The sequence below is a fragment of the Lemur catta genome, chromosome 19 (genome assembly GCF_020740605.2).
Source record: "Lemur catta isolate mLemCat1 chromosome 19, mLemCat1.pri, whole genome shotgun sequence".
Classification (NCBI taxonomy): domain Eukaryota; kingdom Metazoa; phylum Chordata; class Mammalia; order Primates; family Lemuridae; genus Lemur; species Lemur catta.
This window is the reverse complement of record NC_059146.1, coordinates 10,368,428-10,440,516: the sequence shown is the minus strand read 5'-3', so window position 1 is coordinate 10,440,516 and position 72,089 is coordinate 10,368,428.

The window sequence follows — 72,089 nt, the reverse complement described above, 5'->3', positions numbered from 1 at the left end:
ACACTTGTGTTGAGATAACATTTGTAAATCATCATAGGCCAAGAACTCTTACATCTGGGCATCAGTCAGCCACACAGTCTTCGGGGTTCTAGTCAACTTATTTTCTGTAGATACAGATACCTTTCATTAGCCAGGTCAAGGCCAGCAACCCCTAGATGCAAAACTCTTCTGGGAAGAATGAATTATTTATAGCATTTCAGAAAGGCATTATAATTTAGAGTTTCAGTTCAATATTGCTTTCTATACCTCCAACTCACTAAGAGTTACTAAAATGTTCTCATTCAAATATCCACAGCAGCTCTTAACAGACCCTAGTCAACTAGCAAGGACAGTATGTAGATGGAGATTTCAATTGCTCAAACTTAATGTTATGTTGTACCACAGAAGTGGAGCAGGTTTGTACATGCATATGGCCTGTATGTATACACAGAGACATGTTTGTATGCACATATGTTAAACAGTAACCAGGCCCTTGACAAAACTCAACATTATTTTTGCAATGTTTCATACTTTTCTTCACCATTATACTAGGAAAGTTTTAAAAAGTAGAAACCACATATTCTCCCTTTTATATCCACTCCACCTAATAGTGACAGGAATAACACTTTGGTGAAGGAAAGAATATTTTTAAGCATCAATAACCATCCTAGTTACTTGAGAATAAAAAAGAAGAGTGGTGTTTCTACAGATAGATGACTTAACTAATATTGTGATATATTTTATTAAAGAGATCCACATCTGAATATGTTAATTATTTCCCCTAAGCCCTCCTCTAAGATTTGGCAATCTAATAAATATTTATTGCTAATGAGACACTAGAGATCAATTACTTTAAAACCAATACATTAATTTTTCAAGTGAAGATACTAAGACTCAGAATATTTTAAAAGGTGCCTAAAGATACATGGATAAAAAATTACCAAATCAGATTTGTCACATAAGTGTTATTTCTCTGCAAACCCTAAAGTTCAAGAAAGAGCATATTCAGGCCACAGCTGGTTAAAGTGAATGCATTAGAAAATAGCTGCTCAAAGTAGATGCATTATTGATAGTTATACAAGTTAATTGTTAAGGCCAAAAAGTTAGCAATATCAATTTTTACAGAATTAAAAGCCAAATTTATATAGCAGGGACAAAGCCTTAATACCATAATATTATTGAAAGACTACATTAAAATAAGACATGATTGATTTATTAAGTGTACTCTTTAAGAAGAAAGTAAGTTATATACTGAGTGTGTGTGTGTGTTGGTGGTGGTTTTGGATGAATATACTTAATTTGAATATCTCATTTTGTATTAGACATAGAGAGCATGACTAGTTAATTTAACTTCCAAAATGGCACTTTTATGAAAATGAAAGAAGACTCTATTAATAATTATGCAGGGACAACAGGCATAAGTCAATCCTATTCCAGGCCAACCAGGACATATGTTTACTTTAATAGATAAATAATTTTTATATATGTCAGAGAGGCATAATTTTTATGCATAAAAATCTCTATATTTCAGAGAAATCACGGACAGACAGATTTTTTTTTTCCTAATTAGAAGTTTGCTTTTAAGGTTTTAGTTTTAGTTTTTGTTGAAACAGAAATTAGCAACAGCCTTGGTATAATCAATTATTTTGCTTGGAAAACCACATGTCAGTAAAACATTTGGTTATACACACACACACACACACACACACACACACACAAGCCAAAATTCTACCCCTCAATGTGAAATCTGAGATACTGAAAAACTCCTCTTTATGCTAGGGTGCAAGATTTTGCACATGGCAAATTTGTAAAGTTTTGTTTTGTACATTGAAATTTGTAAACAAAACTTATTTTGCAGAGATTATTAGGTTGATTTATTGCTTGATTACCAATCCTTAGACTTCTTGATGGACAATAGTTACTCATGTATTTTAGGTATTATTCACCGATTACAAGAGATAAATGTATTGAGAATTCAGTAAAGATGACTATATGCACACATGTTATCTCTGTACTACATTTCCTGTCTACACCAAATGCTTTCTTTGTTTAAAGAAAAGGCCTTTTCTACAAGAACCTGTGCACGTTAGCGTGAATAAACCCACTTACTACCAAAAAAAGGAGACCTGAATTGTTCTGTTTGTTCTCTAAATGAGCTGCTGATTGTATAGACAGACCACAATATTCAGACTTCAAAAGCATTTTATTTTTCTTCTAAGTAACCAGATACATGACTCTTAAGCCTAGAGATGTTAAGAATACCAAGGGATAATGAGGGCTGAAGAGTTTGAGAAAGAAAATTTGGACCTGCCACTGAAGTCAAAATATCCTGTGAGAATTGCCCATTGGGTGTGTTTTGGGGCTGCCTCTGTTTATGGGTCAAGATGTTGCACAGCTCTCTGTCAGATTCAGCCTGTGTGACCAAAACCTGTCCAAGGAAATAGTACACTCATAACTTCTGGACCCTAGAAAAAATGGTGAAACACTGGTAGTTTTGCTTTATCTTATTAAGGAACACTTGAACAACTTATAAGGAGATTCTGTGTAGGGAAATTTTTACTCCTTAACCAAGGTACAACTATACGGTATCCGATAGAAATTACAAACTCACTAAGCCAACTAAGTGTTGTGGTACTTCACAGAATGGCAGAGGAACCAGACATGTTTGTGTTAGTGCTTTTTTTTCTATAAACATATATAAACACATAGAAATTCACATACTATTTCAAGGTAAAAGAGAATAGGTATCATGAAAGAAATGTAAAGAAATTTCTGTGAGACTTGAGGACATGAAGTGATGACTATAAATTGTAAAATCAGGGTTGGGTTCACTTTAGAGACAGAACTTAATTTGAACCTAAATGATGAATAAGAAATGAAAGTATGGTTGTGGGTGAGAGTGGGGATATTGCAGTTAACATTGTCCACTGAATATACTTCCTCTATTCCTTTCTTATCAAGATAGTCTAACTTTTCCTTTGAGAATGGCAGTTGGCAGCAATGGACATTTGAAATATTTAGCACCCCAAATGTCTTTACACAAAGAGTGCATATATAGGAGGTAGCTCAGGATGGACTTCTACGAGTTCTGTTGAATAGGATTTCTGGAAAATCCCTTATGTTTTTGATAAAAGAGACAAACTCAACTAGCTTGTCCATTTTGCCTATTTTTCTCTTCCTTCCAAGAGTGAGATACGATTCACGGTGGTACCACTTTCCAAACTGGAGAATAATAATCATCAATTAATAATGAGGGGTAAGTGGCAGGAGGAATTTAAAAGCAGGATCTTTGTTGACTTTCTCAAGCAGTAGCACAAGCCCAATACTATTACGTAACCTCAGGAAATGTTGTTAACTGGGTAAAATAAAGCGTATTTTGCTAAGATCAAGTATCTGTTACAAGCTGTTTGAACCCACTCTTAACAAACCCAGGAAACCAATGAGGATACTCCAAAAAACAAAATAGCATGAAAAATCTATCATGGGAATTAAAGTTACATGACATATCTGTAAACAGGGAAATCTTTGAGTAAATGCTACATGGACAGAGAGTATGTAAAATGACATTGTAAAAGATTTTGAGATTGCAACTAAATCCTGAAATTTCATAGGTTTGCAGTTTATTCTATAGGCCACTGGAGCCCTGGGATGGCATGATCAAAGCTGTGTTACAGGAAGATTACTTCTGTAGATTTTTCAAGGAGAGTTTTTTGTTGGGAAGGACTGTTGAAGTGAGATTAGACTGAGATACTGAGAGCTGTCACTTGGGTATTGGCCATGTGGGCATGATGAATGGAACAGATAGGCCTCAGCAACAGGTTGGAAAGTGAGACGTGTGGGCTGGGGAGAAAGAAAAACTGAAGCATCAAAAACAACACTGCAAGTACCATTTTGTTATTAACAAAAAGAGGAATCACAAGGTAAAACAAATTTGGAAATTAAGATTAGTTGTTTTTGGAATATTTACATTAATGGGACACAAACTATGTTTTGTAACATAACATAATAAGGAATAACAATCTATTTGATTAATAAAAACAAATTATAGCCAAGGCAAAAGTGGCAAAGAAAGGACATGGATGTGGTCATGGGTAAGTTTGTTCATCATAGATAGATATTTACTACAATATTTCAGAGGAGGAGATGCAGCAGTAGATGAAGTAATTGAAATGCAGAATCAGATTTTAATAAGGATAAAATAAGGCAAATCCATTAGTAAGATACTAGTATTTTTATCATAAACTTGAAACCCATTGTTTTAAGTTGTTCATTCTTTCAAGTGCAGCTTTCTTCTAATAATTACTTCCAATGTAAAAAAGTTTAAATAATTGTTTAATAAAACAATTAATTCTGTCAAGATTGCATAGCATATGTACTTATATTGGTCCAACTCTAGTTGTCAAGAGAATGCTGAGACCCAAACAGACTGAATTCAAGGAAAGAAGTATCAGTCCTTAATCTCTGAATCTACTTAGAAATGAAAACATTTTATTTCATGCTTTTACAACTTTCTAGAAAAGAGTTTTAATAAGGTCTTTGATGGTTAATGTGGAAACAATATTAGTGATTAATAATATTTGTCACCCAATAATGTGGATGACAATATTTTGTTTACTGTATGTTTTCCTATACTTTCTCTTCTATATGCACATATAGAAGTGTGAATATATTATAAAAAGTTCAACTTTTAGTTATAGATATTAATTTTTATTGAAATAAATTATACTTTCTGAAAGATGACAGGCAAAACATAATCATTATACATTTTATTTGTAAACTTTTGCTTTGTGGTGTGCTTAAAGTTTATATGTATCTGCATCTACTATCTGTATACGTAACTTTATAATTCTTTTAACAACAGTTCATTTACACTTTGAAAAAAAATTTTTTTATTTACTCATTGTCCCAAGAGGCATCATTTATACTTTAACGTTCTGAGTAGGATTTATGTTTCCTTACCCTTAGTAACACACATTTAATTGAGTTTGTAAATTTTGGGATTCTTGCCAATGCTGAGAACAATTAGGTTACTTAAACTAAGTGATAGTTTTCTAATTAATTCAATTAAATACTCATTTAAGTGCATTTGGCTTGGAGCAGGATAATGCTAAAAATCTATAGCTGGACTTGTAATCTGGCTGTATGCCCAGAAACACTGAATTGTGATATTAAGTAGTCACATGAGTAACTGGGAACAAACACTAAGAAAAATTAAGCCATTTTGTCTAAAAGCAAAAAGCTTACACACTGGGTGGAAGAGTGTTATAAATTTCTTTTTAATTTGCAGTCATTTAAAAGTGTAATAGATCTGTGAATACTAAGACATGAGAATCAACATTTGGAACTTTTCTTGTAGAACAGAATTTATTGTAGAACAGGTTCCCCGGGAGTCAAACTTGGAGTCAGAGATTTGCACACAGGGGTTTATGAAGGATAGTGTTGAGGATGACACCCATGAAGAAACTATGGCAGCATGATTGGACAGAGGGAGCTCTGGACCTGACAAGACCCTCCATAGCTGCCCTGTACTGAAGCTGTGAGTCTAGACATTTATATCTCCACACTGACCAGTCATTGGTACAGACTATTTTGGCCCAGAGTTATTTCCTGAAGATTGACTCAGCTGGGCACTAGCAGCAGCCAAGATTTCCAGAAGCTGGGGGAATGATTGCTTCAGTTTTGAAAAGGATGCATAGGTGGGAATCTAGGATGTATGCAGCCTCTGAATATTCATTTTTAAAAGCCTATGGAAGATGCTAAGCATACTGATACTATTAACAGTTACTTATATTTTAAACTAAAAATCACTTTATCAAAGTTTCAAATTTAAAAGATAGTTTTTCTGATGCCAAAAAGTTTAACCCACATTTTTTTATTTTTCATGACTCTAGTAAAATAAAAATAATCATATTAAAATCTTTATAAATAATAATTTTTATTTTTCATTTTATCTAACAAAGTTGTTAATATCATTCATTAATTCTAAGAATTTGTTTATATCTTTTTTATTTTCTATGTACACCATCTATTATTTGAAAATAATTATATGTTTGCTTTATTACAATGCTCATAATTGATAAAATTGTCTTTCTGCACTGACACTAATGTCAATAATGTAATGATGGGAATATTACCCTTACAATGTAAGGGGAAGATTTTCAGTGTTTAACTGTTAAATATGATAGTTGCTTTAATTATTTATACATTTCTTTGCAGGTTAAAGAGTTCCTTCCATTCCTAGTTGTAAGAGTTTTCATTTTTGTCATAAATGTATATTTATTGTAAATGATTTATATACTTTTACTGAGGTATTCAGATGAATTTTCTCATTTCTTCTATGAATGGTTAATTTACATTGATTTTTCAAATGACAGCCTAATTTAACATAATTTGTAATCATTTAAACTATGTCACGATGTAGTATATTTTTTATACAATGGATATTTCATTTTGATATTTTCTTTAATGATTTAATATATATTTATGAGTGGAATTGGCCTGTAATTTTCTTTTTCATGCTTTTTAAAATTTTTTTTAAGTGTGAAAGTTACCTGAAGTAACTTTTATATAGTGAATCAAAAGAACAAAGCACTTAGTAGAATGGGTTCCAGCTCTATCCAGGAAAATACAAGAGGTGCTATATCACCATTGTTTCTTATAGCTGAGTAGTACTCCATAGTATACATATATCACATTTTATTAATCCACTCATGTATTGATGGGCACTTGGGTTGTTTCCACATCTTTGCAATTGCGAATTGTGTTGTTATAAACATTCGAGCGCAGATGTCTTTTTTACAGAATGTCTATCCCAAGAATGGAAAAATAAGCACCACATGTACTCACCATCAAATTGGTTTCACTGATCAACACCTAAATGCACATACAGTAATAACATTAATCCGGTGTCGGGCAGATGGGAGGTGAGCGAGGGGCTGGGTGCATACATACATAATGAGTGCGATGCGCACTGTCTGGGGGATGGACACGCTTGAAGCTCTGACTGGGGGGGAGGGGAAGGCATAACCTAAACTTTTGTACCCCCATAATATGCTGAAATAAAAAAAATTAAAAATAAAATTTAAAAAAAGAACAAAGCAGTCTTTTGAAATAGAAACACTGAAACAAATGAACTTAACTCTCTCTCTCTATACACACACACACACACACACACACACACACATACACATACACACACATATAATTAATGGAATAGCCACACAAATAAAGTACTTTTCAGAAGGATTTAAATATATATCAAAATATACGTCAAATATATACATCAAATGGTTTTGAAAAAAAGACTTGGGATATATGCAAAACACCTATAAATACATCCTCACTGCATTCAGAGGCCTTATTTTTAATAATCATATTGTTATGGATACTTTGAAACTATAACAGTTGAGAAAATAGAGTATAATCAGAGAATTTACATGAAAACTTTGAATCTTAAATTAAAATTCAAATATTAGGATAAATTTCTGTATGCTTGTGTTTTTTCTAAAGCATACATTGTTTCTCAGTCTTTCCAGTTTCCTAGAAAAATTACTACGCAGAACTTCTAGCTCCTAGACTACAACCTCTAAATCTCATTGCAAAACAAAACCAAAAACAGATCTCCTAAGGAATGGTTTAATCCAGATATGGAGGAGAAATGTTCCCAATGGGCATTTTCTTGAGCTAGAAAGCAAAAATAAACTAATAAATTTACAAAATTCCATGTCCAAAGATCATGGAAGAAACCACTCAAAGGCTCTGGTCCCGGCCCAAGTTGAGACTATCAGAACATCAGAAAGACTAAAATTAATTTTATGAAATTCACGAGTTCATAATGATAGAAGTTGTTAAGGCAGCAATGCATTACTCTTAAAATTGGTAACATAAGAATAGAAACAAGCATCTATTTATCCTATATACCTTTACTGATTTTATTTCAGTATACCCGGATTGTTAAGGAGGGAATTATTTTTAGACAGGAATTTTATCTAATAAATTCAGAAGGAAAATGGAATTGGATTATCATTTTGCAACCTATAATGAGATAATGAATCTAAATCATGATCAAAATCATACTAAATAATTAGGTGAAACTTTGGTGAGGAATTTTATGATGATATGATCAAACTGACATCACTCTACCCAGTGCTTACTGTTTACATTAATAAAAGTGGAATAACCAGATATTCCGTGCTTCATAATTATTAATACCGCAATAAGAATTACAAAGAATCATTATTATTCTTGCCTCCTAAAAGTTGAATATAAACACTAACCAAACTTTTAGTTCTAATTACTGTTTTTCAGAAAATATGGTAAATAGAAAAACAAAGTCACCACAAGAGGCAATTTTCCACATACCAAATGTCTGTAAATCTGTAAGACAAACAACTTGATCTTTTCATTTAGTTAATGCCAAAAAATAAAAGCATCTCTAACAGAGTTTTTTTTTTTTTTTCCTGTAGCTTTTTGTAATATGTTTAAGTAGTCCCTGTGGAAGTCTTCACTGCTTCAATCACCTTATCTAACAAATTCATGCATTATCAAAAATGATCAGATGTTTACATGCTAAACCCACATATATTTTTAGTAACCATAGTAATAAATAAAAACAGGTGGAGAAGTCACTTACTCTAACATCAGACAAAAAGATAAAACCATATAGCTTATTTTTATAGAGGCAATTTCTAAACTTTCATAAAATATTCTTGTTTATGGATCAACTACTGCAACCTTATGTTCATAAATCTTCAAGGCAGAACTGATATATAATTTGTTGGATTCCCAACTTTAAAATCATCAGAAAAATAAGAAAAGATGCTGTTTACTGGGGATAAATAAAGAAAAACAGAAAAAAGAAATTGTTCTTTATTTGCTGATCTGTCTTTAAATGGGTATCAGTAGGCAAAAATCAAATTCTACTTCTTAATCTAACTTTAGTATACATAGACTTACAACATTTTGCAAAAGAAAATTTTTTAGAGGCATTTATAGTCTAATCAGCATATATATAATTAGTAGTATTATCATTATATACATAAATAAAATGAGTGAGAGGAAATAGTGACAGTGAAGATCATAAATGTATTCTTATACTTTTTAGTATATTTATGATATAAAATATGTTTAATTGTTTAATATTTTGGAAAGTATTCTATATTAATTCACAAGAAGAATAATCTTTCCATGTGATTGTCTATGGTAAAAGGAGAGTAGGGGTTGACCTCTCTGAATTGAGCTACAAATGTATGAATACTACTGAAAAGTCAGAAATTGAACTTATGTAGTGGAGTTGCTGAGTCACTGCTAAAGTGATATATGAAACTATTAATGGACCTCAGCAAGACTATCTCTTTTTCCTGGTGCCAATAACCCATAAGAAGAAATGTAACTCACTGTGAAGGACAAAAATAAATGTGTCAGACATGATATGTTAGTCCTGAAAATGAGGAGAAAGTGCACTTTTTTGAATATCATATTAATAAAAATGATTAATTCCTCTCTTCCCTTCCCTACCATATCTAGAACAGCAATTTCAATGCATACAAATTCAGAGGTTTTGCCTAGTGTCCATCATTTTTCTTCACATAATACATTCATTGTAACTGAGTTATTCAGTTTTGGAGACACTAATGATTCACTAAATTGTATTTTGTTTATAAAATGGTATTTACATCACTGAAAAGAATGATAACAAGCTAAATTTTGGTTCATCATAGGTACTACATGCAACAAAATGACAACTAACACCTCATTTTGTAACCTTGGATAAAGCATTATCCCTTTTATAAAATAGATGTAATTTTCATAGTTTTTAAATTTAAAAGAAATGTGTAAAGACGTATAGAATTGATCAGAAGTCATAGTGTTTCATAAATGCATACATGTAATTTATGAATAGCAGTATAATAATGGATTATATTATATAAGACTGTTACTTAATCATGGGAAACCACAGGGCATTTACTCCATTAATTATACCAAAAAAAGTAGCTTTAAACACAAATCGAAGAAGGCATTCTGGGAGGAATATGACCTGAAATTATTTTCTTTTCTTTATACCAAAAACAGTATACAATCTTCCTCTTCTAAGTTAAGTGACAATTCGAGCTCACTGTCAAATTAAGTCTTGTGTTGTGGGGAAGAAAGAGCTGGTATTGTGTTTTCTCCCCCAATTTTTTTGGAAGATGCTTCAAAAACAGATTAGAGAGTTTCACCTCCTGTCTACTCCCAGTTGAAATACTTCGCAATAATATTAAGCAGTTTGACTGACCCCCAAAATGAGCTGACCTGGTGAACTGAATCCTGTCTCTGCAATTCTTGGAGAATATATGGAAGACAGAGGGGGGAGGATTCCTTTAAGTACATTAGTAGGGGGAGACAGTCTACCTACTTCTGATGGTTCATGAAGGGAGGGCTTGGATTCCTACCTAAGACTATCACAACTGTAACTAGAATTAAACTCCAAAAGATAGTCAAAAAACAATAACAATAATAGTAAAAAGAGACCAACAGCCAAAATGAGAGATAGCGACACTTGCCTATATAAAAATTAGTAACAAATGTGTAGCAATGGAAAATATATTTGTAAAGTAAACAATAAGCTAAGTGTCCTTATACATTGAAAACAAAAAGACACAATTATCAAAAAACAATGGTGCATTGATATGAACAGGGAATTCATCAAAAAAGAAATCCAAACTGTTAAGCTTACTAACATTTGGATAAATGAAAATAATAATGAGTTCATATTTTATATGTATCAGACTGTTAAAAATTTTAAAAGACACAGAAGTGCTATTGCTATTGGAAATTACTAGAAAATGACACTCATATTGCTTGTAAAAATTTGAAGTAATTTTAAGACAGGCAATTGAGCAGCACAAAATAAAATGTATTAAAATAAACTTTCAATTTCATAATCTAATGCTGGGATATGTATTCTGTAGAAATGAAATATCATTCTATAATGATATATGTATCAAAAATTTTATTACAATCAATGTTTTTAGTAGACAAAAAATGGAAATAGCATAAATAGCTATCATTTGAAGGATAACTGAATAAATTGTTGTATATCTCTACTATGAAATATCATGCAGCCATTAAAAATCATGCAGTTTACATGGAAGAATTTCCATAAAGTATTGTTAATATAAAATAGCAGAGGTGATTTCACTTTAAAACATTATATGACAGAAAAGAACCTATGTATTGCTTTATGTAATTAAAATAGTTCAAATAAACTTGTAGAAGTGTCATACTAGATTGTTTATATGGGATTTGGTGGTATACTGGTTGGATGAATGGATAAAAGTTATCAAAGTCAAAAGAAAAAAGAAAAACAAGACTACAAAAAATCAGCACATTTTGTATTTGCATTTATGTAAAATATGCATATTTACAAAGTAGTTTATATAGCAGATGGCTTTGAGATAATTCATTTTAAACATTTGCTGATACTCTTTTGAATAAGAGAATGTAAAACATTTACCCCTTCAAATTCCCAGTACATTTGAAGAATAAGCCAAAATATTATTTTTGGTAACCAAAGGGACAGTGAATATGGAAGATGAAATCCAAACTTGACTGTATGGCTAGAATTTACCATGGTGGAATATATTCCCATAGTATCTACAAATATACCCACAATTTTGTAAGGAATCTTTGGGCACCATTTATGTGAGCCCTAGGCTCATTACAAAGCTATAAACTATTGACAGCCAAGTTATCATGAGGCCAGGATCCCAATCTGAGGCAGAATAAAAATAAAGAGTAAAACACAAGAGCGGCAGGAGAAGAAAGAAAAGGAGGGACATGGAAATATATCTTTAGGTCACCTGCGTCCTATCTATTTTTATAAATATGGCCTTTCTATCATTGTTTCTGCTTTTCTTTGTGCTCAGGTGTCCTTTATTTAAATTTTAAGTGACAAATAACAATTGAATATATTTGTGGGATATAATGTTTTGATGTATGCATACATTGTGGAATGATTAAATCAATCTAATTAACATATCCATCGCTTCACCTCCTTATAATTTAAGAACATTTAAAATCTACTCTTCTAGCAATTTTGAAATATATATTTAATAATATATTGTTATTAACTATGGCCAGCATGCTTTGCAATAGATCACTAAAAGTTATTCCTCTTAACTGAAAGTTTGAACCCTTTACAAACATCTCTCTCCCCTTTCCCCTTGCACTCCCACCCACCTGCCTGGCCTCTGGGAACTTGCCTTTTAAAGGACTGAACCATTTTTCAGACAAGGAAGCCCAACTGAAATCAAATCTGAGTTGCACCTACAATGTTTTGGTTGGACTGGGATATGATATAATGACTTTATTTTAGAGAATGACCTTGTATTTTATATATAATCAGAAAGGAGTGGGGGAGATGAAAGAGAAGGAAGGGGAGGGAGGAGAAAGAAAATTAAAAGGAAGAAAGAAATTCATTTATTGTGGTATCTAAGACCAGAGTTCTGGAAAATTAGAAAGTGAAACCATGCTGTTATCTCCAGAGAATAGACACACTTGGCACCAGTTTCTTTGCTAAATAACTGAGACCACAGACTGGATTATAATGGTTTTTTTTTTTAGTAAAAAAAAAGACGTGGAGTAAGATTAAGATTAGGAATTAACCCACTCTTCCTGCCAAATTTAAACAAATGCAGCTAAACAATATATATATAATGTTTTCTACTATATTTGAGGAGGTTTTAATAATATATGGGGATGAGTTTGAGGTAGCTAAATATTGGAATTCTAGTTAGACCGGAAAGCATAAGAGGAAGCCAAGCACACTAAGGAGTCCTTCAAAGATGATGCAAAGATTTAAATGCTCTTTCAAAATCATTTTATATAAGACTTACACTAATAATAAATGCTAAAATATATTGAGTTTTTATGTTCAAGGCATCATTCTTCTTTTTTTTTTTTTTTTTTTTTTTTTTGAGACAGAGTCTCACTCTGTTGCCCGAGCTAGAGTGCGTGCCGTGGCGTCAGCCTAGCTCACAGCAACCTCAAACTCCTGGGCTTAAGCGATCCTACTGCCTCAGCCTCCCGAGTAGCTGGGACTACAGGCATGCGCCACCATGCCCGGCTAATTTTTTTTTCTATATATATTTTTAGTTGGCCAGATAATTTTTATTTCTATTTTTAGTAGAGACGGAGTCTTGCTTAGGCTGGTCTCGAACTCCTGACCTCGAGCGATCCACCCACCTCGGCCTCCCAGAGGGTTAGGATTACAGGCGTGAGCCACTGCACCCAGCCTTCAAGGCATTATTCTAAGACATATGTTTACATGAAGTCATTTCATCTTCAATATTTGTATGAAGTAGTTACTATAAAAATCCATATTTTATAAAAAAGAAAATCAAGGCACAATTGGGTGACTTGATCAAGGTCATATATCTAATAACTGAAGGAGCTGGAATTCAAACCTAGGCAAACTGTCTCAAAAGTCTGTGTGCTTCATTACTTTATTGAATTCTATGTGCCATTATGGCACAAAATTGGACAGAAAGATCAATTATACAGACAGAAGGAGGATAATACAATGCTGGATAAGGACAGGGAAACACCTGTTCCTTCTGACTTGCATGGTTTATGGGAAGAAAAGACACAGAGTTGTGGGAAGAGATCTGATCAGCCTGTTCTATCATCCTCACTTGGGATTCCAAAAAGCTACACAGGAATCCCAACAGCACTAGGATAGGTAAGGTGGAGCTGTATGTGCATAGCTCTTTACACAAATCTTGTGGCCATACCAAGCTGTCTGGACACTTTTTCAAAGGGAACAACTGGCTTGAGGTAGTGATAACTGTGCCAGAATGGTGAGAGGAGATCGATGGATAAATGAGACTGAGCTAGTAATTCTGGTTTGCCAAAAAACTCTGTGAACTAAAAATAGGACTTAGAATTCTCCAAAGCCCTGGTGATAGTATAATGAGGTGCTATCAGACTAAATATCCAGTAAGAGCCTTCAGTCATAATGCACAATGAATATGTTACTTGCAAAGAATGCAAGATAAAGACAATGGTCAAGGCCAGGGATTCTAGTGGTGGGGATTAACACAAAACTCCAAAAGACAAGGAGAGAGGAGTCACAATTTAGAAACCACCACACCAAAAGGTAGATCATATATATGTCTAACCAAAGACCTGAATAGTTTAGAAGATACTGTAAATATTTATGGTCTTTGTCTCTCTACAGTGCCAGATGTCATATAAACCTGGATCTCTCCATTAAGAAAATGTCATTATGAAGAGGAACAAGGACTTAGTTTAAGTGACAGAGCTTTTACATAAAAGAGAAGAATCCATCAAAAATAAACTATTTAAACTGCGAGGCTCTAAAATCCTGTATATTGCAAAGTTCGAAAGATTGTATTCATTTCTTCTTTCTAAACACCAGGTGTTGACTTATGAGGCTATCAACATAGTTACGGGAATACAGATGCAATGTTTACTTTGTACACCTGAGTGTAGTGTGAATAACAGTTGTAGTGTTGCTGCACATATATCTTAGCAAGTTTAAATTTTAAACCAAACATTTAACTAAATAAACAATTTTGGGCAAGTATGCTTATTAAGTTAAAACCTTTTGCTTCCTCAGAACTCCAAAAGTTGATCCCATGTGAAATAATGATTTGACATCATGATCAGACACAGTCTGAAAAGTGCTAATCCTAATTCTATGCACACTTAGGAGAAAAGTATGTTCCTTATATTTGGCTAAAGCAGGTATAAAGCACTTCTGGTACTTTACATTTAAATGTTCATTCATTTCACCACATAGCAAGCACAAAAGCCTTATTAAACAAGGCATAACATCACGATAAACTTGAATATATTGTTAATATGTCTACATCTCTGTATATATTAGATGATGCATCTATAAAGAGGAAAGGCAAACACCACCTCAACCTTTAGTGTAGGAACAAAGCAGGCTTTTTATAAAAGCAGTGCTTAGTTATGCTGAGGCATGCTGTCAGGTGAGGTTTCACCATCCCGGAAAGAGGCATTCAGGAGCTAGGAGACATCTATACTTATCACAGATTATATTCCAAAAGAGAAACTTCATGTCTCATAATTCCACCTCTTTAAAGAACAAACATAAGAGCAACAAATCAGGAAGGATTTACATATTTGCATGGGCTGCCTGGAGACCTTGTAGGAATTTGAGGGTGTTTGTAGTCCCTCCCCACTAGGGAAATGGGAGTCAACTGTCACCCCAAAGTGGGGAGAGTAACTAGTGTCATTCAGCGGAATTTATTCTTTCTACAAGTATCAAAGTCTTCTTTTTCCCCATTCCAAACACTGTGATAATCCTGTATTTCTTACCCTCCACATAAACAGTAAAAAATCTATTGCAACAATGATTAGAAATGGAAATAGTGAATTTCATTCAGATAATGTAAAAGGTTGCCCTATCAGCTTTCCTAATTAAAAGAAAATTAAACAAAAAATTATCTGAAATTGCATTGCAGTTAAGTATTAATAATCCATGCTCCCTGAAACTTCTCTTGAGGAACGAACTTGTTTTCTATATTACAATCATGAGCTTTAAATTCAGACAGACCCAAGAACAAAACTCTTCACTTATTAGTTATTAGTTATGTTTGCTTAGGCATCATTTTGACCATCTAAAAAATTGAGGACAATCGTGCATTTACAGTATTGAGCTGTGAAATACAGGACACAAAGTACAGGAAGTATTTAACAGTTGAGAACATTACTGATACATTCAACATATGTTGCTTTTATATTTAAATACTTATCTTTATCTCTCTATATATCTTTGAAATGTTTCTTTCCTGTGGCTTTGAGAAATCATGAATTCAAAATCTTTCATTGTCTAAGATTTGAGGAGAAATTTACTTTGAGGTCAACCATATCTGCATACCATTTCATTCACAATGTTACTGAAAGCAATTTAAAAAGTACTCATTTTATCCTATGATTCATTCTTTGATAACTGCACAGTCCTGCCTTCCGACTCACCTAAATGGGGGGGGGGAATAACTGATTTTCACAATATAAAAAATAATTTCAGGGTGTTTTACTTATTAATACATTTATATATTCATTCAACCATTAACTACTTAATAACAACTCTTTGCCAAGAGTAGTGTTAGGTTAAATGTTCATAGCTGAGAGCAAGGTAGAATGATTCCTTCTTCAACGTAGTGCAAATCTGAGGGGCAAAAAAATACATTAAAATAAATAATCATAATAATGAATATTATAGGATGCTATGAGACTATTACAGAGTGAATTTGAATCTCCCTGAAAAAAGAAAAAATGAAGACTTTAAATGTTTGTTTTGAAATTTAAGTAAAAGTTGGCTACATAAACAGAGAATGGGTTGAAAAGATCATCCCTCATGTAGGGAAGGACTGAGAGGCTAGGAAGAATACTGATAATTACCAGTATTTCTGAGATCTAAAAGCATCCAAACATTGCCAAAATAGAAATGAAGAGGTGCTGGTGTTGCTAAAGACGAAGGTGGAGAAGTAAGGAGGGTTTTTGTTTTTTTTTAATTGAGAACTTTCAAAAATTTGAATTTATAATAAAGACAATATGAAAGTTTTGGAGGGTTATAACATGGAGATAGTTGCATTCTAGAAATTCACTCTCTCAACGTGGAGCAAAAGTTAAAAAGAATCACAGTGGGATATGGAAATATATTGTCATAGACCGGTGAGACATACTCATGCATTGAGCCAGAGTGGAAGCTATGGCAGTACGGAGAGTTGGAAGTCTTTAGGAGATATATAAAAGGTATTATTTGCAGGATCAGTTGTATGTGGTGTTTACAAACTTATTAATTTAATAATTTTGCCAAGTCTAGTTGATTTTAGACCCTAGCTCTCTAAATCATTGCCACAAGATAATGTTACAAAAAACCACATATTTAAACATGTGAAAGTAGAGGATATTTACCATAGAGACATTGTGGAATGGGTGAAGAAGAGAATCTAGATTATAATTCTAAGAAACATGGAAAAGTGGAAAAAGAGAAACAGAATATGTGGTCTGAGATGTGATGGAAGTAACCAGGAGTGAGTGACACTCAAGAGAATGGGAACAAAGATTTTTGAGAAGAGTTACCAGCTATGTCAAAGAACAAAAAGTCAAACAAGGTCAAAATTTTAAATGTTCAGTAGTTTTAGAGCACCAGAGTTCTAGTTGTTAATGTTTGGTTTGGTTATTTTATTTTTGTCAACAAAAAAATATGGAATAAACATTTGATTACACAGTAAGTGTTGCTTATACAAAACCCAAAGTTTTATGTTACAATCCCCCCATGTTTCAGAATCCATGTTAATAGTATTGTCCAAAACAATGCCGGTATCTGATGTTACCAGAGTTATTAGAGTCATTTAGTGTATTCAGATTTGTATTCTTGTCAGTATTTTAAGGTATTTTATACAAAAATTTGAGACTGTCTTAGGATACAATTTTAACTACCAACTACTTTTGCACCCTATTTTACAAAAACCTGCTTTATTGTTTAGCTCTCTTTGAAATTCCAGCACAGAACTATTTGTTGCTCACTGCATTGCAATCTTAACTATGACAGCATAGCATTATCATCTCCCCCAGTGATTCTCTCTTATTTTTCTGGCTAAAATTATCACCCTATTATTATAGAGCTTATCTTAACCTTTTAATACACTTTGGTTCTTTTAATATTCCTCACAGTGTAGGCACTTCCCCAATATGTTCGTTTGTCAAAATCTATTCTTTGTACAGAAAAAGAACCAACAGAAACAAATACACAAGATTTATTTACTGCTAAAAATAAGAAAAAAAAAATTGTCCCAAAATAGATGTCAGGAGATGGTACAAAACTGCAGTGATCATCAATTATGGTGGGCATCATTATAGAAATTCCTATGGGAGCTGTAGGTTGAGTTGTATTACCTTCTAACTATGATATCCTATAAATTTCTACTTATGTCATCTGTAGTAAAAATTTTTCTTTCAAAATTTGTTTATTAAAAAAGAACAAAGAATATCTTAAAGTCCTATGATTCCCTGTGTCTTACTGCTAGTGCTAAATCCATAATTTTAATAGTCTAAATATTTAAAATTCAAAGACACTCCTACCCCTGTCAGTTAGAGAACCAAACAATACCACTATTAGGCATCTACCCAAAGGAACAAAATCATTCTATAATAAAGGCATCTGCACTCGAATGTTTATGGCAGCACAACTCACTACAGCAAGCATGTGGAAACAACCCAAGTGCCTGTCAATCCATGAGTTGATTAATAAAATATGGTATATGTATACAATCGAATACTACTGAATTGTAAGAAATGATGGTGATCTATCACCTCTTATTTTTTCCTGGATAGAGCTTGAGCTTATCCACCAAAGTGAGGTATCACAAGAATGGAAGAATAGACACCACATGTACTCGCCATCAAACTGAAATTGACTGATCAACACAAAGGTGCTCACACAGTAGTAATATTCTTTGGGGGTAGGTGGGTTGGGGGTGGGTAAACTCGCAACTAATAGACGCAGTGAGCATTGCAGTGGGGGAAAAGGCACATCTCAAATCATGGTTGGGATGTGGCAAAGTCATAACATGTAACCAAAATGTTTGTACCCTCATAATTTCCTCAAATAAAAAAATAAGAAACTGAAGAAATAAACAATTTTTAATCAAAGTTCAACACACAAATAAGTCATTATTTATAATCATACATATGCCCAGAATAACTGTCATATATATATATATATGTGTATAGACATACATATGCCCCCACACAAACTGAGCTTAGAAGACCTCATTGAAAAGGATGGACATGGCTTGTTTTATTCTCTTCTCTTTGTACTTTCTCTCCAACTCCATCTACTTAGCTGACTCAGATTACTTAGAGACTATACGGCAAGCAGTAGAAACAAAGTAGTTAAAAACTCTTATTTGAAGTTTAAAGTTATAGTCCGGATGTTAAGGATTTGGAAAACTCCAAAATTTCTCACTCCATCTGCCTTAGTCCATTTTGTGCTGCTACAACAGAACACCTGAAATCAATTAATTTATAAAGAATAGAAATTTATTGGCTCCTGGTTCTGAAGTCTGGGAAGTTCAAGATCAAGGGACCACATCTTGTGGGGACCTTGTTGCTGCATCCTAACATGGCAGAGGGCATGACATCGTGAGACAGAGCAAAAAAGGGCCAGACTCGCTTTTATAACAAGCCCACTACCTTGCTAATGAGCCCACTTCCAAGATAATGACATTAATTCAGCAAAGACCTCATGACCTAGTCACCTTTCAAAGGTCCCACCTCTTAATACTATTGCATCGGGAATTAAGTTTCTAACACATGAACTTTGAGGGACACGTTTAAACCACAGCATCATCCAAAACACACACATACACACAACATACACACAAAAAAACACGCGCGTGCACACACACACACCCCAGGCTCCTGCTTATTTTGAAAATGAGAAACATAAAAGCTTACCATCTCATTCTGCTCCATCTGGCATGCAATCCTTGGTTATGTGCTTGATTTAATGTCTTAGCCAAGACCTCACTTCACATGTTTCTTATATGTTCCTGAGCTTTGAGGTTTACAGGAGGAAAAATGCCTTTTATAAACTACTTTCATCCTTAGTCTTTGTATCCTGCTTTTGCTTATAATTAAATCCAACACTTATAAACTCCCAAATAAAAAAGATCAGTCTTGGCAGGTCATTTTCAATTTAAAAGACTCAGCAAGCCTGAACCTTGATTATTCACCAGCTTTAATTGTTTTGACTCAGGCATGACATTAATCCTTTCATCCCTAAAGCATTCTGAAATTATCAGTGAGTGGATACAAAATTTTATCTTCATCAATCTTTGATTCTTTTGCTGACACATTCTAAAAGGTGCTAGATTTTCTGTTTCTTCTATAAACATTCTATATACAATGTGAACCCAAAAGATATAAAGTCATTTGTTTAGTTGCTTTGTTTTGGCATAAGTTTTTTTCCTTCCAGTGGGATTTAATTGGAAATTAATCTTGGAAAAGAAGAGCTGGAAAACAGAAGAAACACTTTGCAAACTTTCAAATTTTACCTTGAAAGCTCATAAATGATTTTCTAACATCATTATATTTGGGAAAATTGGAACTATTTTACATTGGAACAAGCTTTTAGATTATTCAGGGATTGTAGATTAATAACACATGGTTTGGTGGAAAGACCACAGGTTTGGAATTGGACAAAGTTTCTAATTCTGGCCCAACAGTTTTCTAGCTTTGTCATCTGGGGAAAATCATACCTCTCGAGGTCTCAAGTTCTAACTGGTAAACAACCTACATTTTAGAGTTATTAGGAAGTTGGATGAAGTAATTTATGGTACTGTAAATTACTGCAACACACATCTGTAACAGTACCTCCTTCACTTATGCACTCTTCCTCATTTCATAGAAGCCTGATAGTATAGATATACACACTCCTCCAGAAAGCAGTATGACTTGGGGGAGTGTCTACATATTCCAAGCTTTAGGATTAGTTTCTAATTAGTCTAATTTAACCATTACACTCAGACATAGTTTGCCAGTGACTGATCTAAGTCTAGACATACAATCTTATACTGGGCAGTGAATATGAGAAGCAATCTACAGAAGAGTTATGGGAAGAGTTTCTTTCCTCCTAAGTGTGATACTCTATAAACAACATTTTATTTCCAGGTATGTTTTAATATCTGGATGTAATGCCTGGAGGTACTGCAGCCATCTTCCAATGAGCCTACAGAAAATACCAAACTGAAAATAGCAGAAAGATGCTAGAATTCTTCCTGTCATCATTGATCATTGGATTAATCATTGTTGGAACCACAGCATCTCTATACTTTTTGTTACGGGGATAATAAATTTTCCTTGAGTTTAAATTGAATAAAAATTTACTGTTACTTAAGGACAAAACCATCCTCATCAATACAGTGACTATCACAGTGTTTGATAGATGTTATTGTCCTTATTCTATGCCATTTACCCCTTGAAGTGTTGCACAAATTATATCTGAAGTTATTCTGCTTGATTCTAACTACGTGCTATATAGAATAACAACTGGTTTGATCAACTGCTTAACCTGTTGAATCTGTAGGAGAAACTGACAGCCAGTGCTCATTATGTGCCAATTTCACCCTCATGTAAAAAATAAAATTATCATAATTTGGCTAAAAACCTCGAGTATAGAAGTGAAATGAGAAATCACTTTATCTTGCCCTTTAAAACATAACTCTTTTATGCTTTTCTGTGTAGGTATTTTTTAAAAATATTTTTAAAAGTTGATATTGGTTAGTTCAAACTGAAAAAAAATTATTTCATTACTCTATTAAAATCAATAGGCTAGGCGTGGTGGCTCACGCCTGTAATCCTAGCCCTCTGGGAAGCCGAGGTGGGTGGATGGCTCGAGGTCAGGAGTTCGAGACCAGCCTGAGCAAGAGTGAGACCTCCTCTCTACTAAAAATAGAAAGAAATTATCTGGCCAACTAAAAATATATATAGAAAAAATTAGCCGGGCATGGTGGCACATGCCTGTAGTCCCAGCTACTCGGGAGGCTGAGGCAGTAGGATCAGCTTAAGCCCAGGAGTTTGAGGTTGCTGTGAGCTAGGCTGACGCCACGGCACTCACTGTAGCCCAGGCAACAGAGACTCTGTCTCAAAAAAAAAAAAAAAAAAAAATCAATAGAATGAGTGAAGTAAAATCTAGCATACTTAAGGATCAAAAAATGCATAGTTCATTCTTACTGAAAAAAAAAATTAAAGGAAATACTTAAGAGCCAATGAGGGGAAGAATGCATTGATTATCTTCCTATCTCATTTAGAAAATACATTCAAAGAGTTAATTCAGTTTGGACATAATGAACTGTGTAATTAAAATCTGAGTTGTTTACATGTAAAGGAAAAAAGCAAGAGGAGAAACTTAACTATAAGACAATTCAAAAGTTTTTCTTTGAATAAACTGGGAACATTTAGAAGAAGAACAAGAAGAAGAAGAATAAGAAAAAACTCTTTCCAAAGAAAGAAAGCCCTTGACAGATGAGAAAATTTATTTCCATGGATTTTTAACATCAGGCTGCCCTGAATAAGTCCTGAGGAGTTATTTTTTACTTTGTTAAGAAAAATAGGGTAAATAACAAAAGAGTATTCTAATTAAGGACTGGGAATTTTAAAAATGATCTGGATAAGTTGATGACAGTGAAGAACCTTATCCTCATTTGAATTCTTTTAACAATTACTGTCTGAACCATATTTATGGCATTTATTTTTAACTGCTCTGTTGCATTTTTTTTGTCTACCTCTTTTATCAATTCTAGTGCGTTATAATTTTAAATAGCTGAGATACAGCCTCCATCCTTGCCTTTCCTGTTTTTTCTTGACAAAGAATGTTCATAAATGGTAGGCTTTGATAAATTTCTTAGATGAGTGAAGGATAAAATAGAACTATAATTTACAATTTTGGTTACTGTAAATACCAGTCTTTATAACCTCTTTCTCTTCTGCTAATGCTGACATGTTTTGTAGGAAAAAAATTCATAATTGGAAAATCATCCTAATAGCTTATAAATATCATGTTATACTACATGTATATACTTAAAAGCACAAGGTCAGTAAAAAGTCAACATCTGGTAGTACTGTACCCTATTTTCTGGTAAATTTTTGAGTATAAATAACTTTTAATGTTCTGAATTAGAACTCTAAAGCAGTGGAAAAATTATTTCCACTTTCACAACTGCCCCAAATCCAATGAGAGAAACCTTTATTTTAATCCAAAATTGTGATTTTATCCATTCCTATGGAGAAAATATGAAAACAAACAGTTGTTAAATAAACAGCACACACACACACACAAACACTGCACTGATAGTCACATCTCTCAGTTGACATCAAGTCTCCAGGGATAATAGAACAATTAGAAAGAAACTTGAAGGATCATGATAAGGGCAAGAACTAAGCATTACTCATTTCTGTTTCTTCCAAAATGTATTCTGCTCATGGTATTTCTTTCTTTATTCTTTTAATGAATGAATGATTAACTGCCAGAGTACTTTTTAAGCAATATTTCTTGAATAAAAGTAAAAGGAAGAAATAGTGCCAACATATAGATATAATTCTGAAATCAAAGATTCTTTTCCAATCATTGTCACTAAGACAAGAAGACAATCAAACCCTGCCCATTCAATATAGCCTTCCAATGTTTATGTAATAGGATGCAAAGGCCATCAGGAGCCGCTGAGATAAACTAGGAAAGAGACTTTAGGTAAGTTGAAAGGTTTTGGTAAACATCACAGTTGAAACAAGAAGGAGACAAATTCTGAAGAAGTCAACTACCAAGAAAAACAGGGAAGAAGGGATTTTAAAACTGGTGAAAGAAAAGGTAAATTAGGCAACTTCTGGCCTCTAAGCAATATAGTAAAATCTGTTAGGTCAAAGAATCTTCAGCAGTAACTCTAGCAATCAAGTTCAACTTTAATTCAAATAAGAAAGTAGTGGTTCCCCTCATATGTTCTAAATTCTCTTAGGGTGGACAGTACTAAGATTGTAAATGTAGACTTCTGGGAAAATCCTTATGTTGATTTAAGAAGGGTAGACTTTAACATCATACCCCCCAAAATGCAATGCTAATCTGCTGACATTTCATGACAAAGAATTTTCAGAATCTATTATGAGTCAGGAATTAATGTCAGAATGGAATCACTGGTGTTAGTGTCACAGTGACCTCTCTGATTGCCTCAAAATAAGAGCAGATGGAGTTTCTTGGCCATGAGACTCTTGTCTTATAGACAGTGGGATGCAGATCCTCTAAGAAGACTGATCTGCTCAGATTACTATAGAGCCAGAAGTTTGCATCCTTGGAAAAGAATGAGGCAGAGAAACAATCAATCAACCAATGAACCAATAAGAAAATAAAAACACTTAAGACTCACAATTATAGGGAAACTTTTCTGTGAAAGATTCTCTATTCATACCATCTGGACCATCTGGGCCTCGATCAGAAGGATGCCATTTCTGTCTTGTAGTGGATTGCTTCTCGACCCACTCAACCTCATGTTTTGTTAAGGATGGGAAGCTCCAGTCACATCAACATTTGTTGTTGCATGACCAGATGCTCAATGTTGCTGAGGTTTCAATATTGTATCAGGAGTGATCTTTTTTTTTAACAGTTTGATCAAAAGAACATAACCTTGCTTTTTAAAGCTAAGTATTTGTTCAGAAACCTTTCCTGCTCAGGGCACCATTTCCATCTGGCAGTTTCTGAGTTACTCAATAAATGAGTCTAAGAATTGCACTTGATTGAGTAAATGTTGCTTCCAAAATCCAAAAAAGCACAATAATCACTGTGAATCTTTCCTACTGGTACTGAGTGCTAGATATATTAATTTGCTTTTATTTCATAAGGGATACCCTGGTACTCCCCAGATTATTAGACTCCTAAATCTTTAACAATGTGGCAAGAGTCTGTTGGAACACATGACACAAGTGTCAGAGCAGTTTATATCCAAGCTTGCATATTTTTGGAGCCATCTCTTTCTCTGAGCTCTGAGCTCAGTGGCAGCCCTGAGTTACCCACTGAGGTAGGCTGAATAATGGCTCCCTGAAGATGTCTGTGTCTTACTCCGTTGGACCTGTGAGTATGTCACATTACAAGCCAAAGGACCTTTACACATCCTTCATGAGGAGGATTATCCTGGATTATCTAGGTAGACCAATGTAATCACAAGTGTTCTTGTAAGAAGGAGGCAGCAAAATACAAGTCAGTAGTAGAAGCTGTAATGATGAAGTCAAGAGAAGCCAGGAATGGGAGGAGCTAAGGAATGCAAGTTGACTTAAAAGTTTGAAAAAGTGAAGAAAAGAGCTTCTCCCTTTACAAGCTCCAGAAAGAACCAATCCTACTGACACCTTGACTTTAACCCAGTGAAAATTATTTTGGGCCACTGTCTGTCAGATAATAAACATGTGTTTTAAACTACTAGATTTGTGGTAATTTGTTACAGCAGCAATAAGAAAGTAATACACCTATGAAACTAGTTGGAGGTATACTTCTTAACAAAGTTGAAACTGACCTCCAAAACCCTAAGAGGACTACTGAAGTCATGTTTCTTTTCTGATGTTACCTTGGAGGGGATATCTTAGAATGCTCAGATCTTTGGGCACCTAAAATTTTATGTAAAGTGAAATGCTCTAAATTCCCTGGCATGTACTCAAGAATATCCGGAGTACTTGCCATTTTGTGCTATCAATATACTAGACCAGTGTAACAGTCTTGGTAAATGTCAAGACAATTATGATTCCTTTGAACTATATAGTGACAAAAAGCGAAAGATATAGTTTACCCTTTGGCAAGATGTACATATATACATGTATATCACTCTACATCCCAGATGAATGTAAGCAGCTTTTGATATCTTTTCCAATAGAAATTAAAAAGAAAAACACATTTACCAGTGAAATAGCCACATATTACACATAAAGGACAAGGACATGTAATATTTTAAAATAAAGTTACACCTCCTCCACAACAGCTGTGGTTGGAACTACCTCTTAGTTATTCACATTAGATATTCATTTGTTTGCCAATATCCACCATGATTCAACTCTTCTTTTTTTATATTATTTTATTTCAAAGTATTATAGGGATATGAAAATTTTGGTTACATAAATTGCTTTTGTACGGTTTTGAGGCAAAGTTATAAGTGTGCCCATCACCCAGATAGAGTACATTGTACCCTTTAGGTGTGAATTTAGTCATCCCATCCTCCCCCTCCATCTGCTTGATTTCCGATGAGTTTTATTTCCATAATGTGCACGTAAGTGTTGTTCAATTAGTTCCAATTTAATGGTGAGTACATGTGGTATTTGTTTTTCCATTCTTGTGATATTTAACTTAGAAGAATGGTCTGCAGGTCCATCCAGTTAATACAAGAGGATGTGGAGAGATAGGAACATTTATACACTGTTGGTGGGACTGCAAACTAGTACAACTCCTATGGAAAGCAGTACAGAGATACCTCAAAGAACTAAAAGTAGACTTATCACTCAACCTAGCAATCTCACTACTGGGTGTTTATCCAAAGGAAAAAAAGCCATTTTATTAAAAAAGAGACACCTGCACCTGAATGTTTACAGCAGCACAATTCACAATTGCAAAGATGTAGAAACAACCCAAGTGTTTATCAATACATAAGTTTTTTTTTTTTGTTTTTTTTTTTGAGACAGAGTCTCCCTGTGTTGCCCTGGCTAGAGTGAGTGCCGTGGCATCAGCCTAGGTCACAGCAACCTCAAACTCCTGGACTTAAGCTGATCCTACTGCCTCAGCCTCCCGAGTAGCTGGGACTACAGGCATGCGCCACCATGCCCGGCTAATTTTTTCTAACTATATTTTTAGTTGGCCAGATAATTTCTTTCTATTTTTAGTAGAGACGGGGTCTCATTCTTGCTCAGGCTGGTCTCGAACTCCTGACCTCGAGTGATCCACCCGCCTCAGCCTCCCAGAGTGCTAGGATTACAGGCGTGAGCCACCGCACCTGGCCGATTCATAAGTTGATTAATAAAATGTAGTATATGTATGCCATGGAGTACTACTCAAATGTTCTTTGCAGGTATAAGAACAGTGAATTAAAAAAGGAATCTGGGGTCCAATACCCTTGTATCTGTTAGGTGCCTGAGTTTGTTACCAATCTCTGACATGCCATTTGGGACATATTATTCATTCTCGGACACACCATTTGGGACACATTATTCGTTCTGACGTACCATGTTGACTGTGTGGAGAGTACAGATTTAGCACTTCCACTTAACCTCTTCTACCCTGAAGACTCTTTACTCTAAGGTCAAGGTCTCATAGGAAGATGTTGCCAGCTATGAAGAATATACAGGCCCAGTTATGCACCCCTAAGCAGGGGAAATAACCCCTATCAGATAAAATTGGTTCAATATTCAATTTATCATTTGGTCTCTAATCACCTCTGTATTCCCAAGGAACTATGTATTTTTTTCCTTGCTATCAGTATCAATTAAAATTTGTTATTTAACTTCTGTATCTAAGCTGATTATTCCACTTTTCACAGTGTATAGTAATGGAAAGATCAGGATGGATGTATTGCATATATTAATACTTGCAGTGCTATTTCAGAGTTCCCCCTCCTTGGAAACTTGACCTCTCCGTTAAATTATGGCTTCTAAAGTGAGAATTGACTCAGGCCTAAAAACTTTGAGGTAACATGATTTTTCGCTATGGTATCCAACAACAATCTTCTGCTTGTGACAAATAAGTAATTTGTCCAAATTTACTCAACTATTAATAAAGGACAAGGTTTGCACTCTAGCAGTCTAGATTTAGAGCTTCAGATCCAAATTACTATACTATACTGCTTTTCTAAAAAGAGAAACAACAAATAGGCAAAAACAGAAAACATTTAATGTATTCACTGAGGTATTACAAAATTATAATACCACAAATATGGTACCATAACTATGTAACAATTAAAAATAATAATATAGCTCTAAATTTGCTGATTAGTAAAGATGTTCAAGCAGATATTTCAGTGATGAGAGTTGGGGCAAAAAGGTAAAGGATATGATAAGCCCATATTCATAAATATGCATAATCATATATATATGTGAAAATATATGGAATCTACTATAATTGATGATAATTATACCTTATTTTATTGAAAATTTGTACAGGAAAAAAGAGTGAGACATATTGTAGGTCATTCGTCAACAGAATATGTTTTTAAGATAGGGGAAAGTAACAGATTTAAAGGAGAAGAGAAAGAATGAGTCAATATAAAGGAAGCTTTCAAACATGCAATAATCACAATAAAATAATGAAGAGTCATTACATGTGAAGTATGTTTTCTCAGTATTGTGCATATAATAACTTAATTCTTCTTCATAATAACCCCATTAAAGAAGATCTTATCTTCATTTACTAGTTAGGAAACTAAGGATCAAAAAGAATGAGTAACATACTCAAGCACTGTATTTCATGAGCCCAAGTTTTGGTCTATTCTACTCTATTAGAATATACTGTTTCCTCTACCTATAAGGAAAAGAAATAGAAAAAAAAAAAAGCATTTATGTTTGCATGATTCAGCAATGCCAACTCTTCACCCTCAAAATCCAAATACATCATTCATATGTGCAACTTAATACATCATTGACAAAATTATTATAGACTTTTTACAGTACTTTATTGAAAGGTTATCAGTGAAATTATTTTAAATATTCACTTACTTGGACCATCAGACATCACACCAAATGCTATTAATAATTAAGGCTATCTTTACAGTGATATTAATTACAAACTGATATTTAGACATGCCTTAAAAAACAGTTTTAAATAAAATGCTTTAGGTGGGTGACTTAAATGTGAACCATCACTGCAAAGATCAAACACGTAGTATCACAGAAAGGAGCTCTAAAATTACACACTTTGGAAATCAATGCTGGATTTCACTTTGCTTCCTAGACTTAAGAACAGCAGTTTCTGTCTTTAGATTGCTGTAATTAGCACTAGCCTCAGATGCTCATTTACACCTTTGGCAGTCAAAGATGGGAAATTTGACTTTCACTGATGGTGTGTTATAATCGCACCAGCTTGGAGCTTTTTCTTCCCTCTGATTTTTGTTGATAACATTCACAGCAACCTTTCTAAAAAGTCAAAGTACATTTCTCTTGAGTTAAATGCTTGAACTCACAGAACCTTAGGAGTGCGTGGAAAATTCATAATAACATTTTAATTGTTTGCCTTCTGTTTCTTTATTTTTTGTTGGTCTCACATAGACAAATACTAAGAACAAAAACCAAACAAAAAAACCAAAATAATGCATGGCTGGAGAAGTTTCCTTATTTATATATAACCTAAGAATTTCCCACAAATGCAGAATATTATAAAATAACAAAGTATTAAGACCTGCAGCAAAATTTAAAGAAACCTCACTACAGTATGATAAACGTAAAATTTAGAATTAATTTATAGCATGGGAGAGTGAGAATAATTAGATGTGTGAATACCAGACCTTAAAAGCAGTCTTAATATTACAAAGATGTTAGGGACAAGTTATAGCAGGGGACTGGAGCCCATAAAGAGAAACAAGAAGCTATGAGAATTCTGACTGTATTTATGAATTATCTACAGGAGAAAGAAGAGAAGATAAAAACATGGTGCTCCAAAAAGGGGGCTTTCCATCAATAAAATATATGAAAATTATATTAAAGTATGGAGGGCACATAAGCACCATGAAACAGTGACATCAGTCTTTGAGAAAAATATAAAGAAAATAATGCACCACAAGATAATCTCTTGTTTTTTGTTGTATTCTTATTCTTAGCATTTATAATTGCTTTGTTTGCTTGTTGTTTAGCTGTTTTCAGAGTAAGAAACTTACAGCATAAAAAGGTCTACTGCTCTAAACTGATTATTCAATCCTGAATGAATATAAAATGAAAAGGAAATCCATTATTTATATTTAACTTCTTTCTTCTCTATCAAGTGAATAGCAATTCATACTTAAATGATTATTGGAGAAAACAAAAAAACTCTACTTAAGTGAACCCCCATCCCTAATACTCAGCAAGTGGATGAAGACAAAAATATGTTGCCACTGTATTTGTAAATTCCTTTGACTAGGTCTTTGATGGCAAAAAAAGTAGCTACCAGTACATACGGCTATATAAATGTAATTGATAATCAATTAAAGTAAATAAGATTAAAAATTAAATCCCTCAATTATACTACCTATTATTGTATGATCCAGAATTTTTCCCCTTTTTATATTTAGTAAAGAATCAAAATTAATGTTTTACTAATTTATTTTATAAATCAGGTCAGTAATGCCAGGCAAGTTTCTGAAGTGTTATCACAGGGTCACCATTTACATACCTGAAGAAGACTCAGTTTTCTTTTTTCCTTTTCCTTTTTTTATTTGTTTTTTAAAGAGGGTCTCTCTCTCTGTCACCCAGGCTGGAGTACAGTAGCCCAATCATAGCTCACAGCAGCCTCCAACTCCTAAGCTCAAGTGATCCTCCTGCCTCAGCCTCCTCAGTAGCTGGGACTACAGACACATGCCACCATACCTGGTTAATTTTTTTCTTTTTTTGTATTTTTTGTAGAGAAAGGATCTTGCTATGTTGCCCAGACTGGTCTCAAACTCCTGGGATCAAGCAACGTTTCTGCCACAGCCTCCCAAAGTGCTGGGATTATAGGCTGGCACCACCCAACCTAGAATCATTTTTCTTAACTTACGTTGTTTTAGGTTTACAGAATAATAGATGAGGAAATGTATTTTTGTTGTCAGAAGAAAAAAACAGAATGCATTGAGACTCCAATAAAACATAAATTACACTTACTGACAAGACTTAGAAACATAGGCTAGATGATAGAACAATTAATGAATTAGTTTCTGGCTTAACAACTCTGTTCAAAATAATGTTTACTGAACTCCCACCAGTTCCAGGATTTGTCCTGAATGTGGACCAGTATTATCCCAATTTGAGATGAGGAAACTTGTACACAGGATGTCAAAATAATGTTCCCAAGGTCATACAGCCGGCAAGTTATGGAAATGGTATTCCAATTCATATGATAGGACACCATGACTTATGTTTTTGTGGATAAATTATGAGAATCTGTTATTATCCCAACTTGTCAGTATTTCTGTTAACTACTTAAAAAATAAGGAATCTTATTATCCTTTTCATGACATGAAGCTGACAACAGAATTAAGAGTCTTAAAGATCTGGACAGAAGAGAGCAAAGTCTTAAATATAACAAAAATTTGAAAAGGGAAAATTTAATATGTTGGTATCGAGTTTTAGGCACAGTACATCTTTTTAAAACCGAAGTAAAATTGTAATATTCCAGTGCATATTAAACTAAAACTTACCAAAAATATGAATTTAGCACTTTATCCACAATTGTATATTTAACATTACTCTTCAGATTAAGAACTCACATAGATTTTATTAATCTTCAAACCAATTTCATTAATGTAAGAAGAAATGTTGCCACAGTGTGGTAAAATTAATTTTACTGAGACTCATTTTCTAGAGTGTGGACCCTTAAAATCTGGAGTGTAACTAAGCTCATATTGATGTAAAGTTGAAATGTAGATAGGTTTGAAAACCAGAAGTTTTAAAAATAGAGATATTAGAGGAACAGATACGACATCCTTGTTGAAAGTTGGAAAGATTACATGTAAAGGAGTTTATTAAATATGGACACAAGGTATAAAAACAATACTACGATGTGAACATTTTCATAAAACAGAATTTATCTCAATATAAGCACACATTTTAGCATGTGTTATAATTATTAAATAGGTAAATTTGGAAGGTAGTAACTGTTTTATTACTGAATATGTTAAAAAGTATAAACTGTATGTATTTTCAGAATTAATTTTGATGACAGGCTATCTACATGTTTATGAGCAAGTTTCTTTTAAAATTTATTGTGCTTTTGGGGGATAGGAGGTTTTTTTATAATGAATATCTCTGCACACTCTGATCAATTAAATAAGGGGCTACCTAGATCAAGCATATTGATATATAAACTACTCAGGTGGGTTTTGATTAAAATAATTTTAAATATATGAGTGTCACGAATTATCATTTTTTTGCAACTGTGGTATATTTGCCAATCTATCTACATTGCATCTATTTATTATTCATAGCAATTGTAGAACTATACTGTGGATCTTCTCTAAGGATTACAAAATTGTATATAATCTAGAAATAGTACAAGGTTTATTGCCTTTGTGAACAGACATGGTTTTAAATTAGAATGGGGCCCTCAGCTGCCCCATCTAGCACAGATTATTTCCATTGACATGTGAATAAACATTTTAGAAAATACTTAACAATTAAAAGCATTAAACAAATAAAAATGTTTATTATGTCTACAGAACCATACTATTGGTAATATTGAAAATGCCCAAAAGTTTGGGGGTCGGGGGACAGGGGGAAAAGTAGAAACACAAGAAGGCCAAACACATTTTCATTTGATGACAATAAATAAAATAACTTTTGCCTCCACACAACACTTATATGTACTCTAACATACATCCTCATGTCCTATGTGAGATGATAGAACCAACTACCTCAAATACTTACATTATGAAATCAAAGAACCAAAATATAGTGTCCCATTTACTTTTTCCTACAATGACGACAACTGGAAGTCAGGTCATCAGTTCTGCCATAGTTTAAACTATTCCCTTTTCTCCAATCCCCTTTGTACCCGCAAAGTATCTAATGATTTGATGTAGTCACGTGCAGACAAGTGTACTGAAACAAGTCATGTTTGCATGTCAGTGTTACTCAGATAACTTCTGTCACTCAAAAAATAAAATGGACAGTACTGAGTATGACTTTTGTAATATTTTTTTTCTTTTTTTCAGGTGTGAGCCTCCAGACTATTTCATCAAAGTCCTAAAACATTTTTATAACTGATGAGAACCAGGTTTTATCATCCAATAATACAGTCAATAAAACATCTTTAGATCCCTGACATAAGCAATAACATCACTTTTTTCTCATTTTTTGCTAATGAGAATATAGTAAAGTCCATTCAGACATTTTATGCTCTGGTAACTAAATCTCTCAATCACTTTACTATCTGAACATGTCATGATAGATATATTTTTCTCTGTTCACTTCTCAACAGGCTTGATAAATGATTCTACAACATAGAGGACAATGTTCACATTATTATCATGTTTATTTGACTTCTTTCTTTATTTTTCCTAGGAGTATCTATATTCATATTATTTTAAAGCAAGCATATTATTAAGGTAAAAATGAAGCTTTGTGTGATAATATCTGCTTTTAACTTTTATTTTCATTTCTTTTTTTGCTAAGACTTATTTAAATGGTATTATGAATCAAACTGGCAGACTCTTAGATCTATATTGAATACTTATTAAAATTCTTATAATACTATTTGTTTCAGGAGAAAACTTTTATCAAGACACTTTTAGAGAGAGAGAGTTGACATATTTTTTTACCTTTGTATCTATTGTGTAGCTATTGCATGTCATGAACTGTTCCATGGGATTGGCATATGTTAGCTCTATTTAATTTTTAAAACAATTCCATACGCTATTTGTTACTTTTATTCTTTCAACATGTAAGTCTAGGTTCATAGGTGCTATGCACCTTAACCAATATGTCACAACTCCTAGAAAATGAAAGAAGGATTTGAAGCCACTGTTCTACTACAAAAATTTTAATATTTTGTCTCTGCCATCTACCTTCTAGTTCAGGAGCCTATTATCAGTACTGGTAGAAACATAAAAATGTTATCTTTATATTAATATTACTTCTTAAAATGATTAGGAGAGATAGTATTAAGCTAATAATTATAATTCAAATAAAAAGTGAAAAAATAAGTAAAAACAAAGACAAAATGTATGTTTTCAAAATTCAAAGGAAGATTAGCTATGGGGAAACTTCATAGAGGTTTTAGAGGACATTTGAGCATTAACTTAAAAGGATAAATAAAAAAAACATTGAGCAGGACAGAGTTATTCTCTTAATTCTTCTTTTTAAAAAATTTCCAAGACAGTGCTATAGTTCAGACCTTCAATTCTAATAATAAGATGTTAAGTGTAGTTCTCTGATTACCTATATATCACTAAAAAATTAGAGCCATGTGTATATCATAACACTATTCCCTATTTCTAGCAGAAAAAAAAGTCTATTTTCCTTAGTCTCACATTTTGATTTTCTAGTCCATAAATCTAATCTGGCTTCTCTCACTGCTACTTCCAAAATGTCTGGACCCCAGGAAAATCAAGCTTTCCTCCACATTCCTACATTTTGCTGCTTGATTCAAGTATTCCTGCCACCTACAATCTACCTCACTGTCTATTTCTATTGAAAATCCAACCCACATTGAAGATCCAGCTGAGATGTCACTTCTTTAATAAAACAGTACCTGCTCGCTCCATATAACAGATTATTTTTTCTAAATGCCAATAAATCTTTTCCAAATTTTACAAAAGCCTTTATCAAATCTTGATTCAACTACTGTTGCTTGTAGAATTTATTTATACACATATTTGTGTACTCTTTATGTACTCTTTATTTCAATTGTTACACTGTAATTTTCTATAAGGTAAAGCCTGTGATACTTTCCCCCATTTTCCACATATTGAGTTGTTGCTTTAGAATTGCCATATGTTGACTGAACTTTTTCTAATTGAATGGAATTGTAGGTCAGAAAAATGTGAAAAATGACAATGATCTAACCAAAAAATACAGACAGACATGCTTATGGCCAAGCATGGATCCAGTCTGGATGGAAGTTAGGATGCATTAGGGATGAATGTGAAATAGAATACTCAATGAACATAGTGGAACCTGATTATAATTACAGACAAAAAGAGAGCCAATGTAAGTTTATTGAGAGAACATTTAAATTAATAAAACAGAAAAATAAATTTAGAAATAAATAAATTGGATAAATTTAAACCATAGTTTATTAATATTTCACAAAATATCAACTTTATTCCATTTTTTAAAGAAATTAAAATAATACTTTCTGATCATCAGATTACTGATTACTGAAGATAATCAGTAAATTACTGATGCTTTTGAATCAAGTACTCAAATTAAGGAAAGTTTATTTATTTAAGAAAAGAGAAGTTGATTAACATGCTCAAGGTTTTACAGTTTATAAATGAAGTTGGGAGTGCTTTTAAAGCATATGCTTTTTCTAGGTCTAGTATGGTTTTTTGTTCCAGCATCACATTTACTGAATTTTAAAATATTTATTATATTTCTAGTTTATATGTAACTGATCCCATTAGCCGTAAAGGTGGACAGGTGGACCTAGACTTAGCCCATAAGGATATTCCATCTCTCTGCTGCAATGATTGACTCAAATATGGATGTATGTCACTCTCAGGGCTAAGCAGACTTTTCCCTGATATTTCTATTGGTGCTAAGGGGGGAAAATGTCTTTTCTTTCTCTCTCTCTACCAGTTTAAAGGACCAGAAGCTCTGAGTGAGAAGAAGGGGAAAATCTTATCACCATAGGTACAGTCTAACAAGAATGAAATACAGCAGAAGTGAACAGAACTAAGCCATGAATGAAGAGAGAAGAGGAGAGTAAGAGAAACTTTCCTGGGCCCATAAATCTAAGATACGAGTCAGGCTTGAAACAATTCCACTCTCTAGAATCCCCAATTATAGTAGCCAATTAATTCCTTTTTTTGTTTTTAGTTCCTAATAGTTATTCAAAGAAGTCCAAACTTATAAAACACTCTGTTAGTTGACAGATTCAAACAACTAAATATTATAATTTTAGCAATGGTTAATTAATCATTATCTAGAAAAATTGTCTGGAATTGCTATTTGCTTTGAATATTTTTGTCATAAATCACCTTCTCCTAGACCATGGTGCCAGACTGGCAGTTCACAGTAGTCAAAGATCATAATCTGCTAGTCCTATTGATTCTCACAAGAAAGGAAATAAATCCTGAATTTTGTTGTATTAGAAAGCACCAGGGCCATAAATGGGAACTGAACATATATTCTTCCAGAACCTAGGTACACAACAATGCCATTCTAATTCACTCTGTATTTATTTTCTTCTATAATAGGTTCAGATGATACTTTTCTTTGTCAAAGCTGGATTGTTTGTTTGCTTTTGTTTTTTATTATATGCACTAAATCCCTAATTATTAAATGCAGACATTCTTTGTCTTTGAGTCTAAAAATGTCAAAATTCCTATAAGTAGAATCTTCATCACTTTATTTCTCCAGACACATTTCCCCTAGATATCTGGCTAACTGCTTGATTTCTTAAACTGGCAATGACTTTTGATTCTAATGTGAACATTCTTTGTCTGACATATGTTTGCTGCTACGTTATCCTTCCCTGTGGCATTTTAATGATTAGATGGAATAATATTATCTTATCTTTGAATTACTTTTTTATTGGGATCCCAGAGAAACATAGCCTTTGTATTGGGTAGTATAATTTCCTTTCTTTTTTATACTATTAAACTTCCTTCCTATCAACACACTATAGTTCTGTTATGTTATGGTTTAGTCATATTATACCCATTATTGTGTGAAGCACACAGGAATATGATAGCATTTCAACAAATGATTAATGATGTATAAAATTAAAAATGAATAAAAATAATATTTTCCAGCATATATTTCTGGCATTTTTAATTTATTAATTATTATAACTATCGCACTGTGGTCTTTTTTAATGAATTACATACTCTAGTGCTAAAGTGAAATCATCACATCTATAGTAAAGTTACAGCAACAAAGTCTCGTAATTTAAAAATGAAAAAAGTGTATCTAGAAATTTCATTTCTGGGTATATATTCAAAAGAATTAAAGCAGGTTTTCAGATAGTTTTACAGTCATGTTCATAGCAGCACTGTTCACAATAGCTAGAGATGCAAGTAACCCAAGTGCCAACCTAAGATTACTACATAAAGAAATATGGCATATCCATAAAATGGAATATTATTCTGCCTTAAAAATAAATTCCCACACATGATATGGCATGGACGAATCTTGAGGATGTTATCCTATGTGAATTAAGTCACTCACAAAAAGACAAATATGGTATAATTTTACTTATATGAGGTATCCAGTACAGTCAAATTCATATAAATAGAAAGTAGAATTGTGGTTGCCAGAGAATGGTGGGAGGAAAAAATAAAAACTTTGTTGGTTAATGTGTATGGAGTGTCAGTTTTGCAAGAAGAAAATATTCCAGAGGTTGGATACACAACAATGTGAATATAGGTAACACCATTGAACTGTACACTTAGAAATGGTTAAGACAATAAATTTTATGTTATCTGTTTTTTTTTTCTTACCACAATATTTTTTACAATAAGAAAGAGTAAGAATCCATGGTTTTAAAAGTTTAGAAGTCTTAACTGTATAAGTTCGGAACACCTCAGATATATTTGTATTCCTTTAAAAAATTATACTTTTCAGAATTCTGCAATGTCAATTTTTCAGAATCAACTATTATTTATTTCTTCACTAGTAGTTCAGGCTTTGAGGTTTTAATTCCTTTTCAGTTCTATTTGTTTTCTGCAGCATATATTAAGCTTAAAAGTTCCCTTAAATATTCCTGCTGTAATGTGCTAAGATTTTTATTGAGGGTAATTTAAAATTTCCCATAGTAGTAAAAATAGTTGTGTTATTGTTGTGATAGGAGGTAGTATTAAAGCACACCAGAAGTGGCTTAACTGGCATGTACATTTGAATTTTAAAAATGATTGCTATAAACTGGAATTGTAATATTCCCAATACAAAGAAAAGATAAATGTTTGAGAGGTTATGGATGTCCCAATTACCCTGATTTGATCATTACACATTGTATACAGGTATCAAACTATCACATGTAACCCCAAAATATAAAAATTAGTATGTATAAATAAAAAATTAATTAATCAATTTTAAAATGATTGTTATAGCAATAGATTTCATTGCACTTTTTCCTCAGCAAATAAAATAAAGAGATTACTTCCTTTATAGGATCTGAGATTTATTTAATATCTAACTTTAAGGTATTAATGCATGTGTTGAGAGTAATCTTTAAGAAGCTATAGGATAAATTGCCGAAAGCAGACATCTTGACCGCCCTTCCAATTATGAATATGTATGAATAAATATGCTGAATGAGAAGTAACACGGACTATTGTTTAGCTATTTAAAGTTGTACCAAATTTTTCCATATTAATAGCTGTGAATAAATAGGTCACATAACTTTCATTCACTTGTCAATTAAATACATTTTACTTAATTATAGTTTAATTTTCACCAGAATTGAATAAATTGTCATGCAATGCTTTTGAAATATTTACCTAGCACAGGGGAATCAAAACCACATGAATAATGCAACACTAAGTGAATTAAAAAGTTAATTATATTTTTAAACACTTGAAAACCAAATTGAATTTATTTTTAAAATGAATTCATAAAGTTTTATTTTGTAATCCCCATCCTCTTTTAGAAAGACAACTACAAATAATTGAGAAAATAATCGAATGCCTTCAGTGTTTTAACAATGATGATTATGTTTTCTACAATAACGGTTTCTATTAAAATGTGGCCTTTATTTAAGGGCCAATTATTGGAATGAAAGCTAAAGCCTAGCAATAACTAATCACAAACTTTGTGCAATTATATCATAACTAGGATAATACATTTGGATTTCAAGGGAGCTCTAGGAAAGCTTCATAAAAAATAAATTCCTACATTTCATGTTTATTTCGTCCACAGTTACTAGCAAAGATAAAATAATTTCAAAAGCTTTATGTCCACAATTAAAGAGAATTGTATAATTTAGCAAGCCAGAATATTACAACTCTATCTGAGTAGCCCAAAAGAAGTCACAAAAGTACGATATATTTTGATTATTTTCAGTACTTATTAGAAAAAGAAAGGAGATAAACTTTTTTAAAATTTTACTATCAGATTTAAAAGTAATAAAAAAAGTTTAACCCTATTCAATCACCCAAATATACCAAATTACGTTGAATCTATTTGGCTGGAAAGTTTGATTGATTTCCAAAGCTTTCCAATCCTATTACTTAAAAATGAAAAGCAAGCAAACAAAAATCTCTTTCCAAAACAAAGATTTCTCTCAAAAGGAAACCTATCAGAACACTGAAATCAGAGTGTATTGAATCTAAGCGAAGATCATTGAATTTCTGATTCTTGATACCATTTCAAAAGCCTCTTCTGTGAGCTAAATTAATAAGTGAAAATATAGTACATATAGTAAATTTCTGAACACAATAAAATCACCACCAATCTTGGAGCTACAGTCGCAACATTGTATCTATCTTTAATTGTGCATATTTGCAAGAAGGACTGAAGTACAGTATTTTGATTAAACAATAGTAAGTAAATGAAGAAAGTAAATAAATGTCAGACCACACTCTAAGTATTTGGAGCACAAATTCTGAGATTTCTGGAAACCACAATGACAACATATAAACTGATAAGTAGAGCAAAAGAAATGGCTGTGGGAAAAAAATAGAAATGAATAATTAACAGCTGATTTTGCAAACCATATATAATTATAAATTGGGGAATAGCCTTCTCATTTACTAAATGAGACAATATTGTGTACCTATGATACATGCATTATACTTTGAGAAATATAAAATTATATGTAATTTAAACATTATTATTTGTAAATTTTTAAAAAGCACATTTAATACCATTTTTTTTCTCTTTTTCTGCATATACTCACAACACAACCACCTTATCATGAAAAGACAAATACTATTTATATCCCTAATAGTCTTAATTTAGCTAGTCAGCGCATGCATAGCATCTCTAAGAGTTTTTTTTTTTTTTTCTTCCAGTTCAAGTTGTAAATGCCAATTCTTTACCACATTCTCAGCCGGTGGAGAATGAGAAGTAGCTCCTCTGCCCTATTCCACTGTCTTCCCCTATCCTAGTTTTCTTCACTGATGTCTGGGCTCAGTTATTATCAAAAGGGCATCAAATTTATTTCTTATCAAGGCTTCTTCCACCTCTAATTCTTTCTTGTTTTTCCTTCCTACTCTTCTACCTTCTTTAGTAATTCAAACTTTCCCTATGGTATTTATCCCTTGGCTTCATGGTTTCCTACCAGATGCCACTAAAGATTTTGAGGATTTTTTTTAGGTAGAGAGTAAGAGGGGAAAATAAGCTTTGGTCACATCTCTCAGGAAACTATACCTTCAAGATAATTAGTTACTTGCATACTCACCACAGGCCAGGAACTGTCTCATCTCTTGCCATGATGTAGCTCACTTAGTCTCAACAACTCTTTAATAGGTATCTTATTTTCAACCTTGTTTTACATATAAAAATATTGAGGCTCTAAAAAACTAACCAAATAAGTTCACACAGTAAGTGGCACATCCAGTACTTGAACTGAGAAGGCTGCCTTTGCACACAAATTCTTAATGACTATCCTATGCCACCTTTTGTGATAACCTTTCATACCGCCTTTGTAGCAAACATGTTGGGTGTTTCTTCTAATTTTATGATGCAAAATGTTTGTCCACTGATTTCATGAGACCTCAATATTTGCAGGACCATCAAGGGGAGAAAGGAAATAGAAAGGGAAAAGCCTGCACACATAGCTCATCTCTTGAGAAGTAAATGAAATCAACTTTTATTTTCAGTTACTGTATGTTATTTCATTATCTTTCATTTTTATATAAAATGATGGTGTCATACTTACTAAAACATTTTGTTTCTTAATCAAACCTTTCTCAAATAGCCTCACTGTTGTCAAACAATTACACCCTAGCCACACTCCAAGGCCTAGCCCAAGCCCCAGTTCTTTTCATATCTTCCCAGACATGGCACCATAAGTCTTCTGTACCATTTTTCTTTTTTTTTTACTCTTTTATTTATTTTTTGCCTTCATATCCATTAACATTTAGTTAATACTTAGTATGCCTTTTATATGAATGTCTTAATATACACAATTGTTACATAAATTTTCATTTGTACAGATACACACACACACACACACACACACACACACACACACACCATTTTGTCCCCATGAGACCATGAGAGGTTTGAAGTCACAAATATACATATATATTTATACATACATTTGTACATACATAAGTATACATACATTCCATAGCCCCTGAATCTAATTATATTATATGTTCAATGCATTCTTGTAGTTAGAATGAAAATAAATTATGACTTTCTTTGAATAAGGAAAAGCAAGTGAAATATTTAGTTCAATGCCATTCTACATATATGTAAGTGGCATTCATTATTTGTTGCATTATTATTCACTATTTGTGATTGCTTTAAAAGTGCAGGACAATGTCCCAAACATGTATTCTATAAGGAGTCTAAAGATTATATTGTTTACCTTTTTTAAAAAACTAATTATAGAATTTCCATCAACATCCGGTACTTTGTCAAATGCTGGGGATACAAAATAGAGGAAGAAAAAACCTGCAACCTTTAATCGTGAAATGTATTTGAAGAGATAGACATTATCAAACACTTCAAAAATAAATATAAAATTATAACTCAAATTCTATATGGAGGAGTTGGAATGTATGATTTTATAAAAAAGTATAACAGTAGATTTCACATAGAGAGATCAGGGAAGGCTGTCCTAACTAGCAAATAATTAATGAGCTAAAATAGGAAGATAGAATAGGCATTGACTAAATAAATAGGGACAAGACGGCCTAGTATGCACAGATGTCCCGTGTTGGGAGGTGCCACATTATATTGTGAAATCAGAAAGAAGATCATTTTGGGTGGAATGAGGTCATAAAATTATGAGTAAAATGGATAAGAAAGCATGCAGAAAATGAAACTTACAGGCCTTCTTTCTATTATACTTTGGATTTTGACCTCTATTCTAAGAATAATGGAAACATTTTGAAATACCTAAGCAAACAGTTTATATAATCACATTTAGGATTTTACAAAAGGCATGCTGAGGGCAGCTGAAATGAATTAGGAGTGTGGGAGGCAACACTGGTGCCCTGCCCATATCCCTTTGGTCTTGATCGTTTCTGTGTGAACCAGCCAGACTTCAAAGGCCAGCACTAGCTTTTCTTTCCTCTTTACTTTTTTTTGGTGGGGGCCGAGGCAGTGCTGAGGGCTTTCTCCTGAACTTAGGGTTCATTCTAATTGCAAGCTTAGCAAGCCAAAAGTTCTAGGGAACTGACTAGTAATAATGACATGAGTTGGTGTATCAATACCCCAGATCCTATGTTGCTTAGGTGGGATAAGCCTGAGAAGTATTTTTCTACACTGTTTCCCAGAATCCCTCTTTGGGATTAAGCTTCAGCTGGACACAATGGTAACTAGATTGAAAATCCTTTTTGGAGTTCCTACCTCACTTCTTTACTCCCCTACAGGCATTTCTTGATATAACCTCCCCCCAAAACTATTGGCACTAAAATCTTTGTACCAATTTCTGCTTCGGAGAAGATGTAAATCAATATGAGGAAAGGCAGGAGTGGAAAACAGGAGACACATTTTTAAAAGACCTTTAAAGCAACCTTGAATAGATGTAGAATGATTAGAAGGCACGAATTTATTTAAATAGATTTCCGTGAGCAAGCCTTATAACATTTTTCTGTTAAAACCTAGTTCTCTTTCTACAAAATTCAAGAGGATGGTAAATAAACACTATTCTCAGTGAAATATAGAACCTGCTGATTTTATCTTTTTATTACTTTGATCTTTTTACAACTCTTATATATATGTACATAAATGTATATTGAAATTACATATTTCATATTATACATGAAATCTATGAATACCAACCAGATTGTTCTTGTGATCTAACATGCATTTTTTTCATCCTCTTTTTCTCATCAGCAGTTTTTTGCCATCAAAGTGGGTTTCCTTTAACCTAATTTCTGGATTTTAATAAGATGTATCAGTCAAGTCCCAACAGGAAACTGAAAGCATATTCAAAATAGAATACTTGAGAGAAAGTTTAATTTCAAAGACATATTTCACAAATGTGTATATGTGGTAACAACTATGGATAGTGTATTATATTACAGCTAGGGATACTAGATAGAGTCCTATGATGAAGACAACCTTGAGAGGACCAGTGAGTGACCTTTCAGCTGGTGACAATATGCAGCTAACAGAGTAGCACAGACAGAACAACAGAGCAATAACGATCCTGATTTCACTCTCCATCCATCCTCTGACCTTCTACCCAGGGCTCCAAGTTAGCTGAACCCAAAAAGAATCTAGAGATTAGAAAAGTCAATGATGAAATCCATAGTTATCCTCCAAGGGCAGAGGTCAAGAAGAAGAGTGAGGAATGACTATGGAAGAATATAATCAAAGGTATGTAGTGCATAAGAAAAGTAGCAATGATAAATCTTTCTTCATCACAAAATTTACCACATCCTGGAACAAACACATGAGCTGACATTCTACTTAAAGCACTGCCCACATTCCTCCCAATGAAGTTGTTTAGAAACGGTAGCCTCAGAAAGCATAAGAGGGGTATGATTCTTTGCATACAAAGGGGACTACAATATGCATTACCTTCAGATAATAAAGCCAAATGTTATAACGATTTAACATTGCATAATGAACTAATGAATCGTTGAGAAATATCTGGCCAAAATCACTTTTCAAATAGAATGTTACTTAAGATATTGTTTATTCTTAATATTTTGGTGATTTTTATTACTTATCTATTGCTATTTAATAAATATCTCCAAAACTTAGTGGAGTTACTGTCTCATAGTGTCTGTGGGTCAAGTATTAGGCATAAAAACATAAAAATAGGACCAATAACATGGAAAAAAATCTCATATCAGTTATATAATAAGTATAAATTCACTAAATTTTGCAATTGAAAGACAATGAGTATAAAAGAATAGCAGAAGATAATTCCTTCAACTGGGTGTTCATAATTGACCCACTTTAAGTCTGAGTGAAAAGAATGAATACTATAAAATGGTAAAGGATTAAATTATATATGCATTCACTGATATGGATTAATACGAAAATATAATATTTAGTAAAAAATTATAAATGAATCCATACAGTATGGTGCCAGTTTACAAAGCCTAAGAGGTTCCTTTTCTTTCTTTTTTTTGAAAAAGAGTTTGACTCTCTTGCCCCACCTAGAGTGCAGTGGCATTATTACAGCTCACTGCAAACTCAGAACCTGGGCTCAAGCCATCTTCCTGCTTCAAAGTAGCTGGGACTATCGGCACACACCACCATCCTCCGCTAATTTTTTTACTTTCTATAAAGATGGGTCTCACTCTTGCTCTGGCTCGTCTCAAATTCCTGACATTCAATGATCCTTCCGCATCAACCTCCCAGAGTTCTAGGATTACAGATGTGAGCCACCACTCCCAGCCCCTAAGAGGTTTTAAAAGTAAATAATACATGCTCCAGGGATGTACAGAATCAATAAAAAGGATCAATAAATAAATGAAGACAAACAAGGTATGGCCTCAAAACTAGAATTTCACTAAATCAATCATTTTTAAATTGACCACTTGAAAAATCTGCAGTGCTAAATCATATAATACAGGTGTGCAAAAATATATTCAAAAGGAATAAAAGATTTTCACAGTGTAATATAGAGCAAGAGGGTAAAATTTTATCTGACAAATGCAAGCCGTTGTAAAGATGCACACCTTAGTAGAGGAGAGTTGATTCATCAGAATTTTAAACACCATAGCTTCTTGTTCTAATTATAATTATACAAAACTAAATTCTAATCTAATATTAAAAAGAAGCCCTAACAACTGGGCTTCTGGTGGAAGACTGGGCAACTGGGCAACTGGTGAAAGACTAAACAATTTCAGTTAGGAGAAATAAGTTCAAGAGAGCTATTGTACAACATGGTAACTATAGTTAACAATGTATTGTATTGAGCTATTAAGAGAATAATTTTTAACTGTTTTCAGCAGAAATAAATATGTATATGTTAATTAGATTTATTTAGCCATTCCACAATGTATCCATATTTCAAAACATCATGTTGTACAGCATAAATACATACAATTATTCTGGTCAATTAAAAAATATAAAAAGAGGCCCTATCACATCGGAATATTGTCATGTATTCATAGTTGAACTGTTTATGATGGTACCATCTATTTATTTTTGTTTCTTTGTGTGTTTTTGCCTTCTGCACCCTCCGCCCCCGCTGCCAACAACCTTGGTTTTTTCCTTTAGGTTGATTTTTAAATTCTGCATATTTCAGTTAGCTGCCCATAATATTTTTTTATCTTTTTTTTTTTTTTTTTTTACTTCGCTCTAGTCTTAAATTGTCCCTTATACTGTTTTTACTCCACATACCGTGATTAGTGGAGCTGCTTATGACCACCACAGTATCTGACCCCATCTTATAATATACTTGGGCTGTGTCACCCTTTTGTTATGATGTGAATTAAAAAATGCCCTTCCTGCTCAACAGTCCAAAACGTATCAGCTTCCTATAAGGACACTATTTTATTTATATTATGCTTATGTGAAGTTTAATATGTGATTTATCATTTCATTACTATATTTGATGTTGACATTATCCATGATTATTATTATACTCAGAAAACATTTACAAATGCTTTATGAATATTATATCAGTCAAAATAAAAATAGGTAAAATTTAAAGCGAAATATGTTTCTCAAAAGTCATAAAATTTTCTTATTAAAAATTAAATTAAAATTATTTTGTTTAATATTATCATTATACAAGTATCTTTAAATCAATTATTTTAAAATGTCATCCTTAAAAACCTTTCAGTGTATATTATTGCTCTTCTCATGTGAAATCAAAGAACCATAGGACACTGAGCAGACAATAGTGTTAAAATGCTGCCTAATAATTTTCTTCTGGGTAAGGTTGTCTGGTTTAGATTTAATCCAATAAAATGCTATCCCTTTCGGACTTCATATATGTAAATAAAGAATTGCATCTCTACCAAAAGCACGAGACACCAGCCTCTACCAAAGCAACAACTTCCTCCTCATCCAAGAATATGTCAGATCCTTGACTGTAGTGACAGAACAGCACTTGCAGCGTCTAAAACCAAGACTCTTGGAAGACGCTTTAGTTACTTCAGGGATTTCTGTCCCTCGCTGTTTCAATGGCAAGTTAACATTACTATGGAAATCTTCCCCACCCTCTGTTGGATATGGTTCTAGCACTACAGACCTGTAGACTGTATTAATGCCCAGAGGGTAAAATGGAAGCAAGGAGAACAGTAAAAGAAGCAGGTGTGTGACTCATTCTCAAAAAAGAAAAAAAAAAAAAAATCCTCTAGCTTTTTTTGTTTATATATTCAGAAATAATGTAGGAGAATAACTTTCAAATTTCCATTTTCATTCTTTCAAGACCTTTTCCTGAATACCCTTATATGCTCATTAACAACTTTTCATTCAGTTCATCCCACCTTTTGCCCTTGCTACCTTGTTCATATATTATTAGATATGTGCTTCTGCAGTGAAAGATGATCAGGTCCTAAACTACTCTTCATAGACAGGAAAGGAAAAAAAATAGCAGTCTTTAGAAAAGAAGCATTTATAACTTCATGTATATGTCTTGAAAAAGTGTTATATGTTTGGGGGGTGTCTCACAAAAAATACCTGCCAATTAAAAACTTACAAAATAAATGAGTATATTTTAATATTTTGAATAATTATACAGCACGCATTTAAAATATCTGGAATAGTGTCTAGTGTCTTACAACAGAGAAGATAGCAAGTTATGAATCACATTTCAAAAATTGAGCTGTGTTAAGCAGAAAACTGAGCTCATTAAAGGTGAGAGAGCAAAGTTGCGACATCTGTGTGATTTTTGCTCTTTTCTCTCTAGCCCCAGTAATATTATCTTGTGAGCTAAAAAGTGAAAAGTTGGTCTTGAAAAATGCATCAGTTCTTTTTTATGCCATATATCACTTCCAATTTTTCAGTAAAGGTATTCATGTGCATAATTTAGTTCCCTTTCAAAGTAGAACCTATGTTTCAAATCACCATAAACATTCAAGAAATGTTCGTATTTGTAAAAGAAAACAATCTACTTCTCAAATGTTTTCTATTAAATTTGGCTTGATTCCCTACCTGAATAGCCAATAAATACTTGACATGTTGAGAAAACAATGTTTAGAATTCTTCCTCTTTTACTTGCATACTTAGTCACCTTGCACCAGCCACTTCATCCTGATGAGCCTTGGTGTCCTCAACTATAAAACCATACTGATTTGTAATAATGTATGGAAATAACTCTCCTCTCTAAGGAAATGGGAGATCAGCAAGCAATCAATAACAGACATAAATATAAAAGAGCCTATGGTGTCAGATAAAAGCAAAGAATAAATGGGCAGGTTGAATTAAGTTCATGCATGCTCTCTACACTTTCTAAGGCCTACTGGATTATACCCAAACCAAAATAAAAAATTATGAATTAGACTCCCAATAAAAAGAGGTAAGCATTGGAGTCTTTGTCTTGACCATGGCATAGATGTATTGATAAAGTGATCTATAATAAAGTTTGGGACTGTGGTCTGTAACTAATTGGAAATTAGAAATAAATCAATCACCAACAATGCTATCAAATAAGGATGTAATAATGAATTGGCCAAAGGCATAATTTTTGAGTATAATAATTAGACTCAATCTCTCACAATACACCACCATTAAGGAGTGAATTGGAACAATAAACTTTCATTATCGATTCATAATGTATCCTCAAAAAGCTGTTGGAAACAGGAGACAGGAGGGCAAAGATCTATCAGCTATTCAGATGGGAAGCAGGGCAGTCAGACATCTGACATCAATATGATTGATATCTTACTAAGAGTCTCTATCTTCCTTTTCTGAAATCATGTGCTAATTAGCAGATGAGGCTACTTTCATCTTTAAAAACAAAACTTTTTTCCTCCATTCTGAGAAGTTCTTTAGAAGGATAAAATTCATTAATAACTTTAAATCTCCATCTAAGTTATTATTTGTGAGTAGATTAGGTCAGTTTTGCTCTACCATAACCCATTATGAACACAGGAGTGAAGATGATATTCTTAACTCTTACCTTCAACTCTCTCCTTACATTCGGAATGGCCAGAATTCATACCCTCTCTATATCCACACACTTTGCCCTCTAGCTTCGTGGTCCTCTCCCACTGTGACTTGGTAATTAGCCATGCAACTTGCTTCAGGTCAGTGAGGCGTCAGCAAACATGGTGCAAGCAGAGGCTTAAAAAGTGCATGTTTGCCTTCTTGCATGTCCAGTCTTTTCATCCTTGTAATCCTTCACTGTCTTGAGATTCAGTCTGAGCTTACTTGGGGGACATAAGATGTATATGGAAGAAAACTGAGACGATCCTAGATCTGCAAACCCCCAGCCAGCCCCTGGTTGATGCAGATGCATGACAAAAATGGGTAAAAGTGCCCTAGCCAGATCCAGATCTGCAGAGCAACCCAAACAAACCACAGGTTATAACAAATGGTTGCTGTTATAAGACCACACTCTTTGGAGTGGTTTGTTTGATACATTACTGAGGCCGAAGAATACTGAAACACACACACACACACACACACATGCACACACACGCACTGATATAGTCTAAATATTTGTGTCCCCCCCCCAAATTTTATAGATTGAAATTCTAACTCCCAAGGTCATGATATTAAGGAGGTGGAACCTTTGGGAGCTAATTAGGTCACATGAGCATCAGTGCTTTCGTAAGAGGCCCCAGAAAGATCCCTACTCCCTTCTTTTATGTGAGGTAACAAGGAAAAGACGGCTGTTTATGAGGAACCGGGCCCTCGTCAGACAGCGAACTTGCTAGCATCTTGATCTTGGACTTCCCAGCATACAGAACTGTGATAAATATATTTCTGTTGGTTTTGAGCCACTCAGTTAATGGTATTTGTTATAGCAGCCCAAATGGACTGAGACTACGGCCCCCAACCCGTGGACCACTGACTGATACTGGTCCGTGGCCTGTTAGGAACCAGGCCGCACAGCAGGAGGTGAGCAGTGGGTGAGCAAGCGAAGTGTCATCTGTACAGCCTCTCCCTAGCACTCCCCATCCTCCCTGCCCACAAAGCCTGATCCTGGTGCCAAAAAGGTTGGGGACTACTGGACCAAGCCACACACACATACATAGACACACCCACACACACCCAAAGCTTTGCATAATCCAAATGAAGGTAGAAATTCTGAGACATCTTAGTAACTGATTTCACATTGGCCTCAATAACCTGGAATAAAATGTGAGTAGTAAGGATTTTTTATATCCACAACTATGAGTCACATATTCTGGGAGACTTGCTTTTATATATTGCTTTAAGAAGCAACTTACTCCCCCTGGTTAGATTACTTTAGGAATCCAAGCCCTGAAAATACTTGGTTTGAGCCTGGAGACTAGAAGAAACAAATATTAAATGGTAATGGTATTTATGATCCACTCTCCTCCCTGATCTTCCACATCTGCCCTTGTGCTGCTCAGTTTAACTTTATGGACTATCCTGAAAACTAATGATTCCTAAAGGTTAAGGTTTTCCAATGAATATTAAAGTCATGAATATTAGTTTTCTCCTTTATGATTTCATGGTCTATAATGAATTTCAGTTTAGGCATTTCTTTTTTTACTTAATAACAAGGAAGGTTAAAGGATGTCTATTTCTTGTCAAGGCCTTATCAATAAAATTATTATGAAGAACAATCAAAGCATATTAAAGGTTAGGAGTAGAGTATTGGTGATTCTGCAGGGACACTCTTCTCTCTCTCTCCTGAAGGTTTATTTGAAACATAAAGGAAGTGTAGTGATAATTGATAATCTTTTATGGAATGATACAATTTAGAGTGCTCCATCATTCTCATTGAAATGTCAGGGTAACTAGGACAGGTTAAGCATCTGTGCTCAATTAATTAAATTGTCTTCTCAGTTAAATAGTTTGCTTGAAAAATGGTAGTCTTTCTTTTTAAACTGGATTTTTAAATCCCTAGATTTGCAAAGTGAACAATCATTAAGGACCATCTCTTTGCCTATTTATATTCTCGCAATGTACTGTAAGGCAGATAAGTATTTACCCACTACTAAGGACAAAGAAATTGTGCCTCAGAATTGTGAAGTGATATGCTCAAGATAATGAAGTTAATAGGGATGGAACTATGACATAAAAATTATTTTTTGAGTCCCCAGACGATTTTCTGTGATAACATATTACAAACTCAAATGTTCTTTTTAACAAAATGAAATCCATGTTATGATTTAGAGACCTAAAGTTGTGGCTGGTTTATACTGGTATAAAATTGCATTGGTTAACTTAACTGTATGTTTTAGAACTGTAGTTCTCCTCTTAAGACTTCAGGAAAACAAGGAAGAGAGTTTAGTATCCCAAACTGGCCAATTACCCCCTAAATAAATAACACCTTTTCCCCCTTTTTTGACTTGAATTTGTATGTAGGCTGTTCAAGTCATTCTAAGCCAGGGTTTGGAGTCTTAAGAATTAGAATTAAATCCTATCACTGCCATTTAGTGGCTTATGATCTAAAACAAATTACTCAACTTCTCTATGAATAAGGGTTTTTTAACTTGTAAATTGAAGATCATAATGATACTTCATAAGTTTCCATAAGGAATCAATGAAAAGTACAGGTAAAGTTCCCATCACACTGCCTGACTTCTAGTAAGTGCTTAATAAATGGCAGCTTTTACTATTTTTATTGTTGCTGGTATCTTGACTTTAGTGTCCAGCATAGAAACAATGAACATAGATTAAGACTTTCAGTGTATTATTTGCAGATAATCGAGCTTCCTATCAATTAAAATTCAGTGAGCACATTTTTTTCAAAATTGTATTATATCCACCTTCTTGCTCTTTTAAGCTCCAGGAATTTGGCTCATCTTACAATTATGTAAAATGGAGTGTGAGTGTTCTTTATTAAATATAATATGCCTTGTTAACCCTAGTGAAGCATATAACATTCATTAAAAGTCAGCAATCAGTAACAAGTGTAACAGACCACAGTTGATCTTGAAAATAACACAGACACAACCCAGCGTATTTGGAGGCTGATACGGCTATTGGGCCTGCTCTTGAATCTTCCTACTAGGTATGTCTTCTTACATAGGTACATGTTCCCCTTGTAATTCTTAGCACACTTTCTGTCTAATCCTCAAAATAAAATATTGAACATTCTAATCCCTGGCTCCTCCCAAATTTTACTTTAGCCTTTAAGCCTTCCAACACTGACACTGAGAAAACCACTTTTTCTAGAAACCTTAGTAATTTGACCTTTGAAGTCCTGTTCTTTCTTCTATTTAGTGATCTCTCTTCTGTTTTGTCCTAGTATTTCTGTGCCGCTTGTTAAGATGTACAGTAGCCTTTGAAGAATTTCTACTTCTACTTTAATTATTCTAAACTAGGGTTTTCTAATGTATAGAATTCTATTCCCACATTATGCTCAAAGAAAAGAAGGATCCATGCTTAAAAGAAATATTGAGAAATGCTTAATTATCACAATGCTCAATAAATAATTAGGAGTTCTTAGAGACCATGTGATATACTATATATGTATCATATATATTATATATAATATATCATAATACTTTATATACTAATTATTAATTTAATAAATTCACACATATATTATTTCAGATTATTATTTGAATATCAAACTTATTATTTTTTGTCAAATTAATTATCATATCATGGACTGCATCTCTTATTTCAAAGATTAAATTATTCTTTATTGCCCCTAATATTCTCTTCCCCAGTGAAAGACCACTTCATCCACTCAGCTCACAGACATAGACATATTAATCTAGATTTAGCTATACCATGTGCCGTAAACAAACAAGACATTCCTGAATTTTCAAATCATTTCCAGATGTTTGGAGTCCTCACGTTAGTGACATACTTCTCTGCTCCCAGTTTACTTGGGTTGTTATCTAATAGCCTGTCCTTTGTTTTTTTTGTTTGCATATTTGTTTGTTGCACCTTGGATCTGTTTGGCAGTCTGATTTAGTCTGTAGACTCTCAAAATAAATGTCTTAAATAAGAAATGTTTTTAAAATGTTTTAAATTATATATATTATTATAAGGGAAGTTCAATTATAATGAAATATAGTTAGAATAGCAGAAGCAAGCTCTAGAAAATATATATGCATCTTGATTAATGTTTTAAATTTAAAAATTATTGGCATATCTAACAATTTTATCATAATTTCAAAATAATGACAAGAATAAAAAATATTAGGAAATATTTTCAATTAATATAATAGGATATAAAATATCTGTGACTTCCCTTGGTGAAAGCTATTACATATACATACTATTGCAGGCATCACCAATAGTACCATGATTTATTGCCTTATATACATAATTGAAGAAAATGTAAATTTCAGTTACAGGTTAGTGGAGAAAAGAAAGGCATAATTTTTTCCATCCAAATTGATGGTCCCCAGAATTCTCTCTGTTGGCTGTGATCACTAGGTTTAGTACCTCTACCTTACATGAAAACTTTTGTTGTTGTGTTTGCATGAAGGTTTCAAGGAAGTAGTTTTTATTGCTGGTGTTTGCTTTTAATGTAAATCTTATAGTTCTTTTGAGGTATGCTGGCTTTTGGTGCAGAACCAGTTTACTGTACATAATATTTTTAACTGAAATGTCCATGATTGAGTTACCTGAGGCAGTTTCATTCCCGCATCTTGACTTGTTATGATCAACATTAAATATCCTCAAATTGCAGTTTACTCCCAAAATGGTTGGCTAAAGTGAATCATATGACATATCAGTACATTTTACAAATATAAAAGGGCATAAATTAATGCCTAATTATCATATTTATGTCCCATTTATATGTATTCATTTCTTGTTTTATGTAGGTTGACTACAATTATGTAACTTTATAGCCATCACAGAATGCAATTTTCTTTCTTTTTTGCAGCAGTAGAAAAGAATGATGTACTAATTGTTCTCACTATTGTAAAATTTAGAGTTTTATTTAAGTTTAGTGGACAGAAAAATTAAACATGAGTTGCTAGATCAAAATTAATGCTTCAGAAAGCAACATCAGTAGCTTGCATTTAAATACATTATAAAATAAAACTACTTGAGGTTATTTGTATAAAAAGTTAAAACTTCATTTCTTAAATCATGATAATATATTTTATAACACTGCAACTCTTAATACATGTAAAACCTGAAATTTTACACATATAATTTTAAAATACTTTAGAGAAACTTTGAAGTATATGTTTGCTTAGCTGGTCATTTGGCTTCTGTTGACTTTAGCTAGTTGGGTTATACCTGGAAACCGGGATAACAATATTTTTAAAGACACAAATTAGAGAAAACTCATTTTCAGAAAGTCACAATGAGGTATATGCAACAATTCCAGGTCCATAAACACTGTACTTACTGGCTTTTGTCTTCAGATAAAGCTAAATGTATAATAAACATTTTCTCCCTACTATTGCTTATACCTTATAGTTTTAGACAAATAGTACATTAAAAGCAACAGAAAGGCACAGTCACTAAGTATAAATAAATACATGATAAGTAAAAGAAATAACTGAGATGATAAAATAGGCAATGAAAATTGGCCCAGTTATTACATGTAATACTATATGTTATTTATTAGGAATTTCATAATGGTTTACCATTCATAAAATAATTTTATATAGGTACATATGAAGAGAGTCAAGGATTGATGTCACCAGCGTATTAGGTATCATATGTTATATCAACCTTATCAAGGTATTTTCAGACCAAATTTTGACACAAAGTAATTAACATACTCCTAGAATCAGACGATATGTGAACTTCTTTCCTTCCCATGGAAGTGCAAACTGAGTAGATTATTAAATGCATTACTAGAACCAAAGGATGTGTTTTCTGCCGCTGGTAAAGATATTATATCTAGGAGAGCATCTTTGTTTGGGGCGACATCTTGTTTAAACGCATTTACTATCCAACTAGAGGAGTATTTTACCATTGCTATTGTTTGAATGCCTCCTCTCCAAAATTCAGGTGTTGCCAATGTGGTAGTATAAAGAGGTGGGGCCTTTAAAAGATGATTAGGCCATGAGGGCTTCTTCCTCATGAGTGGGATTAAAGCCCTTAGAGAGGCTTCATGCAGCATTCAGTTGGCTTGTTCTTCTTTCTTTTGCCCTGTGAGGACACAATTTTCTCCCCTCCTGTGGATGCAGCAATAAGGCGCCATCTTGGAAATAGAGAGCAGCCCTTACCAGACAAACCAACCTGCGGACACCTTGATCTTGGACTTCCCAGTCTCCAGAAATGTCAGAAAATAAATTTCTGCTCATTATTAGTTACACATTCTCAGCTATTTTGTTGTAGCAGCATAAACAGTCTAAGACGACCATTAACTGCCATGACCCTTCTGTGTATTGGATGCTATACTGAACAACTCAGACCTATGGAATGGAGCTACTGCAGTTGCTATTGGCAGGTGTCTCTCAGATGGCACTTGTGAGGATTGCCTCAGCTAAAGGGCACTGCCTCACCATTAGTCACACTCCCTTCCCAGGGCAGCATAAATCCAAACATTTATTAACATGATAGTAAAATGTTTGGCCCTGCTGCCTCAGTTTGGGCAAATAGGAAGGGCAGTTCAAGTTCCAAATCTCTCTATACAGTTGCCTGAGAATATTTAGCAGTGCAAAAGAGCTCAGCTTCTCCCTCTGCTCAATATAGCCTCCTTCCTCTCATTTCTATGAATTCCAATTCTAAAACCACACCCTAATATTCCTCTTGCATGATCACCCCATGCATGAGGAAGGTTGGACTCAGAGAAAAGACTTTCAATGAGAAAGAATTGACACATTCAAGCACTGTTGAAGGGATAGGTGTCCTCTTTTAAGGACTCAGACTGTCCAAATTTGGGTAAATGTCTATGGATTTTTAGGGAACAAAAACATCATTACTATGTTTTTCATAAAACTAAGTTGCCTCTCTCAGAAACGGATTACTAGATTTTAATTTGTTTTTCTAAACAGAGTTCCTTTTAAGGAAAGACTTTACTAAATAGAAGATATAAAACAAAAGTTTTCTAAACAATAATTGAATAATAACTACAATTTTAAAATAATAAGTTGCTTTCTAGTTATTTATAGCTTTTCTATAAACTTGGTTAATTATGATAATAATTAATATTTTACAAATGTATTATATTCCTACTATTTGCCATGAACCGTTCTAGGTGCTTTACATATGTGATTTTAGTTATTCCTCACAAAAAATCCTCATGGAAACAAAGCAGAAATAATTATCCCTATTTTGCAGATAAGGTTGAAAAAGGATCAGTAATTTCTCTAATGACACACAGCTAAGAAGCAAAGCTAGGTCTCAAACTTGGGTCCACAGAGTGCCCAAATCCACAAGAGAAACTAATCTTTCTTATTGTAAATGCAACCTTATTAAACTTCTCAGTAGACAAAACAAATAAAAACCAACCAAACAAACAAAAAACTCAGAATGTTCCCGGTAGCAATTTAAAACTCATGTATACTCAGTATTTATTTTCAGCTAGGACTGAGTTTTGTGTTTACACCAGAGAAAGCATGTGTCATTAAATCTCTGTGAACTTATTATAGGGTGTCCTCATCTGATCTGATGCACAGCTAGTAGTTCTTTTAAAAAAACCAAACAACAACAATAAAAAAAAAAAAAAACACTTTACTTTGGTACCAAATACGTCCTCTATCTGCTTGTTTCAGGGGTCTTTAAAAAGAAAGAAAAAGGCATGGACAAAATATATCAGCAAAGGCTATTTAAACACTTAGCATGTAAATGCTCTGTTCTTAGCATTTTAATATGTTGACTCAATTAATACAATAAACTTGCCAGGTATTATTATCCCCACTTCACAGATAATGTACCTGGGGCATGGAACTGTTAACCAAGTCACCACAGGCTGCAAAGCTTCTAGCCAGAGTAGCAGATCAGGTCAGTTCAAAAAGTAGAATACCAAGAGGAATAAGGTAGAAAATGGGAAGACGGGAGTACCCAAAAATTGTGTACTCTTAACAAGCTTCTCATTCCCAACCCCCTGTCACATACACTCTTGTCCATTAATAATTCACTGTTTTTTCGGGAGTTTGATCCCTAGATTTCATGTTGACTCTATATAACTAGAATGGAGGATGTCTATGCAGTGTGATTGTAGCACCTCACAAAGTCAGATATATCCAAGTTATTTTTCCTATTAACTTGACAGGGACATTTTTACCTTCAGGCTCACTTCTGTAGGTTAAGGTATTATAGCTAGATAATACCTCTTAAAACATATTATAAGACATTAAATCTGATTGAAATGGGGGGGTCAATTAAGTCCCAGTGTGTGCTGTATATGTGCCATGTGCGAAGACTAATAGATAGCTATGAGTCATCACCTGATTTAAGGTCTTGAAGTATAGGATAAATGCTTCTCAAATAAATCTTAGAGTTTTTAGAGCATAAAAACGGATTTAAGCATACAAAAGAGAAAAACAGAAATTTAGAGAGCATCACTAGTCTTACATCTCAAAATAGATACTGGCAATTTAGTGTGATAAGTACTAAGACAAACAAACCTAAGGATACAGTGCGAGGAATTTTTTTACTAGAGACTCCTAACACAGACTGGGAGAAAGTAAGTTTCATGAAAGAAGAACAGTGCCTGGCTGGATCTTAAAGGATAAGTATATTTAGCAAGAATGGACTTCATAGAAAGAGAAAAAAATTATATGGTGAGACATAGGGATGAAAATATTTGGTGAGCTCAATTAGCTACAATTAGGTCAGTATTCTTGGAGCTTGGGGTTTATATGTCACGTGCATGTGGCTTGCCTATACAATATTTGTTCTTCTATTTTTTCTTTATTTTTATTTTGGTTTTCAATGTATACCTGATTTGTTCAGGTTATCAATGTGTACAATCTTCTTCCTAGACTCCCTTGAAGCTAGAGGTGAACATGTATCTGTGGGGGTGAGGAGGAAACTTCCGCTTTCCCTCAAAAGTTTGCTGAAAAATCAACTCACAATTAAGGCAGATTATTAAGAGAAAGATGTTTATTTACTGTGCACATGGGGAGAATCACAAAGTGATTACCCAGTATCTCATTGAAGTCCAGAAATTTTTATGCCCTCTTTTTAGAGGGGTGAGGGAAATGAAGAACATAGATAATTCTGCTTAGGGACAATAAACAGTTGCTAGGGAGGATGAATGGATGGGGGAAACAGATTGACTCATATGATTCTCTGCAAATTAAGTTAATCTTGAAAGACAGGTTTTATATTTAAAATAATTTGGGTCAAGTCTGGTTGCATTCTTGATTTTTTCCTGCAATACAGTGAGATAACAGGCAGGATAAAGAAAGAATTGTACTTTTAATGAGTCCATCTGTTTATGCAGATAGAGGGAAAGCCCCTTCCAAAGGCCTGTTGATCCCTAATGGCCTTTAATTCAAAATACTCTTTATACAAAGGAATCACATTTTGGAGTGAAATTTCCTGAGCTCCTTTAGACCCAATTCTGGACAAAGTAGAAGTGTATTACTAATAGAATGGACTTCCAGGAAGTTATAATTTTCATGATAAAAAAGAAATATATTCAGTTACATGCCTTTTTCATATTATCCCTTCCTTTTCTTTCCTTTTGGAAACTTAAAAGAAATTTTTGGAAAAGCATTAACTACATTTTGACCTCAAGATGAAAGCCGCATGCTATGGTGTCCAGGCCATCAATAGATAGGAAGAGCCTAAGTCCTGGATGACTGCCTCACTGTGTTGCCGTTCTGAGAGGGCTCTATGGTTTATGAATAAATTAAGATATAAAATAAAATCCCAGGAGACAAGGGTAATCAGTACTACCAGTACTGATAGATGTTAGGTGTGACTGTGTAATGTGGACTAAAAATTAAAGCCTAAGCCCCCTACTGACTGAACAGACTCTTGTTGGCCAAGGGGAGCCCAGAGAAACCTTAAAATTGAGTTCCCAGCTATGACAGGATGGGAGGTCAAACACTTATCATTTTACCCCTCCCTTGCTAATGATCATCAAGCTTTTATTTCAGAAGGTCCAGACCACATTCTATCCTGATAAAAGACCACCAACCATGAAGTGGTTTTAACATTCTACAGAATATGCACAGAGAGGATTTTAATGTCCATGTTTCATCTTTTTGACATAAAAGGTGGCCATTTTTAAACATGGACTCCATAAAAGGACAGAAAGCCCCATTCCACAGGCGCCTAGTTCTCTTTTCATAAAAATTCATGACTTCTCCTATAGCTTGTTAAATATGTATATTTAGCCACCTCATTCAGTGTAAAGTCCTGTTCCCTTTGTTCCTCCCTAGAAGCACGAGTTCCCTGAATGGCCACCACCAGCTATAAATTCTTTATGAAAAATTGAGAAATAAAGCTTTCCTTTTCCAAATTATAAACCTCGTTATTGTTTTCAGTTAACAGTGGCTTAACATAACAGCCAAAGGAGTATGCTAACTAAACCTCACAATTTGTTTAAATTCCACCTAACTACAAGCAAAGCTCCACCAGAGCAGATCTCCTTGTGGTATGGGATGAGCCTGCTCTTGGAGGAGCAGTGAAGACTGCCTACTTAAGATCAGCTCACCTGCAAGAAGGGAAGCATGAAACAACACAGTTAAACTGGCACATTTAACTATCTATTGAGTCACACTTACTTCCATGAAGCAGAGTAAATAAAGGTTTAGGCAAATACCAAAGGCCAGAGTTACCCTGATAGATCCCCCTACTAATGAAAGGAATAGCAAGGGTAGGAAAGAAATGTTTCCTCTTGACATACTATGCCAGTCTGGGCTGTTTCCTTAGAGTTCACTCTAACATGAGAAAGTAAATTTTTAAAAAATCACACAGATCATTATAGTTGGGTTTCTCTTACACACAGGCATGCTGAATCCTGATTCAACAGGTGGCAAATTCTGACAGAGGATTGTAGAGATACATGGTTGTGGAGAAGATATATTAAAGGTTTTGGAATCTATTCTGCATGTCAAGGGAATGTTTTAAAAATTTGGTAAAATATAGCTGTGAATAAAACAACAATACTGTGTCCCTCCCTTCTTGCTGAAACAATGAACAAAGGAAACGATATTGGGGATCCAGTGAGGATTATGAATTCCAGGAATATTGTAAAGGCACATTTGATCCTACTTGGTCACTTATTTAAAGTGAGGGAGAGAAAAAGAAATGAATGAATGAGACACACAGGATTTACTGTTTGGGTAATTTGGGTAACAGGAAGGAAATGAGAGGTGTCTGAGTAGAAAGAAGCAGCTGGGGGTAGGAGGATGCATTCAGTGTTAGACGTGTTCATTTTGATTTTACTGTGGGTCAATCAATTGTGGACTGATTCAAATCCAGCAAACAGTGTATATTGAGCTAGAACCCAGTAGTATAAATGGGCTAAAAACATATTTTGGAGACATCAGCACAAAATTTGTCAGGTGAAGTAGATAAGTTCATCAAGAAAGAGTGTGCAGCACGAAACAGAAAAATATGCATAAGAGAAAGGTTGAAAAATGGTAAGAATAATGTGCCAAAGAGATAGCAGGAAAACCCAGAAGAGAGCGACAACAAGGAACTCAGTAATATTGCTTAGGAGAGGGTGTTTTACAGTGACAATGTGCAGAATGATCAATAAGGAAAGGCTGAATTAATGCTATCCTTTTCCTTATCAGATATGTCAGTGGTAACTGTGGACAAGAAGCAAAGATGACCATGGGTGTGGCAACTAGATAGTAAAAGATTTAGGAGTCAATGGGAGATGAAATAATGACTCAGTGAATGTCATCCACTCTCTTAAGAAGTGTGTACCTGGATGTAAAGAGAGATAGAGCAAGGTACAGGGGGTTTGAAAACATCCTTTTTGTTGTAGTTATTTTTATTGCTATTGTGTTTATCTCAGAAAAGGTGAGAACTGTACCTTTTTAAGTAATGATGAGGTGTAGAGCAGGAAGATTTGTTAAAGGAGCTAGAAGATAACTAATGGGTTGTGGATCCCTGGGAAGCATGGTACCTAGAGCAGTGGAATACATTCTGAAAAGACACATAAATAGGAACACTTGGCGAAATAACATCATGATTTGGAAAAATGAAACAAAATGGAAAAGCAAAATTATCTTCTTTCACGATTTTTCCTGGGTCTCATCTTCCTTTGGTTTAGCTGGATATTTCTATCGGTTGGTGGTGGCCAGCCAGTAACTCAGCATTACATGTAATGATTCAGGAGCAAGCGGAAGGTAAAAACAGTCACCACTCTAAAATGATTTAATACTGTCATGAAATCCCTAATCCTAATGTGTTAAAAAAAGAGAGAGAGAATTTTCTTGTTCATACTGGGTGTTCTATATTCATGATAAAATATTTATTTCAATTTTTTCTCTTCACTCAACACATCATTTTGTCATAATGGAGAAATTGAATATGAAACAGACATTTTAAGTACCATGGAGCCATGGTGAATGAGAAATAAACAATTATGACACTGATATTGAGCAGCTATATTTGTATCATGAACCAGTGGAGTGATGAACACTTCAACTTATTTCTCTAATATTCTGGCTGATAAATAGTATGCTGGTTCAGCATAGGTTTGATTTTCTATAGTTGATAAAGGGCATCAGACCATGAATACCCAGTTTCAGAACATGAGGATATAAAATGAAATAGTAACATAGAGACACAAGAGAATGCCTTAAATAACCTGAAATAGAGACAGGAATGCAAGTAATAAATAATGTATGGCATACCCAACAGGCAAGTGACACTTCCTTTAACATATTAGAGCAAAAAGAGCAATCTTCTTTTTGGGAATATAGTCAAATATGTGGGAAGCTTCAAACAGAATACATGTGGAATGAAAAAAGTGGTACACTTTCTTGGCACCTATGAATCTCTGGCAACCAATAGTGTCACACTTGTCACAATATCAGACTATTTAGTTTGGAGGGGAATCTATTATAGTCCTTTATCAATGACCCTAGTGAATTCTTGTTGCTCTTCCCACACTGGAGTTTTTATTTCTCATACATTTTAGGTAATGGTTAAGGGCCTGGGTTCTGGATTCAAATAATATAAATAAAATAAACTGTATAAATATATGGCATTTGCCACTGTGATATTAAAATAACTGTACCAAAACTTATACTCGATATACTTGTTATCTTAAAATTAACTTTGTGCTAGCAATGCTCTGTTTATATAAATTAGACCATGAGAATATACAGCTTAAATCTCTGTTTATTTATCATTAGTTTCCCTTTATTAGTTCTTAATGTTCCCCTGTTCATGGCCCAGGCTTTTGTATCCTTTCCATTGATGTCTTCAGAGCTCTGCAATGGCCCTTTTCTGCAGGCCAAGAATGGCTCCAGAAAATGCTCAATGAAGATGAGGGGATCTCAGAGAGACAAGGGCCAAGGGACAGTACTTAACTGCCATATACAAAGTTGGTGTGATTACTACAATGGACAAAAGATCTAAGATGCTATTCAGAAAGTTTTGAGAAAAAGGGAGCCTTGGTATTGGATAATTTGTCATAATGTCCTTGGACTGAAATAGCTGGGCTACCTACTAAATTATTACTGATTTTTATAAGCAGAAATGTCTTACTTAGGTCTGTTGAACAAACATCTGAATTGAATCACTGAAATACAGAATCACGGTCCCTCCATAAATCTCAGAATTAAGCCAGGTCAGAGATTCAGAGCCTCTTAAATGAAGGGGGAAATGAGGAAGATTCTGCTGAAGCTCCAAAATTTTATGTTGTAAATCTTACTCTTAGCTTCCTACAAAAACAAAAACAAAAACAAAAACCTGTGGCCAATCACTAGGGGTAACTGTGCATTAAAGAATGGGGAATAATTAGATATTCAGAGAGTAATGAAAGCTGTATCTGAATTGACATTAATTCTTGAGATGCAAAATGCCATCATGATGCACCAATCAGATTAAAGATTTATGCAGATCAGATGACTAATGGAGTTTAGCTAGCATGTGTCTCAGAGAGGGCTCAGTGGGTGCTTGAAACTACTCTGTGGTTATTGTCTTATTTCTGGAATGCATAGTTGTAATAGATATACTTAACAACTGGCAGTGACTATATTGATCCTCTGGCCTGTGGGTTCATGGCTACTATGGTAAGAAAGGACAAGGGAAAGATCCTGTCACTGTCTCCACCTTCCAAAGCAGTAAACCAAAAACATATGAGCTTCTTGGAGAGCTTGCAGAGAGCAGTGCTACCACCAAGTACTTGACTGACAGAGCAGTGAGGATTCCTTCTATATTTCCATCCAATTTTTCCATTTTGAGTGTGCAAAAGACTGGTGGATATGAGAATTAGATGTAGGTTCTTTGCTGTTATATGTACATCAAAACATCTCCTAGCATCTGGGAAACAGCTCTTGAGCAGGGAATTTATTTTTTCCCTATACTCATTAATAAACACCACCAAAGTTATCCATATATTAATACTTTCATAATTCTGCCTCAACGCTGTATCAATTCTCTAGCCCTACTTCATAATCTTGTCTTCAAGAATCTTGATGGCCTCTCTATTCCACAGGATATCAAGCTGGTTTACTGCATTGATTGCATCATCCTGACTGAACTTGTTAAGCAGCAAGTAGTAATTGCCCTTAGTACATTGCTAAGGTACATGTGTACAAAAAGGTGGAAAATAAATTTCACAAAAATTCAATGTCCCAATACCTCAGCAGAATTTCTAGCAGTCTAGTTATCTAGTGTGTCAAGGTATCTATTCAAAGGGATCTGCATCTGGCCTCTCCTACCGCTTAGAAAGAAGTACATACAAAGCCTGGTGGGCCTCTTTAGAGTTTGGAGGCAACATGTACATAATTTTTACTTGCTAATTATACCCATTTACTGAGTAAATTGAAAGGCTGCCAGTTTTGGATGGAACTCATAGGAAAACAAGTCTCTTTAACAGGTGCAAACCGCTCTGACATTTAGGCTGTATGACTGAAATGATTTGATGATGATTGATCTATCAGTAGCTGAAAGAGATGATGTATGGAGACTTTAGGATTTTGGAGCAAAGCTTTTCTCCTAGAATTTTTACAATTTCAGGTCTTACATTTAAGTCTTCATTCCATCTTGAGTTAATTTTTGTATATGGTGAGAGATAGGGATCCAGTTTCATTCTTCTACATATGACTATCCAATTTTCCCAGCACCATTTATTGAATAGGGTGTCCTTTCTCCACTTACGTTTTGTCTGTTTTGTTCAAGATCAATTGGATGTAGTTATATGGCTTTAGATGGCCATTTTTAATAAAACTATACATGCAACTTCTATCTCTACTAGCAATTGTACTCTTGGGCATTTTACTAATAGTAAATAGTTATGTTCTCACACACACGTGCACACACACACACACACAAATGTTCATAGCAGCTTTTATGTAATAGTCATATGAACTAACAACAAAATCCTAAAATCCTCACTAACTGATGGACCCCTCTTGGCCAAGGGAACTCCATAAAAAAAGCCTTAATACTGAACTCCCAGTCATGAAGGGATGGGATGTGTAAAGTACAATCATACATTCACGTTTTCTCTTCATAAATATTCATGATTCCTCCTGCAGCTTGTTAAATATGCATCTTTAGCTACCCTTGCTCACTATAAAATTCTGTTCCCTTGAAACACATGTTCCTGGCTTATGGCTGGAGTAATGTTTCCCAGCCTTTTAAAATGGCCACTGCAGGCTGAGAGTCCTGAACAAGAAATAAAGCTCTCCCTTTTTAAAATATAAACTTCATGTTTTCCTTAACTAACAGTCAAAAACTGGAAAAAACTCAAGTGTCTTCAAACGGGTGAATGGTTAAACACACTGTGGTATATTCATACCATGAAATGCTATTCAGCAATAAACAAGAACAAGCAACTGATACACAGAGCGACTTGACTAAAACTAAAGAAAAATATGCTGAGTGAAAAATCCCAATCACAAAATGTTACATATTGCATAATTCCATTTATATAATATTCTTGAAACCACAAAATTATAGCAATGAATATTAGTGGTTACCTGGGTAAGGAAGGGAGTGGGTGGCTGGTGTCGCTACACAAGGGCAATATGAGGGATCCCGTGATGATGGAACTGTTCGATATCTTGGCTGTATCGATGTCAATGTCCTGGTGCTGATACTGTACAATTAATTTCCCTATTGTATCTCTACCTCTATCTATTGTACTATTAATTTTTTAGGATTCTTCTATGTAGGGGGGGCAATCTGGGTAAGTGTACACAGGTTCTTTGTGTATTATTTCTTACATCTGCTTGTAAATTATTTTTAAATAAAATGTTCAAATAAAAAAAATATGTTAGTAGCAGGTAAACAACTAAATCCTTAAACTCCTTCTTTACTTGGCTTTAGCAATATTACACTCTTGTTTTTCCTCCCATATCACTGGTATTCCAACTCATTTATTCTTCTGTATCACTAGTTATTTGTTGCAACTATATCTTCTTTAATTATTTTCTTTATCTCCCTGACTTCTAAACCTTTGAGTATGCCAAGGTTCAGTCCTCTTATATTTTTATTTACATTTACTCTCCTCCAGTACTAAGTCATGAATATTATATCTGTGCTGAGTCTCAGATTTCATATATAATATAAATCTCCACCCCCTGCATTCTAGATAACTGAGTCCAACTGCCTACCTAATATTTCCACTTGAATATTTGAGAGGAATCATAAATATAGTATTTCTAGTATTGATCTTTTGATATCCCCTCTAAAATGTTTTCTAATAGTCTCCCCTATTTTAGCAAAAGCCATGTTACCTTTTTAGTTCAGTTCCAAGGCCAGAAATCCACAATTTATCTTTGATTCTTCTTTACTCTTTCTTTTCTGCAATTAAATCATTAGTAATTCCTCTTTGTTCTTAAAAAGATTTCTAATATCCTGCCACTTCTTACTACATTCATGCTACCACCTTGCCCAAGCCACTATTATTTTCAGCTGGATTCCTACAATAACCTTCAAACTTTTCTTTTTGTTTATTTTTGCTTTCTCCCACCCTCTTGCTGCCACAATCTGTCTTGACACAGCAACCAGAGTAATCTTTTAAACATAATTCAGCTGCTTTAAAGATTGTATTTCATCCCACTTCCCTCCACTCCAGCTGCTCTTCCCCCTGCAGACATCACCATCTGACAGTTCATACATTTTCCTTAGTTCTCTAATGCTTACCTCTCTTTCTCTCCTACCAGAATGTAAACAATATGAAGACAGAAGTTTTGGCTATTTTGTTTCCTGAAGAATACCCAATGCAAAAACATTTCTTGCACTATGTTACATGGTAGATAGTCAAAACATATGTAAGGGAACAACTAAAAAATGATAAAATAGGAAATTAAAAAGACTTGAACATTATGTGAATGTAGAGTATGTGTGAGAGAAATAATTAGACACTGGGATATATTGTGTGAGTGACTATGAGAATTGAGGGTTCCATTAAATGAAAAACTATATAAAATTAGTTTTCTGGAGGTCAGAAGTTGTCAACAACATTTGAACATATTGGCTTCTAGCCATGTTAATAAAGTATTAGGTTATTAAGTATGAAATGTCCAATTTCCTTAAGTACTAAGTTTGACGGTTGATATCTCTGACATTTCACTCTAACACTTCTTGTTTTATTTTTATTGTGAAGATATATCCTCAGTCTTGCAAACACACATTTTTGCTTGTGATTATCTTTCAAAAAATTTTTAGAGCAGTTTTTGTGAAACCATGGATGAGTCAAAAATTCATGTTATTTTTGAATATGAGTTCTATCATGGAATCAAAGCAGCACAGACATCTCAAAATATCAACAAAGTGTCTGCAAAGGATGTGGCTAATGAACACACAGTACGTTGATGGTTTAAAAAGTTCCATTCTGGTGATTTTAATCTTGAAAATGAGCCACATGGGAGACCTGAGACCAAGGTGGATAATGATGAGCTGAAAGCTGTAGTGGAAGTGAATCCATCTCAATGTACCTGTGAATTAGCAGCAAGATTTGTAATTACTATTCCAACAATATTAGACGATTTGAAACAAATTGGCAATGTAAATAAGCTGGATAGATGGGTTCTGCATGAATTAAATGAGTACCAGAAGAGAAATCATCTCAAAACTTGCCTTTCTTTGCTATCACAACATAAAGGCGAACCATTTCTACACTGTATTGTTATGTGTGATAAAATAATGGATTATTTTTGACAATTACAAGGGTTCAACACAATGGTTGGAAAAAGTACCAAAACAGTCCAAAACTAAATATTCCTCAAAAAAGGCTAGTGGTGTCTGTTTGGTGATGCAGTGCTAGTATTACCCACTACAGCTGCATGAAAACTGGTCAATCCATTACAGCTGATGTCTACTGCAAACAACTGGACGAAATGATGAGGATGCTTGCAATGAAGCAGCCGAGACTGGTCAATAGAGACAGGTCAATCCTCTTGCAAGACAATACTCAACCACATGTTGCACAAACAATGCTGCTCAAACTACATCAGCTGGACTTGGAAACTCTATGTCATCAACCATATTTACCAGACCTTGCACCAATTGACTACCACTTCTTTCAGGCTTTGGACCACTTCTTACAAGAAAAAATATTCAATTCTCAACAAGCTGTGGAAAATGCCTTTCCCAATTTCATCACCACTCACTCTCCAGGTTTCTTTGCTGCTGGCATAAACAAGCTACCATTAGGAGGGCAAAATTGTGTGAATAGTTTACATGCATACATTGATTAATTGTACTGCTTCTTGTTTGAGATATAATAAAGTACACTTTTGATTCAAAATCAGACATTTCATATTTAATGACCTAATAACATCAAAGTAGCAACTGGAATTTAAGACAAGAAGGAAAGCCAGCCTAAGACATAGATTAGCAAAGGGGTTGGTCATTTTTTACTTTCTTAAAAGACATATATTAAACATTTTAATTTTTCTGGTGTTATTTCCTGCATAACACCCATATGGTAGGACAGATTTTAACCCAATTTGTGGTTATATCTGGGATAGTTACTTAAAATGTAGGCTTTGTAGTTTCCTGGCTATCTGCCTTGGGAAGCCTGAGGAGAACCTAAAAGATCTTTGCAGCCTTCCTCAAGGATAGGTAGAACTGATGCGTATCCAGAATCCATTCAGTTGTTGAATGGGAGAAGCATACTAATATGTGTTTACATGCTGTGGATAAAGAAAACACACAGTGGTTTAAAATAGGTCTCAAAATGAAGGTTACAGAGATAGATGCCCCAAATTACAGGTGCTGATTTGCAATCAAGCTTATTCTCTCTTGGACAGCTCTAAACATGTTCTCCAAGAAGAGGAGCAGCAGGCATTTATTTACATTTGTTAATGATTCTCTCAGGAGGCCAGCTAGTAATTTAACAGAATAGTTTGAAAAAATACATAATTAATTTATAGCTTATAGAACTGGAGAAGCATTTCACTTTCACAGTAATTCACTTTGAATTTCAACACTTGGGGACAGATTTTAGTTAGTGAGTCCCCCCCTTCAGAGTCTGGGCACAGTGCCCCTATTTGGGTTGAACACCACTAACTGAAGAGTAATGACTTAGTTGTTGTTCAGAGGGATAATGGGTAAGACTTTGGTACAATGTGGTTTAAAAACTATGATTAGGTATTATTCAACAAAACTCTGTTCTTTTCTTAAGCTGTTTTATAGAGGGTCTCAAATTTGAGTCTCTGATGTTTCCCACATTGATAAACCCAGGCTACAGACACACTTCTACCTACCCAATTTGCTTTTCTTGAATTTGACAATTCAGTACTCCAGAATTATTTGACAACAATGCGGCTTGACCACCTACTTAACATTCGATCAGAAAATAGACATTAATTTACTTATACTCTAGTGCTCCTTCTGTGTAACCATATATCCTTTTGTCTTCATGGTAGACAGAAAAAAGAAAGAAAAGCAAGATTCAATCAGCAATGAACATGAATAATAGAAACACTGAAAAATGTAGGCATTGCTCCCTAAGTAAAAATAAATCTGATACCTTATAGCAAAATATTTGATAAGATAGACAATGGAACCCATTAGACCCAATTGCCAGGGAGTAGTTTTAGAGAAAAAAAAATGAGAAAGTCAAATTTAGTGCATGGGATTTTTACTTCTCCCTAAGTATTTAACTTATATACTGTGCTCTGTTAAGAATATGACTCCATTTAAAATTCTTTGAAAATTACACTTGTCCTCTATGGTGCATAATATAAGGAACAAATTTCTGGCTATTTCACAAATGACACAGAATGAGGAATAATTTAAAGGAGTGTGCTATCAAAAAAAATCTGGTGTTTGCATTTCAGTGTTTGATTAGAATCTATTACTTGGTGCAAAGTCTACATTGGGTAATTTTATCTCCCTTTATTTGTGAGATTTTTGAGGTAATGATTATCAGGTAATGATATAGTCTCTAATCTGCCATTAGGTGCTAGGATTCTGAAATATATACAACTATTTTGTAATAATGATATTTATTTTAACTGTACCCTTACAGAAGAGAAAATTATACTATTTCTAACACAGAAATTTCTTGTCATTACTATGACTTGGAAATCGGGAAATCTGACTTCACCTCCTTGTTTTGCCTTTTATTCTTAAGGTTGAACTTGAGCACATTTCTTAATCTTCAAAATTTTCCTCAAGGCATCAAAATAATTTTGATTATATATAAGATCTTCTGATGACAACAATCATTTCAGCTTCTATATTGACTTTTCTTAATATCAATACTGGTTTTTCTGGTTAAAAGTGAAGACTAAATGAATAAATACGACACAAGGAAGGGAAAAGTGTGTGAGTATAGGTTCTCTTAGACTACAGTCAAAAGAGGGATAACATTTTAAAGATGATATCCCATCTTCATTTTCTCTTGGTATTTCCCTGTTTCCTCTGCAAACTTTCGATTGCATGGTGTGTTCTCACTGCTTCAAAAGCATAGCCCATCATCTAAAAAAGCTAAAGGTGTGATTCTTGCCTGGTCTTTGCTCAAAATCTAAGCCTTTGTGGCAGTGATAGAATTTGCATTTGGAGTCTAAACAAATTGTTTCACAGAAACAAAAAGTAACATTACTTTTCTGTTTTAGAGTCTATGAGAAATAGAGAGGGGTCAATTGTATTGATTTTAAAATAGGATTCTCTATGATATTGCCTGGTCAAAGTTCCAGGAAGTCATTCAGAGACCAGAGAGGAAATGGATGTGGAGAATACCTAGGCAGATGAAATTACAGAGCAGTATAATTTCAGTAAAATTTCAGTAAAGTTCTTATGCCCTATAGTAGCAAGGAAAAAACAAAGATATCTGCTGGATACCTTGGTCCCCTGCCACACAAAGGCACTTGCCACTTGTATATAGAATTTTAAGAGGTTTTATTATTTTTTTCACAATCACTTTTTCTGTTTCAGCCCTTGCCTTAGTTTATTGTAGGCAAGCTATGTTCCTTGCCTGGGTTGACTTTGGGCTTACAGCATGAGACCTGCTTTGACCCACAGAATGTGGGCAAAGTGGAACATGTACTTATCCTTGTTCTTCTTGTGCCATATAATCTGCTACAAAAACAAACAAACAAATAAACAAACAAAAAAACCACTACTAATCCTTCAACCTGGAGCTTGCAATGGAGAAGATTTAATCTAATTTGCAGCCTGGAGCTAAAGTCCAGCTGAGCACAGAGAAGCCAGGCGAAGGCACAGACAAGACAGACTCTTAGGTGAAAACTAAATTATTTTATTGTTGGATAACACTAAAATTTTGGTAGTTTTAAATCATAGCAAAAACTAACCACTATAATAAGTGACAAAAGACAGAAGAGATGCTGATTATATAAATGGCTAACTACTGGGAAATATGCTTCAAGATTTAATGTATGTTCCCCAAACAAACAGAATATTCTAAAATCTCCTTGAGATTTATAAACTATCCCAGAAACCGGTAGTCAGTGGAACTATGCCAACTGACCAAAATTAAGTTTCTTTCATCCAATTAAGAAAATGGTAAATGGAAAGAAGAGAGAAAAGTGGGAATTAAAGAAAATTGGAAATTTTAGTTTTTTTAGGTAATAAGATTTAGAGATTCATTGTCCAATAGAGTAGCTTCTAGCCACATGTGATTACTTAAATTATTTAAAATGAAATAAAATTCAATTCCTCAACCACACTAGCCATGTTTCAAGTCTTAATAGCCACATGTGGTTAATGGCTACCCTATTGGAGAACACATCCTCTAAAGTATTCTCCTCATCACAGAGAATGTTCTATGGGACAATGATGGGACAATTCTATGGGGCATAGGTCTTGGTAATTTAATCTTTATATGAAAAAGAAATGAGATAAAATAATACCCGTGTTATGTTGGACAAGGAAGACATTATCATAGGCTTTATTATTACTTGCAAATGTTAAGTTTTGCCTCCCTCTCTGTTAATGTAGGGCTTGGCCCTGTAAGTTGCTTTGGTCATATGAATATGAGTGTCCTTGACATGTGTCATGTCTGAGCAGAAACTTTGTATGTGACTGCATGGTCATCTCCACTCTTTGTTCTTCCCTTTTGACATAAAAATGATAATGTCTCAAATGAGGGCTGCTCCTTGTTCTGAATTCCAGAATAATATGGTAGGTTGGAAAAATAAATAAATAAATAAAATAATCTGGAGCATACCTACAGTCCCAAAACAACCTGCAACTTCATACAGTGTGAGAAATAAAGGGGTTTTTTTTTTTGGCTATAAATCACTACAGTTTGTATTATCTCATTCCCCCAGAAAGTTTAATCAGTACCAAAGTGATTTAGAGAAAAGGGAATTCTGGAGTACAAAATAAAAGTTTAATATATTGAATTTCAGCTGCCAGAAAAATAGTCTAGGGAAGATTCTTGGTAGGATGTCCAGTAAATATTGGGTTCTGGAGCTCAAGGGAAAAGTTGGGGGAGTTGATAAAAAATTTAGACACAAACTGCATATAGATAATCATTGAAACTTGGGAATAAATGCTATTATCCAAGTGGAATTCATAGTATAGAAAAATATTTTGAGAATGAAATCTTTTATAGTAGATGAATTTTTAATCATTGTGTAAGCTTTCAAGTATATAGTTACCTTTCTTTAGATAAAAGATTGTAATAATTGCATTTGGAAAAATGCCTCACCCTCCAATCTGGTTTCAGTAGGTTTGGCTCTATTCAGAACTCCAGAGGTGGCTTTCTGAGTAAACCAATCAGAGTAGATTTCCCCTAATACACAGTAATCAGCTCAGAAATGAGTGTATTATTCTTCATAATCAATAAGACAGTATGTGTGAGGCTTCTGAGCCATAGTGTGATTATGAGAGGTTTACAACTACCATAGCAATATATGATTGGAGAAGATTCTCTGAGGATACAGAACTAAGAGTTCCCTATGTAGAACCTAAAATGGAAACAAGCACCATGATGGAAAAGAATGAATAATGAAGGCACAGAAGAAATAAATAATTAGGATGCCTGATGGCATTATTTAAGAACTCTATAAAACCTCACATTATATGATTCAGTACATTTGGTCTAGTGATTGAATCAATTTGACTTGGGGTTTCCATATGTTGCAACAGAGTCCTAGCTGGTATGCATATAACTCACATATATTTAATAAATGGCCAGAAGGAGAGACATTTAATTAATTCAGAAAATGACACACAATATAAAACAGAGTAAAAACAGAAAGTGTACAGTCATGGAAGAGTGTTTCAAGAAAAGGGATAAATCACTAGTTAAGATGCTACTCAAAAATACAATAAACAAGAATTGTAACATTTACAAAGTTTCCACTGAATTTAGTAACAAGAACATATTGTGGAATAAAGCAGGTTCAGTGGTATAGTGGGGATAGAACTGACATTTTCATACTTTGAGGAAAGACTAGGAATTTTTGAAATAGACATAGCATTTTAATATTTAATTTTTATGGATACATAATAGTTGTACATATTTATAGGGTACATGTGAAATACATGCATATAATGTATAATGAGCAAATTAGGGTAATTGGGGTAGCTAACACCTCAAGCATTTCTCATTTGTGTTAGGAACATTCTGATTCCACTCTTTTAGTGATTTTGAAATATACAATAAACAGCTATTAACTATAGTCACCCCACTGTGCTACTGAACACAAGATCTGTACCTTTTCTATGTTTTGATGTGTTTTAATACACAAATATTAAACAATTACCAATCTATTACAACTGCCTACAGTATCCAGGACAATAGCAAGTTGTACAGTTTTGTAGCCTAGAAGCAATAGCCTATACAATAGAGCCCAGGTGCGTGGTTGGCTAAACCATCTAGGTTGTGTGTAAGTACATACAATGACAAAATTGCCTAATAATGAAATTCTCAGAATGTATCCCCATCGTGCAGTGACACGTGACTGTATATGCAGAAGAATGGACAAACGGAAAATATATGAGACGGCTGAGATCATGAAATGGATCAATGCCACTAGGAAGATGGGAAAAGAGGGGAG